Below are 72,089 nucleotides of genomic sequence, written 5' to 3'. Positions count from 1 at the left end.
CATTTTAGGAACTTGTTCCACCATGTGGCATTACGCACGATGTTGTGTTTCTTTAGTTGGGTTGATTTTCATTTATTTATAAAACGAAATATCATTAACTGATTTTGTTAAAATATATAAATATATGATATGTATAACAAAAACTCCAACTCAAGGAAAACGTTGATTTTCATGTGACAATGATTTTGCATCAATCTCTTGACTACATATATGCATTCTTCACTACTGAAGAGATGAATTGCAGCCAAAGGGAATGTGAAAGATTAAGATATAAATTTTTGCACCTAATAGCAAAAAGATGTTCCTCAAAAGTACTCTACAAATTGAGAATCTCAGCCCTGTTTAAGGCAGCACAGATTGTTCTACAAACTTCGATTCACTGAGCCAGAGAACTTGATATTAGTTATGCTCTCTCATACCCAACTTCTCATCTGTGACGGGACACTTTTCTTTAGGATATATGATATATGGGAAGCAGAAGCGAAGATCTCTTGTTTTAATCCCAATTTCTTCATAAGAAAGTCCAAGTCCCTCTTGATTGCAGCCTCTGAGAAAGTTAAACAACAAGGTACATTCTGAACAATGGTAATTATTTTTTTGATAATCATTCTAACCATGGTTATTATATCCTGGTTAACTCCTGAAAATTGCAAACTTCTTCTTTAAACAATATATTTTTGCTTTAACTTCCAGGAAGCAAAATAAGTTGGAAATGACAAACAATAAGGCATGATATTTTTGCTTTATCAGGACAGAAATGATTTTTTACAACACTGACTATATTTTTCAGAATACAAACTGAAAAAACAAAAGCAAAAACTGTATTGCACTACAACTGAAAATTTTAAGGAGCCACAGTTTTGTTGTGTGATTCATACAATTCAGGTATCTGATCCTTGTAGGGCAGCACAAAATACTCAATGAACTTCGACTCTGTTAAGCTCAGAACATAATAGAGATCCAACTTTCTCCTCTCAACCTTCTTTTCATCCAAAATTTTCAAGACTTGCACCCGAGGTACCACCCTTTTTTCCAAACTATAGACCAAAATTGAAGGATGAGAAGCCAAGTAAGCAGGTTCAAAACCGAGCTCCTTCATGTAAATATTCAATGCTTTCTTAATCTTAACCTCTGAGAGTGCTACACAATAAGGTAATTTCCTGAACATCACGAGTATATCATCATCAGACCATCCAAAACTCTTGAAAATTTCAATCTTCTTTTCCAACCTAGACTTCTTTTGTGAGGCTAACGTATGAAATCCATAAGGAAAAATAGGGGAGTTAAGCGGAAGCCCAAAATCCTTCTCCACCCTAAGCAATAAATCCTTAACCCACTCAGTCTTTTGTGTAATGTACCTAGGATTCCTAAGCACAAGTGTTTTTATTTTCACATCAGAAACACCACAGTTTCTCAACAACAATACATTAGACTCCATAATATGATAAGCACCAAAAGAAAGCAACCACGGAGTTCTCTTTATAGCCTTAACTACATTTTCATTAGTGCCCAAAGTTCTCCTAAGACAGTCAATAGTAGGTCTCAAATGAGTAACTAAACCTCTTTCAACAATTGTTGAATCTTTAGTGATGACATTCACCAGGTCCGACCCGGATAGCCCGAGGTCCATAAGGCACTCGAATTTGGGTTTTAGGGTTTTGGGAAAATCATAGAATAGCAATTTGGGTGCTCTAGAAACTAATTTTTTCATCTGGGTATCGTCCAATCCGGATTGTTTCAAGAAATTGAGGACTAAATCGGGATTTTTTAAGGTTTTCCATGAAGTTACCTTGGAAGATGTAGAGGTTGCTTCTTCTTTGGAGAATCCTAGAGAATTAACCAGGTATTTCACCAAGAAATGTGTCGGGGCAGGAGCTGGGGTTGCACTTGTTGAGTAGAAATATTGAGATACAGCTCCTGCTTTGCCTCTGAATCTGACGAGCATATCGTTTAGCTATTGCTGCAAAGGATTTTGCAAGAGTAGAAAATAGTTGAGGGGTTTAACTGTTTAGATATTTAGTTCGAAAGAAATGGGTCTTAATCTGCAACCGCCCAGCCCGTTCTGATTTTTTTTCAAAAAAATTGTCTCAACTTGCACCACACTCCCATTGCTAAAAATTGCACGTGCTAGCCACTATTCAGACCATCTTTTGAAAAATAACCAATGTCTGAATGTTCATTAAAACGTAGTTACCTTGAACTTGAATGCGAAAACACTATAACAGAACAATTGAAATCCAGAATACTATCTTGGATTTGAGGGTGAAATTCAAAAATAATTAAATTTACAAATGATAATTGAAAAATAGCCATAATTTTAAAAGTAATCAAAATTTAGTCATTTTTCATGTAAAGATAAATCTAAACAAAAACACTGTTCAAAATTCAGAAAATATTCCAGCATAATATGCTCATAATATGTTGGAGTTCGAATTTTGTACATGTGAACTTCCAGCATAACATGTTGGAATTTCATAATGTGCTCGAGTTCCAATATAATATGCTGGAAGTTCATACACAGAAGTTCCAATCTCCAGTATATTATGTTGGAACTTTCCGTGTGCTGGAGTTCCAGCATAATATGTTGGAAGTTCATACACAGGTGCTCCAATCTCCAGTATATTATGTTGGAACTTTTTGTGTGCTGGAGTTCCAGCACATTATGCTAAAAGTTCATACACATGTGTTCCAATCTCCAGTATATTATGTTGGAACTTTCTGTGTTGCAATAAAATAGTGGCTATTTTTTAATGACTTTGTAAACGCTAGCTATTTTTCAATTATCAGTCCGAAAACTGGCTAGCCCGTGCTATTTTAACTGAAATTTGAAGCTTTATGTTTTCTTGGCCCACCCGCATAGACTTTAAACCCACCAATCACACCGCCCAACCCTAATTAAGAATCAGAGAAGCACTATTATCAGTCAATTGTAGACAGGTTAATGAACAATCATAACTAGAAGGAACTAGCTAGTTGATAGCAGGCGTCCAAAATCAAGTCTAGAGACTTAACTAGAACTGCACAAGACATTAGTCAAGTATTTAGAAAACGGGTACATTTATTTTGATGATTTATAATCAATAAAAGTTGAAAAAAATAAGAAGATTGATAGAGTTGTTCAATGTTTAGTTTAATTTGATTCATATATTTTAATAAATCAGTTAATGTTATTTCTACTTTTTTATCTTATAAATAAATGAAGATCAACACAACTAAAGTCTAAAGAAACACAACATCGTGTGTAATGCCCCATAATGGAACAAATTCCTAAAAATGGAAAAAAGATTTTAAAAAAAAATGAAACACAAGTCTTGAGCTACAGGGGTTTGGTTATAGTTATTGTTGAATCTACTTTGACCAAGCAATTGGTTACAATACATTCATTAACTCGACTCATCTTTAACTTATCAAAAATTGAACCAACCAGTACATCTATTCAGACCTCCTTAGAGCAGAAGCTAAAATGTTATGTTTCACTGGTAGAAATGGCAACAAGATTGAGGATAATAATAACCAATCTCAGAAGAGCAGCACCTCTTTTCTCCAAATGTATACGTACAGAATTCGCAACTTTTATCAATTCACTGCTGCAGCTTGTACATTAGCAATATTTTCAGGATCAAATACAAAGATAATACACAAATACAATTGTTTTTGCCTGCTTTACTGCACTAGTTTCTGCCAGGTTAACATTATGGTTCTGTGGGAAAAATAATTTTGTACCCTGCCATTTTTACTGGCATTCTTTCGGTTGAATTATGAGAGTTTAACTACATCTTACTGTAAAAGATTTTGGTTGTACAAAAGAAAAATTAAGGCAATTGCCTGTACAAAAGAAAAATTAAAGCAATTGCCGTGAACTCGCCTTTAACTTCTCACCTTCACGGGTGGAGATAGTCGCATGAATCTCCCTTCCTGCAACGCCCACTCTCATAAAATTTACAAACTCTGTCCTTTGGTAGGAGGCCTAGAGTAACCCCCAGCACCAAATGGCTGTCTGCTGAATGACCTATCCCTACCAAATCCAAATTCCCCTACTGGAACAACCCAATCTCTTGGACAACTAGACCTCTCCCGTGTATATATACTGTGTTCCAAATGCTGGATTCCCAGTAAAAGTGGCACGATTCATGCGTGAATTTCCCCGTGCAGTTCCCATGCAGCTATCCTGACTACCATTCGCAAATCCTTGAATCGGTACACCCGAAATCCTGTTTCCAGATGCTGCCCAACAATCAGAGGTCATAGCTTCCAGTACAGTACTCTGACTCATCACTGAAGCTGCAGTTTCTTGGCTCGTGGTAGAGGGTTAGGTACGTTGGACCCAGCTTCTCCCTGGGAAAAGGAAAAATCAGCCGACTTTGTTTCTCCCTCGCTGCTAGAAGATGAACTCCCGCTAGACCTCTTTAAAGGATCAAATACAACAGCCTGTGATGCCCCCGCTAGTTCATCTGTCAGAGAGGATTGACAAGGTAATTGAATATCTTCAGTGAAGCTCAAGGCATCACTTTTTGCGGGATCAGGCGTGCGAGTCAGCTCCTCAATAGAGCCGAACCAGTCACTAGTGCACACAGGTATCATCTCCTCACTGCACCTCATGGCTGAGGTTGGTGAAGCCATACCACTTTGATTTTGAGATTCCATTGCATCGACTTCAGCTAATAGATCTGACACTGATTCCTCATCTAAAGTGCTGAACTCAATTGGCTCGCCAAAGGTTGCTCGCCAATCGGAACAGTTTGAGATTGGATGAGATGAGGAATTACGATCGAGTTGGTTGGCATCCGAAATAGGTGCGTCGACACGATCACACACTGCTTCAGCTGGTTTCAGCGAAGAATCAGATACAAGATCAGAGTCCACAGATGGTCTCACAGCTGGTGAACATCCACCCCATCCATTAGCTATTTCAGGAAGCTGGGCCCGACTGATCACTAAACTAGAAGCACTGCTCCAGCTAGGGCCTGAATGCTGAACAGTAAAACTAGAAGGAAAAGATTCTTTGTCCGCTGCTGCATGCCCAACTGGAGCTTCGTCTTTCAATTTTGGAGTAGGACTAGGTAAATCCTGGACATTTGAAGCACAAACTGGAACAACCGAACTAAAAGAAAGCAGATTTTCAGCTGCCTGAGCTTCAACATTGGCATAGCTTATTTGTGGGGTAGGACTGGGCAGATCTGGATAATTCTTGATACCTTTCTGTTCCAATGAATCACTTGACTCAGTAACTGAAGCAAAACTATTTCCAGAATCTATGTTAACCGAACTTCTATTACTGGTTAAGGATCCCCAGTTCTGTCCAGACGACTGTCCTAAATTCCTCTGACTGTTGAATAGCATACTATGGTTGCGGCCATCAGATATTTGGGATATTGTGCTTCCACTTGAGTCCTGGACCATATGACCGGTACTGGACTGAAAATTTTCATGGCATCTTTTCCCATGTGGAGGATCTCCGTGCACATTCCCATGACTGGATGGTCGGGGTTTGTAAGAATAAGAGTTATTCAAATCCAAAGATTTTGGAACAGATGAGGATAATCCATCCATCCTTGTAGTGTCGGTGTTACCATTAGAATGGTTATTTGTCACACGGAGGTGCCAAGGTACCTCCCTCTCTCCACATTCTCTCCCTGTTCCAGTTGCACTTTTACACGCACCAGCACTACTGCTTACAGAAGCAGCACCAAGCTCCCGAGACCGGTGTGATATCTCATCATGCGGCCGAGGGGCTTTATGGAACAGCCCCTTTAGTGCATTAGTTAAAAGTACTGAGTCATTATACTCATCATCTGTCCATATCCTCATATCAGGTGGGAAAAACCCCGACTTATTCCACTTCCTCAACTGCATCACTGAAAATGGTCCTTGTTTTCTACCACTAGGGTCACGGTAATGCCAAAGTTTGTCTGTTTCACAAATGTTAGTGGATGTTGAGTTCACTGTAGAGAGGCTCGCAATTGAAGTTTCAGATGCAGACCTATCCACAGCCAGACATGCAGTATCTTGATTTCCTAGCTTCTTCAAGATATTATTTCCATGGGCCTCTCTTTTCTCACTCATTTTACATGGCATAGATCCCTCTTTAGCTGGATAAACAAAACAAATATTTTATTTAGCTCATGAAAAATCAACTTTTGAAAGACTTGCTAGTACAATTACTATCTCACCTTTCCTCCGTGAAGGCATAAGCTTGTCTTGGCTTCTATTAAATCTAGTGTATCTTGGCTCCTCATATTCAACTGCATTACATAACCATCAGCTGTAAGCAATCTTTTGGAATGTGCACAATAAAAAAGAATTAGCAATAAGTTGGAAAAGAGTGACTGAAAACACAATGCTGTACACCTTGTTTCTTGAAGTCGGATGCACCAGCATCTTCTTCAGATTCGTAATTAGGATCCATATTTGGATCAGCACGCACTTCTGGAATTGCGAGTAGCCTCCTCCGGCGCTCCTCAGGCGTCTTCAGAAGCTCTAATTTCTCTACACATTCTCTGAGCGTAAAAGTGTCAAGGAAGTCCTCATACCCATGGTCAATGTCTTCTCCAATTAACAAGTACAAAAAATGACATCCATAGATATTGAAATCAAAGTTTCTCTTTTTTGAAGAAGAATGTCGAGATCAAACTTTCATATTGAAATCTTATAAATCTCCCAATTCATTTAGATGTTGAACTTAAAATTGTGATGTAACAACAGCACTATATGCTTCCAGCAGTAATCTCATGATTAAAAGATTTAGATTTTTTTTTTTGATTTGCACCGGGTGTCCAAGTCTCTTTGAGTCCCGACTAATCCCGGGGGTGCACAGGCCCTCGGCAAGGAGTTTCCCGCAAGTGCACCACGGTTAATTCAGGTTTTATCCAGTCCGATGACCCTCAGAAATTGTTTGCACCCAGTGGGTTTCGAACTTGAGACCTTGAAAGGGAGCAAACCCCAAGGCTCAAGTCAATTGACACCAGGCCAACCCCTGAGGGTTTAAAAGATTTAGATTATATTTCTATAGCTTAAGTAATTTGTATGTAACACATTTCATTTGTGTTATTTATAAGAGGTGACTTGCAAAAACAAAAAGCAATTCTGAGTGAACCCATTCTTTTAAAATGTGTTAGTTTTTGAAATGGTCAATCCACTAATGTATGTGAAGATCCAGACAAGCACAATGTAGTCAGAACCTTATCAAAATAATTATTGTTAAAACATATTTGTAAAGCACTCCAGCTTATACCAAGTAAATTCATCCATCTTCTTATAATGATAAAAAGAAATAAAGGACGTCCATCTGTACTCAGGTTAAGTTTAACTTTTAAAAAGTGTTCAACCTAATTAAAATGTAATTCAAATTAGTTATGTTCCTGTTTAGGACCAAGCTTCTCGTTGTAATAAAATTAGTCCTTTTCCCTCTTCAGAACCAACCTCTGTCCTCTGACTGCTTTTTTCCCCTCATGCTATAAACCCATTTTTTTTCATTTGCTAAGGTAATCAGACAGAAACATATGGAACTGTCAGAAAAGAGACAGGAGCAAGAGAAAAAGGTAAGAAAAAAGCACAAAAGTTTTTGAGTATGGTGCATCAGCTATTTCAGTTGGAGGCGTCATCAATCTGATTTAAAGATAACAAAAGTATTAAGGTAAACAGTCTCAACAGAGAAAAGGATATTCTTTTTTACGCCCATTCTCACTTGCTCGATCACGAAGATGGATGAGCCGCAGTACCTCTTCTTCCAGAGACTATTTTTCAAAAAAAAAACAGCATATCACAACACAGCATTTCTTTTTTGAAATATCAAAACACAGCTTTTTTCTTTTCTTTAAGAAATATCGCAACACAACATTTATAACATTTATAGAAATGCAAGGTAAGGCTGCGTACAATAGACCCTTGTGGTGCAGCCCTTCCCCGGGCCCCGCGCATAGCGGGATCTTTGTGCACCGGGCTGCCCTTTTTTTTTAAATACAAAAATTTTAAGTTCCATGAGAGCAGCCACAACAATTTGCCTACTTTTGTTTTTGAGTTAGAACAACTTCTTACTTTGGAATGTGGAGCAACAAAATGTGTAGATTAGCTACCATTTCCTTCTTTCAGCTGCAGCTTCTTTGTGCTTTAGCCCAATTATAAAGCACAAAAGAAACAGAGAAGAAAGGAAACCCTTCTAACACATTTTAAAGACTTAATTTAAGCTCCTTCAATCCCACCTTACTTGACCGTCTCCATTCCAATTAAATTTACTTGACGAAGGGAAATTTATATGAATATCTAACAAAGCAAAGTGTTGCATCATATACTAAATTGCTTCTCCATCTTCACAATTAATCTCACTGCATATGACCCAGGGGCAAATTTAAGGAATTTTGTAATACTTTTGCTCCAAATATTAAGTAAATCAACCATGAGACAGGATATCACCCAGAAATGCTGAGCAATATATTGAACAAAGTAGGTAAGATTAAGATAATTTAAAGGAAAGAAGAGCAAATAGCAATGAATAATAAATAAGGTGCGATTACATAGAAAGCAACTGACATACATCATTGAGTTTTACAGCGCGGAGTTCCATTGCTTTCTTCTGTATCTCACCCTATGTAAAAGAATAAGCATCAATAAGTCAGATGTCGTAGTATCTTAAAGCAAAACTTAAAAGTATCATCAATTTCACACTTACTATCGTCAGCCGCTTTACAAGCCCACATTTTATAATCTGACGTAATCTTCTGCATTCATCCTGAAGAAATAACTATGAATGATCAAAATATCACACGAATCAACAACAGTCACCTGCTGAAATTGCTACATACCCTTTACAAGGACAACATACTAAGGTAACAGAGCAGCCGAACTTATTAGAATCACACATTGTTGAGGGTATGAATTGTAGTCTCGTTTTTTAAAAGAAAAATTATCATTAATTAGGGGACTGGAGAAAGGAAAGGAGGATAAAAGGAATTGAACCCAAACCTATAGTGTGGTAAACTCCCCTGATACCACTAGGCCCCATGATTTGGTGGTAGTCTTTTTAAACAATTTTTAACTCATGAGCTATCTTTTGAAGTAGATTTAGATCCAAGGTCCGCATTCCTTTAACATATCATAGCCAAACTCAGCCCTGATATTGGGCTATGGTCCCCATATTATGTTATTCATGCTACAGATGTCCAACCCTCCAACCTTGAGCGTATAGAAGGGTGTAGAGTCTCAGATAGGTTGAGGGTATGGACTGTAGTTTGTTCTTTATATGATCTTGGACAATCTAACCTCATCAACTAGTTTTTGGAGTTGAATTAGGTTCACGTTCTATTTTTCTTAGCATAAAGTAAAAACAAAAAGACGTTGATGTACCATTTCTAGACAGGCAAATGAAGCTATTTATTAATAATGCAACAATGTTGCAATCTGTTTTTCCCAAAATGCACCTGGATTTATGCTAAATTTTGATTCTGTACATGACATGGCCAATTCAGCATGCCATACAACCAAATACCAGTGGACAAAAGAAGCCTAATTTTCCTCGCTTTGAAGCTGCTTTAGAATGTATAGAAATTGCAGACCCTTCAAAGCAACAAAACAAGGGAGTACCCAAGAAAAAGGATTCAGGCCTTTCACAGTTTGTAAACAGCACAAGATAGGGAAGGACAATAAACAAAGGCGCACACGATACATTGAGAAGTAGATTTCATAAACTACTAGACCACTAACATCATAAGAGTGATTCGTCAGTACCAAAAAGGACAATTTGGTAAAGTCCAACTTTCAGGTTGCAATGGTTAACAGAGTATGAAGTGATATAAGGAGTCATTTGGTTCACATAAAAATGGCAGGTTGGGGAGTGTTCTCCGGACAAAATTTTCCCATCTCACGGAGATAAAATAGTTCCTTTTTTTTCTTTTGTTTGGGGGCAGGTTGGGGGGTTTGGGGGGGGGTAGCTAACAGTGCACACTTAGACCCAAGTTTATCTTCCCACCACCGCTGATCCCAACCCCCATTCCCTCCCTGCAGCAACCAAAAATCATCCACTTCTAAAGTTGAATTACTGCTATTATGATAAAGTAAATAAAAAAACATTAATCCGAACTGCAATCAGGGCCCAGTATCCCGAACAACCCACAGAATAAAATCATCCAATTCTACTCCCAATCCCCTCAATAACAACCCAATTCCTATTCGTGGATACTGCAATCGCCCCATAACATGGAGATATTACAATGCCACCAAATTGATAAAATATTATAAGCTGATATGCAAGCCAACTCCAAGACAGCACACACAAAATAAAATGTTACTTTAGCCTCAATTTCGGTGATGTATAATTCCCTTAGGGGATGTGAATAAAGCTTAGGCTGCTACCTTTTCTGGGACAAATTAAGTTAAATTTCATTACAGGAAGAATGATGTTCTAAGACTCCTAACATCTCTCCTACTATTATGGAGCAATCTCTTATACCTCGCTCAAATAAGCGAAAAACTAGAGATGGTTGTTGTTAGGGGCATGACTCTTTGACATCGGGCGTGGCGCGGCTGTGGCAAGGATTGGGCGTGATGGCCTTGCCATTGGCCTATGTGCGGGCAAAACGATCATGCGGGCAATGGGCAAGACATTGTCATGAGGACTGTTGTGGGCAAGTATTGGCCAAGCTCTTGGGGCAGGCAAGACATGCTTGACAAAGGCTTGACAAGGCAGTATGGGCAAGTTGGGGCGACATGGCATGGCATGCGCGCCAAAGTTAGTAGCACGGGCACGTTGGGTTGTGGCTAAGCTAAGGCAAAGCAGTGCGAGATGATGGCAAAGGCTTTAGATAGCTAAGGCAAGGCTATGTGAAGAAAAATACAAGCAGTGGCACGGGTGAAACAAGGGTTGACATGGGCAAGGCAGAAACTCGGTCAAGGCGTGTGCAGGCGGCAGTGGCATCGGGCGTGTGCGGCAAAGTCATGGGCGGCAAGTTGCGGACAAGGCATTGATGCGGAGCAATGTCAAAAAAGCCAAGGCTGGGCGCAATGCCAACCTTGGGCATGCAGCAGCTAACCAAGTCAAAGAGCACATGCAATGCACATGCCAAAGTAATTGGCGGTTACCTTTTTGTAACTACTTGTACCCATGTCTGCTTTATGCTTGTATCCACTATCATTTCATGTAGATCATGGCCTATGTAGTTGAGGATGTCAACTACAAGATATGAACAGATTTAGCATTAGCCCGCCAAGTGGCAAAAGCTGTAGACAACAAGTGTCAATGTGTTGTCAAGTGCCAAATACTGTCTATGTGCTATAAATAGGTGCCTTTGCAGTTTGGACTTAGTCAGATTGGTGTGTGGAATTTCGTGTGAAATTCAAAAGGGAAACAAGAGTGAAACATGAGGGTTTCTAAGTGTTTCAAAAAGGACTAGGGCTAGGCATTGGGAAGGTCTTAGTGTTGGCTAAAGAACAACTTGTGTTCTTTGTCAAAGTGGGGCTGTGATCGACTTGTGATAATAGTCAAGTGAGGGTTTCCTTTGTAAGTTTCCGAATTAATACAAAGGTTGGGATTTTCCCGCATTTGATTGTGTTCTCTTTACTTTGCTGCCTAAAATTGAACTAAGTACAAACTTGCTGAAAATTTGGCTAAGTGTTGGGAAGGCTGAGTCAAGTGCACAAATTGACCGCCGCGCGGGTGTGACTTTGGGCTGACAAAAATCGCCCCGTTACATTTGGTATCAAAGCAGGGCAGGTTCGTGGCGGTGGCAAGACGGCCAGTAGCAGATTTTGTGGTATTGTTTGGGAACATGGTTGGTGGCACAAATGCTGAACTTCGCCAAAGGGTGGAACCGTTGGAAGCACTCGTTGGGCAGGCCCTTGAAATAGGCGTTGATTCTTCTGTTCTTGCAAGAATGGCACGGTTGGAGGCAGATCCTGCGGCGAGACATGAGACTACGCCGGAAGAAATGGCCTTGGTACACAAGGAAAAGGAAGAACTGCGTGAGGAAGTGTTTCTACTTCGAAGAGCATTGCAAAATACTGTCCCAAGAAGTGATGATCGCACCAAGGTGAAGATTCCGACACCAAAGGCTTATGGTGGTGCAAGAAGTGCCAACAAGTTGGAAAATTTCTGGATATAGAGGAGTATTTCCAGGCTGCTCGTGTGCCGAATGAGGAAAAGGTGACCATCACTCCTATGTATTTGACTGATGATGCAAAGGTGTGGTGGCGTACACGAGCTGTGGAAGTGGAAAGTGTTGGACTGCCCAAGATTGAAACTTGGGAGATGCTGAAGAAGGAATTAAAATCTCAATTCCTTCCAAGCAACTCGTCATGGATTGCAAGAGATGGACTGCATAGCTTGAAACAAAGTGGCACGGTGAGGGAGTATGTCAAGGAATTCTCATCCTTGATGTTGAATGTAAGTAATATGGCAGAAAAAGACAAGTTGCATTACTTCATAAGCGGATTGAAGGGTTGGGCGCAATTAGAGTTAAGAAGGCAGAATGTTCAAAGCCTCTCTATTGCTATTGCAGTGGCAGATGCGTTGGCTGATTTCAATTTAGGTGATGACCCGGCTGAATCTTCGCATTCAAAGTCCAATGCAAGGAAGTTAAAGGCAAGGGAATGGAAGAAAAGCGGGAAGGGCCAAGCTGCCGAATATGAAGGGTATTCCAAGAATGGAAGGCAGGCGGAGACTTTCAATGGCAAAGAGAAAAGAGGCAAATTCAAAGGTTATTTTACTTGTGGTGGACCGCACTTGAAGAAGGACTATCCGGTACAGGCTAAGGTAAATGCTATTTTGGCTGCGGAAAAACAGGAGCAAGTGGCGGAGGCAAATGCCATTGTGGCAGATGTGAATGGAGCAACAGGGGCATTGTATGTCAACAACCCCTTATTGGGGATGATAAACTGAGTTGGCTCGACGAGGACCTCGATTTCAAAGGGTGCAGGTGGTTTGTTAGGGGCCTGACTCTTTGACAACGGGCGTGGCGCGGCTGTGGCAAGGATTGGGCATGATGGCCTTGCCATTGGTATATGTGCAGGCAAAACGATCATGCGGGAAATGGGTTGGGCAAGACATTGTTATGAGGGTTGTTGTGGGCAAGAATTGGCCAAGGTCTTGGGGCAGGCAAGACATGCTTGACAAAGGCTTGACAAGGCAGTGTGGGCAAGTTAGGGCGGCATGGCATGGCATGCGCGCCAAAGTTAGTGGCACGGGCACTTTGGGTTGTGGCAATGCCAAGTGCGGGCTAAGCTAAGGCAAAGCAGTGCGGGATGATGGCAAAGGCTTTAGATAGCTAAGGCAAGGCTATGTGAAGCAAAATACAAGCAATGGCACGGGGAAACAAGGGTTGACATGGGCAAGGCAGAAACTCGGCCAAGGCATGTGCAGGCGGCAGTGGCGTCGGGCGTGTGTGGCAAAGTCATGGGCGGCAGGTTACAGACAAGACATTAGTACGAAGCAATATCTAAAGAGCCAAGGCTGGGCGCAATGCCAGCCTTGGGCGTGCAACAACTGACCAAGTCAAAGAGCACATGCCAAAATAGTTGGCGGTTACCTTTTTTGTTACTACTTGTACCCATGTCTGCTTTATGCTTGTATCCACTAAGATTTCGTGTAGATCATGGCCTATGTAGTTGGGGATGTCAACTACAAGATAGGAATAGATTTAGCATTAGCTCGTCAAGTGGCAAAAGTTGTAGACAACAAGTGTCGATGTGTTGTCAAGTGCCAAAGGCTGCCTATGTGCTATAAATAGGTGCCTTTGGAGTTTGGACTTAGTCAGATTGGTGTGTGGAATTTCGTGTGGAATTCAAAAGGGAAACAAAGTGAAACGTGAGGGTTTCTAAGTATTTCAAAAGGGACTAACACTAGGCATTGGGCAGGTCTTAGTGTTGGCTAAAGAACGACTTGTGTTCTTTGTCAAAGTGGCGTTGTGATCGACTTGTGATCATAGTCAAGTGAGGGTTTTCTTTGTAAGTTTTCGAATTAATACAAAGGTTGGGATTTTTCCGTATTTGATTGTGTTCTCTTTACTTTGTTGCCTAAAATTGAACTAAGTACAAACTTGCTGAAAATTTGGCTAAGTGTTGGGAAGGCTGAGTCAAGTGCACAACTTGACTACCACGCGGGTGTGACTTTGGGCTGACAAAAATCGCCCCCGTGACAGTTGTCCTCCAAGTTGCTTTCTTTCCTTGCTATTATAGAAACGACACTCTTGCTAACAAGAATGATTTTCTAAGACTCCAAACATCACCCTTGCTATTATGGAACAATCTCATATTCTTCACTCCAAATAAGCCAAAAAATAGACATGGTTGTTCCTCCAACTTGCCTTCTACCCTTGCCAATCCTCTGAACACAACACAACAGTCCATGGAAGAACATTAAGAAGCTCTGGAGTGAATTTTCCGGGAACTCCTACTTTAAATTGGGCAATGGCAATCACATAAAGTTCTGGAAAGATAAATGGTTTGAAGGATCCATCTTGATGTTTGACTTTCCTAGCCTTTATCGGATAGCTCAGAATCAAGATTCCACTATTTCTCAAAATTGACAAGACAATAGTTGGCACATTATTTGCAGGAGGGATATGCAGGACTGGGAGGTTCCACAACTTCTAAATTTGCTGACAAAATTGGATGGACTCTCAGTCAAAGAAAATACTTTTGACAGTATAAGGTGGGGGAGTTCCAAGGATGGCCTTTACACCGTTAAAGCAGGCTACACTCACTTTTGCTCCACCAATGAAATCATTGATAGATGGCCTTGGAAATACATCTGGAAGACCAAGCTACCTACAAAAATCTCCTGTTTCAGTTGGATAGCCCTAAATGAAGCATGCCTAACCCAGGACAATCTCAGCAGAAAAAGCTTTCAATTGGCCAACAGATGTTATATGTGTTTGCTGCAGCCAGAATCCACCAGGCATCTCTTTCTTTATTGCCCAGTTGCAACAGATATCTGGTGTATGTTCTTTGCCATCTTTGGTTTAAGCTGAGTCATGCCTCAGAACATTAAGGATACCTATGAAAGCTGGTCTTCATGGAAAGTTGATAAATCCATCAGTAAAGTATGGCAGATGATCCCTTCTTGTATTTTGTGGTGTGTTTGGACAGAAAGGAATCGCAAATGTTTTGATGGGATATAAACTCCAACATACGCACTTAAGGCTAGATGTCTTATATGGTTATATAGTTGGCAGAACTTAGCTCCTGTCAATTGTCCTATTAATCTTTTGGACTTCGTCAGCTCTTTAGCTTTAGCCTAGTTTTTGTCTATAGAGCTGACTATGTCTTTATGTATCTCTCTTTTGTACTTCTTGCATCTACTTGATGCCTTTAATACAATTCTCTTACTTCATCAAAAAAAAAAAAAAACAATACCAACAACACCACCTACTCCTCACTCCAAATAAACCAAACAAAGACATGATTGTTCCTCCAAGTTGTCTAAATAGACATGGTTGTTCCTCCAATTTCCATCTTCCCTTGCCAATCCTTGAACACAACAACACCACTCCAAATAACATCACTCCTACTATCACGGAAACAACAACAATAATAAATGCAACAACAACATACCCAGTATTTTTCCACAAGTGGGGTTTGGGGAGGGTAGTATGTACGCAAACCTTACCTTTACCTTGTGAAAGTAGAGGGGTTGTTTCTAGAAGACTCTCGGCTTAATAAAGCAACAATAATAAATGCAAGAAGAACGATTTTCTAAGACTCCTAAAATCACTCTTCCTATTATGGAACACTCTCCAATTCCTCACTCCAAATAAGCAAAAAAATAAACATGGTTGTTCTTTCAAGTTGCCTTCTTCCCTTGCCAATCTCAGAAATTCTTCCACCTTTATTAGTAACACCCATGAGATATTGAACAGAAAACCAGTCTTTGATTATAACATACAAGTCTGCAATTCAATAAAAGGTGATCTGTGTCCTCTCTAGACTCCTTCCACAAGCAGCACCGAACTACAATGATCCATCTCCTCTTCCAAAGATTTTTCAATTAAGATTGAATATCGCATTGTTGGGAGGATAGAAAAACCCAGTAGAACAATCGAGGTGCACGTAAGCTGACTCAAACATCACTATTATTAAGAAAAAGAAGTTTGTACCTATGATGCACATGAGGTAAAGAAAGCTAGTTTCTTCATTTCTCTAACATTCCCCAATATCTAAAAGAATTGTTCTGTACACTGCACAGAGTCCTAACTAATAGGTATCACAGAACTTTTTCTTCCATTGTGCCATGTTTTTGCTAGGTCTGCATGAATTCCAAGAGATTGTAGGTCAATTTATAATGAATCCTCACAATAGATGGGACACTAATCTCTCTTTGTTTTAATTGTTAGGGCCAAAGATAATTATTATTTAGAGAAAGGAGGGACAAAATTGGGTGTTAGCGGTTAGTATTAAGAGACGACAATTGAATAGGGGATAGTACTCTTTCTCCCATCTACCAAATGAATTTCTTTCCCGCACAAGAAGTCTCTCTATCATCATCTCTAGATTTACTTACTATACAAAACTACATATAATACAGAGGTGTTGTTGCTACCTTATTTGAGGTAAATGTGATGTCATAGCCTAATTAGGAAAAAATGCAAAAAAAAAAAAAAAAAAAAAAAAGGAGAAAAAAATATTGTGCTACAACAAAGAACAGAAACTATGAATATTCCACTTACCTCCTGCAATATCTACCTGTAAGCAGAGGTCTTAACAATTGTGACCAAAAAAGGATGCAACTCAAAGTAGTGAACAAGGAACAATTGCTTGTATCTAGTTACCTCAGAGAAATTTTGATTTGAAATAGACTCAATAGCTACAGCCTCTTTCTTGTTTAAGTTTAATACTACAAGAAGTACATCAGCTGTCTTATCCCCAATCTTGTATGGAATAAGTGCCTTGCTTGTACCTGCATTGAAGATATCATGGCTCTGGAAACTAGGGTAAAATCTTATTTACATCATCATTAGTTAAGAAAAGCTTTTAAGAAAGATTTGTACCTATAACAGGGACAAGCCTGTACATTTCTTGCTTTTGATTGTTACTAGATATTCTTATACGGACAACTGAGCCAATAACTCTGACGTGGAACTTTTCCATATCTTCAATGAGACTCTCCATCAAATTACGCCGCAAATATATGAGATTGATATTGTGAGCATCAATTGCACCATATTCATCTAGATTAATCTGCACCAATTTTTCTTCAGAGTTTCTACGAGATTTACGTTTCTTAGTTTTATTTTTCAAGAATGAGCTATCAATATTGTCATCAGCTTCCACATGGCTAGTATCAGTTCCAACAATTCCAGCCGGTATAAAAGCACTCTTCTGCGAACCCTCCTTTATCAGAAAGTGAAACTCAAGAAGCTTTAGCATTTCTATGTGGCCAACACGAGGTTTTCCAAAAAGACTTTTGAGCCTCGAATCACAAATTATTTGACTTTTTTGGCGAGGATCTCGAAGATTATTTCTCTTAATGTACTCTAGTAATAATGCCTGCATATCAAAATGAGATAAAGCAGAAGTATCACCATTTTTCATGTGTGCAACAAGTTCCAAAAGCTCTTTGGATGCCCATTCCATGGGCCCTGTCAAAGATATCCCCATGCTGGTGCCTGCTTCTTCTGTCTCCGAAGAATCTTTACTCTGTAACTCTAGTTCTATGGGCTGTGTTAGCTCCAACTGTGGAATACCGCCAGCAACACTTAAACTTTCAGGCTCAGCAATTGTTCGGTTTTCAGTGCTTGGAGTATCCTTGCAAGGTGGCTCTAGCGATTGTTTGGGTTTCATCAGCTCCAAATTGTCAAAAGAGTTGCCCATAGTACCTTTTCCATCGAGGGCAACACGATAACCAAAAGGTAGTCGCTGTCTCTTAGCAATTGCATCTGATTCTTTGCATGGATTTTTAGCTTGAATTAGTTCACCTAATGTTAATGATAGCTTTTCTTTTACGTACATCCAGTATACCTTGAAAAGAAACTCCCAGCTGCTGTTGTCATCAAAATCTACTTGAACCTGAAAGGATTTCAGGCACTTAAAGCCAAATACAAATCGCAAAGAAGTATCAAAACCAAGTATACCGCAGAAATAAAAGGTATACACTAATACTATCCATGAACAAAATTTTAAACAAACAATTTCTGTCTTGTTTTAATAATTTACAAATCTAGCAAGGCATGATAGGAAAAATGTTTGGACAAATTAGTAATTGCCAATTGGAACTGATGATCAGATCAGTTCCTGGAGAATGTGCCATTTTTTATTTAACCACAAGGCATTAATCATTCTCAGAAGAATGTATCTTACTCAAAATCGAAAAGACTTGATGAACTCATCAAACGCCAAATCAACAATCTGTAATGAGATTATGGGGCACAGCATACCATCTCCTTGTTCCCTTGGTCTATATTCTCAATCAGCATGATCATTCTCATGCATGTTGAGCAAAAGCCTTTGTTTCCTCGAATACGGAGGTAATCAGCATTTCTTGTACATCCTTTGCACACTGAATATGTACAAGTATAGCACATAAACTGGGAAGCCTTTTGACATACACTACAAATATGCCAACCTGAAAACGAAGATAATTTGAGGATGTCATGCAAGCCTCAGGGGGTGGTGATGTGATAACCAATATAAACAGCATATGCACCTATTACCGTATCCTATTTGGTTATATTTAAGCAACTGACTACAGGACTTACAGCCTATAAGTAAGAATCTTTTTCTTATTTTTTTATTATTAACTTATCGTTCATGAACATTGTCGCCAAAATCAAACATAACAGATCTTATTATAGAACGGGGAACCAAATCTTGTGAAGTTAAAAAAAATGTACTAACTGGAAATGGGATGCAAAAATGTTCAGCACCACACGTGGCAGTCATTGACATTCCCATGTATATTGGTGTTTAATTTTAATAAAATTTGATGTTTGTATTTGTTTGTGGTTGCACCTCTACTATGAAAACAGATTCTCCAAATATATACATTTATTTATATATGGGGTATCAGGACAGCTTGCATGCATCTCAACTATTCTATTGGATACCTGCATTCTTGGTTATTAAAATCCATTCTTTTGTCACTTAAAGCGACAGGAACAAAGGCTTATCACTTCATGGGTGATTATGCTTCAAACAATGACAACAACGAGAAGCGGTTGATTCTATTGTTTATTGGTATGTTGAAACAGTTATTTTAACAAACATTCGATTATTATAGTTCTCAATTAATATATGTTTGAAATTTGTTAGTTTTTCAAAAAAATTGCATCTCATTACAAAGAAGCATGCAGGTGACTTTTTATTTTACCATTTTACCAGTGACTTGTTTTTCTCTTCAAGTCCCATAGACCATGCCAATTTTTTTGGCTCTTTTCTCTTTTAAGATTGCCTACATTCTCACACCAGTACAAGTACCAAATACACTTGTCCTCCATCATATTACTGATGACATACTAAAAATATTTTAAAACCAACCTTTATCCACTTTAGAGATTAGACCTATAGATTCTTTGCAGCTTATTCTAACATTACGATGATGAAAACTAAGAGTCGGCCTAATCTGGTAAGTCACATCAAGGATTCTTTTCTTTTTTTCTGGAAACCAAGGCTTCTTTTGAGTAACCCAAAAGATGACTCTGTTCAATGTAGTTCCCAGCTTAGGCATAGTTCATTTATCATTTCCTTTCGGTACCATTTCTTTTGATTGTTCAACATTCAGTGTAATCAAATGATCCCATCTTTGTTTCTCTAGGTCATGGATGATTAGTTTTTTTCAGGTACCATTTAGTTTGACTGTGTAACGTTTAGTGTTAATCAAATATCCCATCCTTGTTTTTGTAGGACTTAAGTTTTTTTTTTTTCTTCCGATTTGCAATTCTCATCAAACAAGAAGAGAAATTTTTCGAGAATACCACAGAGGAAGAGATCTTTTCGAGATTCTCTTCGATTATGTACAGATAACAACAACAACAACAACAACAGTAGTAGTAGTAGTAGTAGTAGTAATAATAATTCTCATTGTATCAGGATACTACACTATAACTTTCCATATTTAATAACTACTATTCAGCTAATCAACTTTTGTCCAGTAATCAATTGATAACTCCAATATCTTACCCAGTGAAAGATACTATGAAATAGACATCCGAGACTTTTCAGAACGCCATGGAAAAATAGTTGTTACATCTATAGCAAAATAAAAAAAATGGCTATCAATTAACTTTAAGATTTTAAGGATAAAGATTGTGTTTATAACGATATATCGTCTAAAAACTTATACACCATCATTTAAAGATTGTGTTCATTTAAAGAGAAGTAACAAATAAGTACTAATTTTAATGTTATTTACAATGGAATATATGATCTTTTGCCTAAATGATTGATGTAATGCAGTTCGGTGTAGCCAACTTATGATGAGTTAAGAAGCAGAGGTAGTATGAAGTATTCAGCATCACGCTCCTTAGAGATTCTATGAGATAGCAAAACAATTGAGTGTCTTTTATAATTTTTATTATTGTGTACAATCACCTGCCATGAAATTTAACTGCGCCTTTATCTATGTGTTTCTGGTGACACTGCGATAGGCCAATAGCATGGTCACCTTTATCCACGGTGAAACTTTATATGGTAATTATCCATATAACTGAAACAAATGCCAGATGCAGTAATGATATGAAATTATAGCCTATAATGCACCCTCTCAGAGATTAAATCTACCAACAAACATAAATCTATATGACCTTGCCTGATATTTAAGTCACTCTTGTGAATGAACTAAACCAGCAATTGCGGAATCACAACAAAATTCACAATTGTTGTGCAATAAAAGATCAGGAAAAATCTCATAACATTAAAACAAGATAAAAAAAATAGAGATGGGAACAACAATCGTAGAAGCAGAGGGACATACCGCAGGTCCATTTAGCGTCGGATCGGAAAAATGCCTCGTCTCGTTTTATACAAGATGGATGGTATGCCTTCGGACACCCCCTAACAGTTAAGGAAACAATCATCAATACAATCAATTAGCGACTTCTCAATCTCAAACCATTACGAAAGCAATTTGAAATAAATTAGAAAAAATACCTTTACATTTACCATTTATGAAGTACTACTACATCAAATTTTTTAGCTGAAACTGAAGTAAACTTCAACAAAACGATTCAAAATAGAAAGAAGGCAAAATTTAGAAACTTAATTTATGTGAATACCGAAAAGCGCGTGGTTTACTCACTTGCGATCGCATAGGACAAGAGAACCACCATCGAAACAAATGAAGCAAACATCTTCCCCCTCCTCATCCTCCTCTAGCTGTCTCTTTGTTGGCTGAGCTTTCGCCGCAGCTCCACGTGGCGGCCGTCCTCGCTTCCGCTTCTCCGCGGAGCCGATCATCGTGACAGAAGTCTTCACCTGCAAAGCCAACGTAGTAGCCGGAGAATTCCCAAGAGCAACGTCAGCATCCGTAGACACCGCTACGGGAGCTCGGACTAGCTGCGAGTCGTCCATATCCTGAATTGAAGTGCAGAGCTCCACTGAATTATCACCGTCCATGGAGAATTGAGCTCAGAGAGAGTGTTATATAAAGCTAGGTTGGTGAATTGGGCGGATTGTTTAGACGGCGGAGCAATGATCGGAGAAGTGAGGACGGTGATCATTGACCATGCGACGTTCGTTGTTAGAGTAGGTGGAAATTCCTGAGACGGAAAGGGAGAAAGATAAAGGAGGGGATAGGGGCTGTTGGTTGCCCCCCCTATTGGCCGAGTCAAGTGTGTGTAAAATGTGTGTGCGAGAGAGAGAGAAATAGGAAAAAGAGAATTTGGTGGGGTTGAATCTTTTGGCAAAACATGACTTGTGAATACACATGCGAAGAGGCGCAGGCTCCTCGAGCAAAGCCTGATTTAATGTGAAAACAGTGGGTATAAATATTGTTACTCCCTCCGTTTCTTTTTTAGTCTATATTCAAGGCATTCGAGGTATGTCTGCTTGCTTGATTTATGGTGTTTTTAAGGTATTATTATCAAAATATGTCATTATAATTTCGATAATTAAATTGCTTAGTTCAGTACAGATACTCGAATAAGTATTATCTTTATTTAAGGTACCTTTTTACTTTTGTGGATCCGTGGTTCTTTTTGGGATGAGTGGGTTCTCAATTTCTCTTGGTCTTGCAACTCTTGCTTTTAAGAAATGGAAGTAAGAGTCAAAATAGTTAGGTTGGTCACCAAGTGAGTCGCCCAAAAAAGATAACACTCGAACACGGAGCTAGAGTTTCGGACGCTGGTTCAATCGAATCCAATAATTTCGTTCTAAATTTTATATTTATTTTAAAAAAATTATTAAATATATATAAATTATTAACTTAAAATAAATAAAATTCTCAATTCATTAGTTTTAAGTAATGGCTCTGACGACTCTCTGCTCGAAGACGGCCTAACTCCTCCTCCTATAGCATGCAATTTTCATCAATTTTAAAAAGTGTGCCAGTCAATTTGCGGTTTGGAAAAAGACAAAGTTTACGTAAGAGAAGATAGATGCTTCTACTAGTTGACGATTATTGATTTGCAAGTAATTGCAAGGGAAATTTTCTACTCACATTGAAAAGGAAGACATTCCCCCACCCAGATGGACTTAGGGGTCGTTTGGTTCGTGGTCAGAAAGAGAGTTAGTTATATATTAAATTTAGTATAGCTTATACTATGTTTTAGACTTTTAGTTGTTTCGCTATAAAAGTCAGCACAACAGGTACGTTGCTTGATTATCATTTTACAATTCACAAATAAAAAAATAAAATAAAAAAGTTATCAGTCAATTTATGTACTATTTTATGCTGGATAAAAAATAAAATATTAAACCATGTATAACTAATTATTACATAACTAATCCCAGCGGCGGAGCCACCTTATAGGAAGCGGTGTCAAATGACACCCTTTCGCGAGAAAAATACACTGTGTAGGTAGGTAAAAACAATATATATGTATATTTACTATGTATTGACTCCCCTTAATCTCCTGGTATGTTTACTTTTATATATTGTGACACCCCTTAACGAAAATCCTGGCTCCGCCACTAACTAATCATTGCATAACTAATTCATACATTACTAATACCTGCATAACTCTAACTAGCAACCAAACGTCCCCTTAGAACATTAACTTCGGTAAGGGTGACTTACTACCAATTTATGTCAATTATCATAAATATGAGGGAAAATTTCACATAAGAACAACTGGGCTCCATACTTTTTAAATTTTATAGCCCATATTTCAATTTACAACCAACTAACCCAAAAATAATAGGTTAAGATTCAACATCCAACTCCAATAGGTTCTCGAAATTACTATTTAATTTTTAAAGAAGATTGCTCAAGCTTTTAAGTTAATTTTCGAATCAGTAATTGTGACTCAAATATTAGTTCAACAAACCAAATCCATTTGGGTGGTGAAAATTAGATTTTTAACAAGTTTAAATATGTGGGTTTAAATTCTGAATTTGATTTTGTGAGAAATTTGGAGTGGGTGTTATTTAGACTTGTTAGAAATAGTATAAGGAGGTTGTATATAAAATTTGAAGTCATTTAATGGAGATTTAGACTGGTTTTGAACAAGAATTGCAACTGAAAATCGTGGAAGAAATTATTAAAAGACATTTGTATAAATGTGTATAAAAGTGTATAATAGTGTATAAGATGTGTTTATACATTCATATAGACTATTATACAAGATTATACATAATTTGAGCAATATTTGAGTTAAATTTCAGAAAAGATGCAAAGAAGAAGAAGAAGTCAGTTTAAATCACTTCAAATTTAAATTTTGAACTCCTTTTGATATTTTCAATCAATTGGAACAACACTCAAATCCAAACAACTAACAAACTCAAAAAATCATATTTTCGAAAGCAAAGCTTTGAATGGTTTTCAATGGCGGACTTCTACTCTTCAATTTTCTTACATTGCAACTAGGTGACACAACGAGGGAAGCAGAAAATACATGGGCCCTTGAAGCATATGCACAATATTTGAGAAGAAGAAAGAGAGTGAAATTAATGGTTGTGAGCACACATATTTAACTTCATAACTTTTAGAAGCAATGGTTGTAAGAATATAGATTTTGAATTTGCTAGTACTTTTAAAATATATACAATATGGGCTAGGCCGAATAAAACTTAAAAACATGGGCCATTTTTTGTTATGGTGTGAAGTCACGTGTATTTTCTTGTAATTCTTTCTAAATAATATAATAAACTTATATATTTTATACTAATTTTTTTAATTGTTCCCATTTATATATTCACTTGGTCTCAAACAATATAACACTTTACATTTTGGAATGTTTCCAAAATATTAGATGTCATCTTATAAACTTTATTTTAGTTTTAAAGATTCAACTTCACTTTAGCATTCATAATTTAACCTTTCATTAAATATTTGTTCTAATAAATCGATTTTCATTGTCTTTATATTTTGTAACTGTTACCACTCTAGTACATACACGTCGAATTAAAACATTAACTCTATATTTGATCGAATAGAGTCATATAGAATTAGAAGGAAGTCGAGGAACAATGTTTTAGTAAGTGTACCCATATACTCGCTGTTGAAAATAAATACATCACTCTTCTCCTCTTGGTCACAGGAGGAAATGGGTCTTCATTTTTTTTGGTCTAAAAAAGATAGAGTCGTAAAACTAAAAACAAGTTTGTAAAGATCGATAAAATTATCTGACAAATTTTGATGTTTATTTACGCGAGCTTGTAATAATAATCTTTTTTATTTCTAATATATTATATTTTGAACAATAATCCACTTGAAAAGGAATCTTCTACTTTTAGACATAAAGGTAGAGCTGGTGGGTGAATGATCCTAGCATTGTGTTCCTTTTCTCTCTTTTTTTGTACGAAAAGAAAGATATAAATAAATCGAACGCTGGACCAAACAAGAGTGTCAGTGTAAGCCAGTAATTGAAAAAGAATTTATTCTTGTTGTATGTGTTGTTGCGAGCAACTCGTGCATTCATCAATGATAGTCCATCTCTCATACTTACACCTTATATGCAGATTTGTTATTTGTTATATTGTATCGTACTGTTACTTTAAAAATAATATTTATTTTGATTGTCAATTAAATTTTATTGCATCGTATCGTTAAATTTATCGTTACGTAACAACAAAAGGTGTCACTTTATGTAATGAGCGATTTGGTGTGATTGCATCGTTACCTTTTTTTTTCTCTCATCTTGCCTTTCTATATTATTAAATAATTTTATTTTATTCTTTATCATGATACCTTTTTATATAATAATTATACATCGTACTTCACTTTTTCATTGTAATATTGTAAGTTTATTTTTCATATTGTTAGTCCATGACGTCATAAAATGACGGCAAATAATACAACATATCTAAACATTGTATACATCAAACGATATAGCACAATATAATACAATATGATACGACACGATACGATACATTATGAAAAGATATATAACAACCATCCAAATAAGCTATTAAGGACACTTGCATTGTTGCACTTATTAATTTCGCAAATTAAATGTTGTATGTTCACAACTTTCATTTTGCTCTTTAGCGACTTGTTTCTCTACACAAGAAAAGTGACTTTAGCATTATATGTCGTGTTCGAAGAAACGTTCTTAGCATTTTAACATAACAAATCCCAAATTAAACATGGATAAGACACAAAATAAATATAAATTAGTAAGAAAATAGATGTAAATGGTTGAGTCATACCCGATCGTAGCGCAAGACTAGGTCCTGCTCTTTATTATTCTTTGCTCAAAATAGCGGCCTAAATGAGACATCTACCGATCACAATTATATGTCACTCCTAAAACATATGGTTGTGTATGAGAGAAAACAAAATGTGTACCTTTTATAATAAGCTCTCTCCCATCATGAGTTTCATTGGATTAAGCTTATAGGTACGATCCACTAGCCAAGCACATAAAATACACTGTCTAATACTCAGAAGAAATGGTGAGTTTTTAGTACGGTAGAATTACTAATAAAGGAGAATGATAAGTTGCAAGATTATTTTTTTGGGAGTAAAGGCATAAATTACTCATTAAACTTATACAGAAAAGTCATTTATACATCTAAACTTTACTGGTGATCTAACACCCCATCATTCTACTTTGAAGTGAATTTATTTCCTCCCTAAAAGCTGACTCGGCAAAGAATGTGTTATCAAATTCTTACATGCTCGTGAAAAGAAAGAAAAAAGTTAAAAAATGACTTAACTATACACGTGTTATCTTTGTGACCGGATATTGTCAACTAATTAGACTTAATTATTTATTCCTAATATCTTTATCATTTTTCATTTCTTATTCTTTACTCTCTTTTCTTTTTCTTTTTTTTTTTTTTTTTTTTTTCTGTTCTCCTTAATCGTCTTCCCATGGTAGTGGTCTTCACTGGCAAACCCGTTATTGCCCGATCAAGATTTGGCCGGTGTTGGCCGAAAAATCGTCGTCACCACTAAAATTCCTATTGTCCCTCACCAGAAAACCCACTTGGAATGACCTCCTTCGCGATCACTGAATCAAGGACGATGTTACTAAAAATCGGTTGGATTCCAACAAAATCTCTGTTTTGATTCAATTTATCGAACAATGTAATATCATCATTGGGCTTATAGCATGGATGTCTCTATGCCCGTTGAAATAAACTTAATGAAGCTTCAATATCTTCCATAACTTTCAGGGAATGCATAATATAAGTCATATTTAGTAGAAATTGGAGCTTATCCAATTGGATCTTCTTCCGAAAACTGTATTACTAGAAGCTACTATATATAGATAGTGCCCGATTTCTATATCCTGCCTGCGAATCGAAGCTCTTATCTCTCTAGCTCATGAATAAATCACACGCCGGAAAGGAATAGTCGGAATAGAATGAAGGAATGATTCAATCTTCCATCATTTCAGAGCCGACGCCTCCCTTTCTGCCTTTCTATCTATACTTCCCATCCCAGCAAATTATGGAACAAGCAACGGCTTTCGCGCGAAAAAGTTTTTTTGCTCGGTCTCAGCACATTTCCTACAAAGAAAGTATCTTTTGCATTGAAATTAATTAACCCAAAATTGTTCTGATTTGCAACATAAAATCAATAAAAATTCGATATATATGGACTAAGTTATTGGACCACCCATCTCCAAAAAAAAAACATACGACTTATAAAATCAACTGCGAGAAAAGTTTCTCCCGAACTTCCTCGGAGTTTAATTTAAACTTGCTAGAATATTTTTTGAGTACTCTGATCTTTGTTTTCTCTCTATCTAGTAATTACTTTTTTTCTCTTTTCATTCTTGTGAACTGTTCCTACTTGCACTTGTTATCCAAGGGAGGGGATTTCGCAGGAGAGAGGTCGTAGGTCCGTGATGTTTAGTGTAGAAAAGAGCGAAAGAGATGACAGAAGGATGTGAACGAAAAGGATATAGTGGATTTTTTTTATGGGTGGGAGGGGGGGTGGAGGTTCTATTGAAATTGAAAAAGAAGAAAAATGGAAAACAAATATAAAAAGGCAGCATGCCAACGCGTGTAAAACACAGTTTGGATTGAATCTAGTTGTAATATTTTAGGGGGTAAATAAATTCACTTCAAAGTAGAATGATGGAGTGTTAGATCACCCGTAGAGTTTAGGTGTGTAAATGACTTTTATGTACAAGTTTAATGGGCAATTTATGCCTTTTCTCTTCTTTTTTTTTTTGGGAAAAAGTCTGAATTTTTCCTTTTACTATGATATATAGTTTATATTTGTCATTATACTTTTCATCCAGATCCACCCTTACCGTTAACAAACTATTTATAATTGCACTTAGCCCTTCCCTCCAATGTGACACGCAATTCCTTTATTAATTTGTCCATATCAACCGCCAAACTAGCAAACACCACTAAAATAATACTCCCTAGATTCATAATAAGGAATATTAACAACTTACCTCCAAGCTCTCTTTCCCCAACCGTGTTAACAACTCACCTCTCAAACTCAGCACCAACATTGGATACCTCGAATCAGTAGTTCATATTCTTCAGCACCCACTTATAATATCCGTCTCACGAGTCTGCAAACTTATTTCAATATCCTCAAAAATACCATAATAGAATCTATTCAAGTTTGCTTCAAAACAAACTCTTACTCAACAAAAATAAAATTAAAAAAATGATAGAACCCGAGAAATTTGTTCATAAAACTCGAACCCTCCACTTCTCAATTGAAGAACTTATGGTGAAAATTTCGAAACCCAGTATGGTGTGTTCAGGGACGGCACAAGCACATATATGACCTAAAGTCAACATTTAATGTGAGGCTTAAATTTAAAAAAAGAAATGAAAAAGTTATGACCTTTTTTTCTTTTTAAAGTCTATTTTTCTAGTTTTTTTAGATTCGAAGTTGTTAATATTTTTTTATAATCGATTTCCTTTAATAATTCCTTGTCAATTGATAATATAGCCAACCTATTTAATTTTCTTCAAATGTTGTTGATCTTAAGTAAGATTTTATCATTATAATTTTGAAAAACTTATTTTTTTTGAGGCACTATTATAGAAAAACTATACTTTTGTACTAAATATTATTTTTCTATAAATCGTGAATCAAACATTGACTTTTGAATTTGAGTGAAGATCAAACTTGACATCCATTTTGGGCCGTCGACTTCGCAGTTTGAAAAGCACTCTAAGAACGTGAAATTCTATCTTGTTTCCTACTGAAATCGAGTAAAAATCATTTTGGAGTTTAAAAGTGGAAGAATAACACTTGTGTTCACAAATTTGAAACAGAAAAAAAAAACCACCATTGAAAGTTTTGTAAGAAAGCTTGAGAACATAAAATGGGTATTGATATTTACTGATATTTGAGACAAACTGTGCTCCTGATTGCTGCCTCAGAGCCGTGTGTTCCAGTGAGGCCTTATTCTATTTCACTTTTCTTCTCGAATGGGCTTCAAAGTTGCATAAGATGAATTCCGTCCGAGGACGACCGAGAATTAAGTGGGGTGCCTTGACTAAGGATAAAGCCCATGAGTTGGAGGGGCGGTTATCGGCTATAGGAGACTGGAGGAATAATGGTAACGCAAGCATTATGTGGTCAACGATAGCAAACTATATAAGGGAGGCTGCGAGAAAGGTGCTAGGGATCTCGACGGACGTCTCTGGCATGCACAAAGGAGACTGGTGGTGAAATGAAGTGGCCCAAGGTAAAGTGGAAGCGAATAAGGCAGCATTGTCAAGCCCCAAACTCGGGGAGCGCGTCCGGCGCTCAACCGAGAGAACCCAACCGAGCAAGCCTGTTAGATTACCTTCTACCCAAACTCATCCATAAAAAAAGAGGAGATGTACTCCATTAATCAACACCGAAAAGATTTCATTAATAACTTCCATTTTATTTCCATTAGCAGCTTCATTCATAATTTCCAAAATATTACGAGTTTATAGAATTAATGAAAAATATGATTTTCAATTACCAACTGTGAGAAGGCACGAGAGAAAATATGTTATTGATATTGGATGAACAATACAATACAAAAGGTCCTTATTTATAGCTATACTATACAAGGATATACTACTCTTCTACCAATATGGGACAATACTACACTATATACATGCTGTAAACTAACACTCCTCCTCAAGTCGGTGCAGACAAATTACATGTACCGAGCTTGTTACATATATAACCAATACGAGGACCAGTGAAAGACTTGATGAAAATATCTGCAAGTTGATCATTCGACCTCACAAACTTTGTAGCAATATCTCCTGAAAGTATCTTTTCTCTGACAAAGTGACAATCAATCTCAATATGTTTAGTTCTCTCATGGAACACCAGATTTGATGCAATATGAAGGGCAGATTGATTATCGCACACAAGTTCCATCCGACTGATTTTACCAAATTTCAACTCCTTGAGCAATTGTTTGGTCTAGACTAGCTCACATGTTGCCATAGCCATTGCTCGATATTCTGCTTATGCACTAGACCGAGCAATTACATTCTGTTTCTTGCTCTTCCAGGACACCAAATTTCCTCCTACTAAAATACAATATCCAGACGTAGAACGTCTATCAGAAGGTGATCATGCCCAATCAGCATCTGAGTATCCAATGATCTGCTCATGACCTCGATCCTCAAAGAGTAACCCTTTGCCTGGAGCCAATTTTATATATCGAATAATGCGGACAACTGCATCCCAATGACTATCACAGGGAGAATTCATAAATTAACTTACAACACTCACATGATATTTGGGCTCGATTACAGTGATACCTTCTCTCCCATGGCTAAAGTGGCTTCCGTCCGCCTTTTTCTATCCATGGTTGCGGTTCGTCATTGGCCCATCTATCAGCTGGACATTAAAAATGCCTTTCTTCACGGTGATTTTGAACATCTTGACCTCTACACCATAACTCGACAGATGAAGCCCAAGCTAAGTAGTTTGAACCTCCCATTAAAGGTTCTGAGGTAATAATAGCACTAGAGCTTCGAGAACTCATGTTTCTAGAACCAAAAGCATCAAATCGCAAAGACATTGTTGCAAATTATTACCAAATAAGAGAAAGAATCAACTGTAATCCACTGAAATAGTGTACGGAAACACATAAACAGAATACCGAAATAGTGTACCTGTCGGAATCTACTGTAGCTGTCGGAATAGTACTGTAGCTGCCGGAAAAAAAAACCTCAAAGTTGTCAGAATGAAATGAAAACAGTAGGGTTGGATCGGAATTACCAGGCGACCCAACTATTCTGAAGGAAGATTTTCAAAAAATGGCTGGAAGTGGTCGAACGCGCCGGTGCGTGAGCTTCTGGTGGCGCGTGAGGAGGCTGCTGCTGGAGCTTTTCACTGGGGTTTGGTCGCCGGATAGTGACGACTCTAGTGGTAGTGTTGGATTTTGCACAACACTGACAGACATGGAGCAGATAGAAAACAGCCTTAAAAAGTACTGATTTCTCTTTCCCGGAATCACTGGAATTTATGCACAGCGATACGTCTCTCACAATTGCTCTGATACCATATGAGAAGGCACGGGAGAAAATATGTTATTGATATTGGATGAACAATACAATACCAGAGGTCCTTATTTATAGCTATACTATACAAGGATATACTACTCCTCTACCAATGTGGGACAACACTACACTATATACATGCTGTAAACTAACACCAACATTTCTAGTTCAATTTCCAAAATCAAACACAACCCACAACTTGTCTACGGAGTCTCTAAGTACAATAGAAGAGTAACATGTAAATGCCGGCAACAAGGCCCTAGCTATACCTCAAAACACAGTACATGAGAAACAAAAGATACATGACCCCGAAATGAAGTGGGGCTCACCAAATCAGCTGAAAAGAGGGTATTGCTATCACTGATCAATGCCACCTGTTGTAGAACCACCTGCATCCATTAAAGATGCAGCGCCTCCGGCAAAAGTGACGTTAGTACTGTCGAATAGCACTAGTATGTATAGCTAAAAGTCCTCTTTTAAAATAGAATGCCCATATAAGAAAAGGCAACACATAGAAACATCAAATCTCAATCAACAATATCCAAATGTCGAGGTAAAACATAATAATTTTCAAAATACGAACTTCATATACAATTTTGGTTGGGAGATCATTAGCATCGATATTCCACCGTCTTTGTTAGCACGGAGTCCGATCACGCCCGATCGGCTAGGACATCTCCCCACGGACAATGTGGTTTGACAGTTAATGTGAAAGAAAGTTGTTACCAAGAGTAGTACCACCATGTGCGCAACATGGAGTCCTATATCTACCCGATCAGCTAAGCCGTCTTTCCACATATGTCGTGTGGGTTGATCTTTTCCATTCCACAATTATTACCAGTTCATCCCAATTAAGGGGAATAATATCACAATTCCATCCCAAATAAAGGGAATAACCAGAATCCACCCCTACACCGGCACGTGTAGTTTCAGGTGTGGACCTTATGACCCACCCTTCCTCGATTTTACTAATGAAGCTCCCAATTTTTTTTATTTATTTGATTTGCACACAGAGGTAACATAAATACAATTGTACTTACCTCAACATATTTCACATTGTATAAGTTCTCATTAGTATTTCCAGTCATTCACAAGATTCTTTATTCCTGGCACGATGGTCGTATTTCATATTCCACACTTTCACCCCTTTCAATTTCAAAAATCACCATCAAATATCAACATATAGAAAATTTCGAAAATCATATACTTCAAATCCATTTGAAATGGGAACTTCAAACACAAATGGTTTCTTCCCAAAGAATGAGGCATATCAACCAACAATAGAAACACACATGAAAAATCATAAACAATCAATACACCATTTACTCTTGCAATACTATTACCCAGAATGACAATATACAATTTCAACACATGAGTATATAGAACTCGAATCGCATTGGATATATTTATAAAGTAAAGCATTAGTTAAAGCAATCACTTATGGGCATGAATTGAGTACAAAAGATTTTAGGCAATTCTATTTTCGAAATCGTTTTTAAACAATTGAGTCGAGGATCATTTCATATTCTTTATCACATCCTCTCAAACCATTTGCACTACTAGCCTCAATCATAACTTAAATTCTTGGCACGTTGGCCACACTCTATATCCCCAATTCACTTATTTCATCTTCAAGCATCTTTATAGATTATCAACCACAAAATATTTTCAGTCAAGACTTTAGGTACACATATGAGCAATTAAGAGTCTTAAGAATATTGAGATTTTCTCACATAATTTGGCATCATAACCTTCATTTGGAACACGACTCAAAGGCATAACATTTTGATACACAAACCATACTTTGAACATCTATCTTTCGACATAAGGCTCATTCGGAATAATCAAGTTTATAGGGAATAACCCGGAATATAGAAGTTAGGAATCTTGAGCCAATCATACTTGATCATACGAAAACATTATGGAATTCGATTCTAAGAGAGAAAGTTTAGCCAACATACCTTGATGAAGATCTTTAGTGATATTAAAACCACCAACTACTCTTACAACTTCAATCTACATCAACATAATTCAATGGGACCAATATTAGTAACAAATTCTATAATTTAGGCATTTTATCAAACACCTAGTAGGCATGAATCTCTACATCTCTTAACCATAGAATTAGTTCATCCAACTACTACTATTTACCAACAATTTATCTCACCATCATTCTTAAACAATTCTTAACTTCCAACATCACATACATGACCATCCATCCACACCCAACCAACAAAATTCCATCAAATAATCACATTTCCATCTCTACAATGGTAATATATTTCAATTGGGAACTTATGGCTTCCAATCATCATACCCTAAGTTATAACACATATTCCATATATAAATAATCCACATATATTAGTTAGAGATGGTAGACATACCTCTTGTAGTGAGACTCATGAAAATCCCAACTTGTAGTGTTCTTGACCAATTTGGGGATTTAAATGGAAATCTATGGATCTTCAAGATTAATCCTTGTTAATAAAAGTGTTTAGGAGTAGTAATCAACTCAAAATTACTCCAAAAACATTACCGTGGTTCATGGGAGGGAGGTGTTGGGCGGATTCCCTTTGATATACATGCCCTAGCTCAAAGAAATGACTTATCTCTCTCTCTACCCGGTCTTGGGGGTATTTAATGGGTTTCTACGTGCGCGGCCGCGGATTTGGCCGCGGATTGGAGGCAGAAACTCTCAAATATGCGCGGCCGCGGATTTGGCACCGCTTCTGGTACAAGTCCAGTAAAATGGCCATAACTTTCTGTATACATATTCAAATGACGAACGGTTTGATGCGTTGGAAACTAGATTCAAAGGGCTTTAATTTTGATAGATAGGTCACTACCTAAGTCATTATATTTAGGGAGTTCTATTCATTTGAAGTTGGATCTTATGCCAATTGAAACATCATTTCCACTTAATGTGTCTAACTCGTTCCACACAAGTTCTTGCCCTTCCCAAAACTCCTTAGTATGTTCTAACACACCTTAAACATACATTATCAATTCAACTTGATGTGGATCTATCCCAAAGGTCTACTTTAATACTCAATTACGTTATTCCCAAATATCATTGGCACACTTTAAAAACTTAAATCAGTAGGAATTTTTTTTACGGGGCCTTACAAGCATACCAAAAATCAGTAGGGAGCACAAGTGAGGAGGAGAGGAGATCGTGCATGGAGTGGTATAAGGTAGCTAGGAAGGAAGCTAAGCTGGCGGTCACGGAGGCTAAAGCGGCATCCTATGGCCATATGTACGAGGATTTGGGGGAAAAAAGGTTATTCCGGCTGGCGAAGACGAGAGAGAGGAAGGTCCGAGATTTGGACCAAGTGAGATGCATCAAGGATGACAATGGTAGAATATTTATGGTAGATGCTCAAATTAAGAGGAGATGGTAGACTTAATTTCATGACCTTCTGAATAAAAAAGGGGATCGGGATATTGTGCTAGGTGAACTGGAGCATTCTGAGAGTCACCGTGACTTTGGGGACTACAGGCACATCGAGGTTGAGGAGGTAGTGAGAGTTATGCTTAATATGAGTAGGGTCATAGCGACCGGGCCAAACGAAACTCCGATTGAATTTTGGAAGTGTGTGGGTAGAGCATGTTTGGAGTGGCTGACCGGGCTATTTAATGTTATTTTTAGGACGAAGAGGATGCTGGAAGAGTGGATGTGAAGTACGATGGTTCCGTTGTATAAGAACAAAGGTGATATCCAAAGTTGTAACAATTATAGAGGTATCAAATTACTGAGTCACACCATGAAAGTTTGGGAGAGGGTGGTTGAAGCGAGGGTGAGAAAGACAGTGTCTATATCCGACAACCAGTTCGGGATCTGACAACCAGTTCAGGTTCATGTCGGGTCGTTCTACTACGGAAGCTATACACCTTATTAGGAGGTTGGTGTAACGGTACATGGAGAGGAAGAAGGATATGCACACGATGTTTATTGATCTCGAGAAAGCGTATGACAAGGTTCCTAGAGAAGTTCTTTGGAGATGCTTAGAATCAAAAGGCGTGCCAACTGCCTATATTTGGGCAATTAAAGAAATATATGATGGGGCTAAGACTCGGGTTAGGATGGTAGGAGGCGACTCTGAGCAATTTCCAGTTGTTATGGGGTTACACCAAGGTTTTGCGCTCAACCCCTTCTTATTTGCCCTGGTGATGGACGCGTTAACACACCATATTCAAGGGTAGGTTCCATAGTGTATGTTATTCGCCGATGACATAGTTCTGATTGATGAGTCGTGAACCAGCGTTAACGAGAGGTTGGAGGTCTGGAGACAGACCCTTGAGTCTAAGGGTTTCAAGCTGAGCAGGACTAAGACGGAATACCTGGAGTGTAAGTTTAGCAATGAGCCGAGGGAGGTGGGTGTGGAAGTGAGGCTTGAATCACAGGTCATACCAAGTAGTAACAATTTCAAGTACCTTGGGTCGGTTATCCAGATGGGAGGGGAGATTGACGAGGATGTCACACACCGTATTAGAGTGGGGTGGATGAAGTGGAGGTTAGCATCTGGAGTCTTGTGTGATAAGAGAGTGCTACCGATACTCAAAGGTAAGTTTTACAAAGCGGTGTTTAGACCGACCATGGTGTATGGGGTTGAGTGTTGGCCTGTTAAGAACTCACATATCCAGAAGATGAAAGTAGCAGAAATGAGGATGTTGAGGTTGATGTGCGGACACACTAGGATATATAAGATTATGAATGAAGATATTCGGGAGAAGGTGGGCGTGGCTCCCATTGATGACAAGATGCGGGAAGCGAGGTTCAGATGGTTCAGACACGTACAAAGGAGAAGCCCAGATGCTCCGGTAAGGAGGTGTGAGCGGCTGGCTTTGGAGGGCACGAGAAGAGGTATATGACGGCCTAAGAAGTATTGGGGAAAGGTGATCATGCAGGACATGACGATGCTACAGATTTTCGAGGACATGACTCTTGAAAGGAAGTTGTGGAGGTCGAGTATTAGGGTTGTAGGTTAGGAGGTAGTTGAGTCACCCTTACTTCGTACCTTTGTGAGGCTAGGCTGGTAGGGTTTTGTCGATGTGAGCCGGTTGCAATGTTGTGTCTTACTACTCCTTTATTTACCATAGTGTCGGGTCTATGTACTGTCTATCGTGTTTGCCTTGCATCTACTTTCTCATTTCCGTGAAGTTATTTTTCTTATGGTTTCTATTGGTGATACTAATATTGTCTCTTTTCATCTTCTTGAGCCGAGAGTCTTTCGGAAACAACCTCTCTACTCCCTCGGGATAGGGGTAAGGTCTGCGTACACACTACCCTCCCAGACCCCACTAGTAGGATTTTATTGGGTCGTTATTGTTGTTGTTGTACCTGGGGTTTGGATTTTGTGATTTTGATTGTGAGTTTGTTGATGAATTAGAGGATGGGGATTGGGTAACTAATATTTTAGTGGGATTTGCTGAATTGGCGGTTGACATGCACAAATTAATAGAGGGGTCGGGTGTCACAGTGGAAGGATGTTAGGGCTAGGGGCAATTTTGAATAATGTGTTAACGGTAGGGGTGGATCTAAACGAAAAATATAACGAGAGATACAAATATAAACTATATACAATAGTAGAGGAGAAAATCCGAACCTTTTTCCTTTTTTGGAGGGGGGGGAGGAGGAGAGGGAGAGGTCCAAATATACCACTGGACCATCCAAATGATCATTTATATCATTAATCAGTCAATTTGTGGTGCTAATCATTTTCGTTAGTGGAAAAGGACAAATGTAGCCTAGTTAGGCAACGATAGAGGCAATATCAACCCGAACTATTAACAGAGGTAAACATACACCAAACAGTTCAAGAGCAAATTCAAAACCTTTTTTTTCCTTTTGAATATTTAAATTTTGTGTCAGTATGTGGAGATTGATAAAAGACGATAGTTTTTCCATATGCTTCGAGCTTGATTTTACAGTGGGATTTACTCTAGTGTTATTGTATTTAGTGGTTGGGAGGGACTTATAAGGAGCAAAAGGAAATGAAAATCAGGATAGAACAATTGGTCCAAAATAACGGCAACAAGAAGAGAACATTTTATAGTATACTCGGATACAATTAAATGTGTTACAAAAAAACTAAATATGTTACAGAGGATAAAAAAAAATTGATAGCAATTTTACAGGAGTATCAAGTATGACTTGTCACAATGAGTCACCTAGTTGATAAAAAACCCATCAACTCATTCATGGCCATCAATAAAGCTGACTGACATAAATGGTTTGGCCTCTTGTTCCGTGAGCTCCCTAAACCATTTCACTCTGCCTCCAAAATTGCCCCCTGGTCCTGAACACTTATATTGCACATAAAACACCGTCCTGCCACAATAATGTAAGTAAGAGTTTAAGTTATATATACTGTAGCATATAGACTTTTTATATTGTTGGTGAGATTTAACTAGTTTAAGCAGATTATTATTATATATATTTTAGGTTATCATATCAGTCTTGATACAGAGAGTTACATGTTATTGTAGGTCAAATTAATCAGATAGTGTAAAAGTTCTTTACACTAACATTAACTCTCGTAAGAGTTGAAGTTTAATCAGGTTAAGTTGACCTATTACAACAATGACTTTTAGCAACCCTAATAAGGTAATTTTGAAAAATAGAGTAATACATGCTATACCGGGTTAAATTGCATATGGTTAATTTAATGCCAAAATATGATTTAGAATGTAAAAGATTGACACAGTCATTGTAATATCAAATTAATAAAATAAATATAGGTAAGGAAAAGGGACATACATTTTCCTGTTTTTATGACCCCAATCGTACCATCCATTGGGCATAATAACCTTATCCATGTAAGTATAAGAAAATACTACCCTAGAGAAATTGCCCCAAGCTCTGCCCAAGTAAAGGGCACCAGAACCAGTAACTTTGCAATTCACAAAAGAGAAGCTTGTTTCCTCTAGTAAGCTCTCCCTTTTCTGGGCTGTCAATGCCCCGTAACTTTTGGTTTTGGAACGTAAATGGCATTTCTCATAAAGGGAAAGACCATTTCCAAATATAAAATCTACTGAACCGTTCTTGAAATAATGCCTGCCTCTGTGATCATATTGTTGGGAATAAACCTCATACATAAATAATATTTACAGTAATAAAAGCGGAATAATAACGTAGCACTAAGATACGGTAATTAACAAGAATAAAAGAGTGACTACGACAACAAGATTTTTACGTGGGAAAACCCTTTTGAATAAGGGAAAAATCACGGCCCCGAGACGAGCAACTGATATCACTATAGCAAAGAATTTTACACTTTGTAGGTCCGAGTCAAATAATTCAAAGACCACTACAATACTCAAAAGAAATAACTCTCTTTTGATATTCCCACATCACTACAATATTGCTCACTCTATATTTTTCTCATAGACTATTTTCTTATACCTTGTCTGTGAAACCTCACTCTTTCTTTCTCTCTTTGTTGATATGTGAAAATGAGAATTGAAGCTCTCCTTTTATAGCCGAAGTCTCACTCTCTAAAGCCTACTAAATTTGACAATTTGCACACACTTTTTCTTCTTTTTCTTCAATGTTGACAATTCAACAAAGTTGGCTGCCAACCCAAAGAAATTCAACAAAGTTGGCTACCAAACCAAAGAAATTCAACAAAGTTGGCTACTAAACCAAAGAAATTTTCCTTAGGCACATGCCTATTACTTTGGCTATTGAGTGAGATGGACCCCATCAATCTCCCCCTCTAGTCTCATTCATCTAGAGGATGTAGCACTGTCTTCTAGTTTTAGTGCATGCCAACAAGTTCTTTGCATAGCTTGAACTTGTCTCTTGTACTACCTTAGTCAACATATCAGTAGGATTTTAACTCGTGTGAATCTTTTTGACCTGTAAAGATACGCTCTCGATCTGCTTACGAATCCAATGATATCTCACATCTATATGCTTTGTTCTTGCATGGTACATTGAGTTCTTGCTCAAGTCTATTACACTTTGACTGTCACAATAGACGACATACTCCTTTTGATGCAATTTTAGCTCTTGAAGAAACCACTTGAGCCATACCATATCCTTGCTAGCTTCTGTAGCGGCAATGTACTCTACTTCAGTTGTTGAAAGTGCAACACACTTCTGCAATTTAGACTACCATGATATTACTCGCCTTGAAAATGTAAACAAATATCCAGTAGTGGATTTTCTGTTATCAATGTCACCTGCCATATCAACATCTGTATAGCCGTTCAAGATTAGATGAGATCCTCCAAAGCACAAACAATCTCCTGTGGTATCTCTCAGGTACCTAAGTATCCACTTGACTGCTTCACAATATTCCTTTCCAGGATTTTCAAGAAATCTGCTAACACCAACTGCATGAACAATATCAGGTCTGGTGCATACCATTGCATACATCAAGCTTCTGACTGTTGAAGAATAAGGAACTCTACCCATGTTCCCTTTCTTCTCCACTGTTGCATGACACATCTTCTTGCTCAACTTTAGATGACTAGCAAGAGGTGTGCTGACTGGCTTAACATTCTTCATGTTGAAGCGTTCCAGTACACGTTCAATGTACTTCTCCTGAGACAGCCACAACTTTCTGCTTGTTCGCTCTCGAACTATCTTCATATCTAGAATTTGTTGTGCTAGGCCCAAGTCTTTCATATCAAATGACTTGGACAAATCTCCCTTCAACTTTGTGATCAACCCCTTGTCTTTTCCTACAATTAATATGTCATCCACATATAACAACAATATAATAAAGTTATTTCCAGAAAATCTTTTGAAGTATACACATGGATCAGAATATGTCTTTGTGTAAGTTTGACTTTTCATGAATGAGTTAATTAATGTACCACTGCCTTGGTGCCTGATTCAACCCATAAAGACTCTTATTCAGTTTGCACACCATGTGTTTCTTTTCAGCTACTTCAAATCCTTTTGGCTGCTCCATATAGATCTCCTCTTCCAAATCTTCGTGAAGAAATGTAGTTTTCACGTCCAACTGCTCCACATCAAGATCTAGGCTAGTTGCTAAGCTCAAGATTGTTCGAATAAAAGTCATTTTGACATGTGAAAAAATTTCATCAAAATCAATACCTTTCTTCTTCTCAGAGCCTTTTAGCACTAATCGAGTTTTGTATCTGACAAGCTTGCCATTTCCATCTTTCTTGAGTTTAAAGACCCATTTGCATTTGAGTGGTCTTTTTCCCTTTGGAAGTTCAACCAGCTTGTACGTGCTATTTTTCTGTAGAGATTCCATCTCCTCTTGCATGGCTTTCATCCACTAGTTCTTTTTCTGGATAGGACAATACCTCCTTAAGACTTTCTGGCTCCCCTTCATCATTGATGAGAAGATACTCTATGGAACGGTACCTACATGACTCTACCCTTGGCCTCTCTGATCTACTTAGAGGTTGAGGTTGTTCTTCTTCCTGAGTGGGGTGCTCCACTTGATCGACACCATCATTAAGTTGCTCCTCCTACTAAATAACCTCATCATGTTGCTCCCCCTGCTCGGCAACCTCGTCGGTCCTACTTTCTATACTTGTGGAATTGTTAGAAGTAGAAGGAATAGTAACAAGGTTAGTAATTATACCATTTTTGGCCTTCTTTGACATATCATCGGTAGTTTCAACTTTATTTTCTCAGAAGACTACATCTCTGCTTATGATGTCCTTCTTCTTTATAGGATCCCACAATTTGTATCATAATTCTTCATCTCCATATCCGATGAATATGCAAGGAACAAATTTATCATCCAGCTTTGTTCTCTGCTCCTTTGATACATGTGCAAAATCTCTACAACCGAACACCAGTGATCCCTTAGTGAGTCTCCACTTTTGATTTGCAAAATAGTTCTCGTATCCATCTCGGTCTAAAGTAATTCCTGAGATCAAGTTCATCCCCTAATCAGGTACATGTCGCACGTCCTTCAGAATCAATGTGTATCCGACATTTGTCTGTATACAAATGTCATAAAATCCCCGCAATCTTTGAGTAACTTGTGTTACCCATTCTCACAAGGACTAAATCACCTGCTACATATCTGCAAAAAAGATCTCTTACCTGTGTGGCATGGTAATATGATGTTGTATCAACTACCCATTCCGACTCTGGACTTAATAAGTGTATGTATTCCTCTTCCTCATTTATATAGAGGACAACATTATCATTGTTTTGCACCATGGCGACTGTGTTGTCGTCATTCTTCTGGCCGCTAGTTTCACCTTTGCCCTTCCTTGGATTTGGGCAATCTATTTTGAAGTGACTTGGTTGATCATAATTGTAGCAATTTCTAGCTCTTGATTTGGATCGGTTCTTAGACTTCCCACGAGCTCCGGATCTACCATAGTTGCTCGAACTCCTTTGATAACTCTTGTCTCTACCTTGTGTGATGAGAGCATGTCCTTGATTTTCAGGTTTCTTTCTCATCTTCTCATTGAGTAGAAGAGCCGATGTGACATCTTTCAACTCAATAGTAGTCTTACTATGCAGGATGGTTGTTACCAGATTATTGTACGAAGATGGCAACGAGTTCAACAACAAGATGGCTTTATCTTCTTCCTCGATTTTCACTCCGAGATTGGCGAGCTGTGTGATTAGTCCGTTAAACACATTTAAATGTGACAAAAAATTCATACATTCACCCATGCGTAGGGCGTATAGCTGCTTCTTCAGGTATAATTTATTTGTTAGCGTTTTGGACATGTATAGGCTTTCCAATCTTGTCCAAATGCCACGTGCGGTGTCTTCATCAATGATGTTATTTACCACATCATTTGATAAGTGCAACCTGATTGCACTAGCAACCCTTTTCATCCAAGTTAGCCCAATCCTCAACTTTCATGGTATCAGACATTTTGGCATCAACATCTAGTAGCTTGTGTAATCCTTATTAGATGAGCAGATCTCTCATCCTTCTTTGCCATGTTGAGAAACCGCTATCTCCGTTAAATTTTGCTACCTAGTACTTTACTGCAGACATTTTTGTTTTTCACCGAGTATAGTACTACTGACAGTGAATAATATTTCTATAAACGAGCAGAACCTGTGCTCTGATACCAGTTGTTGGGAATAAACCCCTACAGAAATATTATTCACAGTAATAAAAGCGGAATAAAAATGTAGCACCGAGATACGGTAATTAACAAGAATAAAAGAGTGACTACAACATCAAGATTTTTACGTGGAAAATCTTTTTGAATAAGGAAAAAAACCACGACCCCGAGACGAACAACTGATATCACTATAGCAAGAAATTTTACACTTTGTAGGCCCGAGTCAAATACTTCATAGACCACTACAACACTCAAAAGAAATAATCCTCTTTTGATATTCCCACTTCACTACAATATTGCCCACTCTCTATTTTTCTCACACACTATTTTCTTATACCTTATCTGTGAAACCTCACTCCTTCTCTCTTTCTTTGTTGGTGTGTAGAAATGAGAGTTGGAGCTCTCCTTTTATAGCCGAAGCCTCACTCTCTAAAGCCTACTAAATTTGACAATTTGCACACACTTTTCCTTATTTTTCTTCAATATTGACAATTCAACAAAGTTGGCTACCAAACTAAAGAAATTTTGCTTAGTCACATGCCTATTACTTTGGCTATTGAATGAAATGGACCCCATCACATATAACGTGTCTTGTGATCCTATGAACTTGCAATTTATGAACGTATGAGATTCTTAATGCCACTGCTTGCTTTCCTAGTGCTCCACATGGTGGCTTTGCTTTATTCTGCTCGGGGAGGAAACAGATATTACTTTGGCTATTGAATAAAATGGACCCCATCACATATAACGTGTCTTGTGATCCCATGAACTTGCAATTTATGAACGTCTGAGATTCTTAATGCCACTGCTTGCTTTCCTAGTGCTCCACATGGTGGCTTTGCTTTATTCTGCTCGTGGAGGAAACATATATTAATGCAAAGCATGCAACAAGAATGCATGTCCAGATTCTAGTATATGATGAAAAATAATACTATATGTTATCTGCTACAACAGATTAAAATATAATGATAGTGTAAAATTTCTGTCCACTAGTTTCAGCTTATGTGAATTAAATCCTACCTAAAAAGAAGATTAGTTATTAGAAAATTCTGAGTTCTAAAAGGCTTTAGGAGAATTAAAATGCCACTACCTATGCTTTGTTAACACGTTTTTGCATATGAGATCAGGAACCTATGATATATACTACTACCGGTGAAATTATGCTGTATTACAAAAATTGGTTATTTGAGAAATCATAGTTATAAGTAGTACATGGATTGAACTTGACAGACCTTAAATGTGATGTTTTTGGCAATGAAGTAGGGGGAATTAACAGCAAAAGTTGCAGAACCGTAGTGCGGGCAATGCTGGGCTAGGTAGGATGCGCAGGTGCGAGAAGGCTATCGCATCTGAAAGCCCGCAAATGCGAGACCTGTGGCGCAGACGCGAAGGAGGAAGAAGGCTGGCTTCGCAGATGCGGCGCACCACGCGCCGGTGCGACAAGTTTGGCGCAGATGCGGAACCTGTGCGTTTAAGTGACTTGCACAGGTGCGGTTGTTGGGACCGCATGTGCGATCGCGCGGGTGCGAGAAACCTTGGCAGAAGATACATATTGCACACTTCGCGAATTTTGGTGCATTCTTCACCGTTTCTATTCGGTTTTGGAGCTTTTGGGAGAGATTTGAAGAGGGAATCAAGGGAGTTTTCATTGAGGTAAGTTACATGAGCCCTAATACTCGTATATATGGTGATTTTCCGTTGTTTAATCATGTAATTAGTAAAAATGAGGGGTTAGGGATTGAGATTTTTTTAGAAGTAATTTAAGGATTTGAAGGATCAAACGATGTCGAATTTTGATAAATTTGGTATGATTAGACTCATGGGTGAATGTGCTTTCTAGTTTTGTAAATTTTGTTGGATTTCGAGACATGGGACCGAGGGACGGGTTTTAGCCAATTTTGTGTTTTGATAATTTTGTAGCTTTTCTTGTGGAATTCATTCCATTAGCGCATATTGATAGTATTATACTGATTGTGAATAGATTCTGAGTATTTGGAGGCCGAGTCCAGAGGCAAGAGCATTGAGGGGTAAAGATTTGACCGGTTTGAGGTAAGTAACGATTGTAAATCTAGTCCTGAGAGTATGAAACCCAGGATTTTTGGATCATTCTATTATTTTGAGGTGACACACATGCTAGGTGGACGTGCACTGTTGGGGATTGTGACTTGGTCCGGCCCGTAGCAACTGTAAAGTTGCATATTTTGTGGAAATTATGTGATAGTTATATGTTTTAGAAAGAGTTTCTGTAAATTGGGTTGAATGCCATGTTTGGGCCTCGTGCCAGTGCTGTTTGGACCCTTAGGGACCTTTTCTTACTATTTTCTACTGGCAAGAGTGATGGTGAGTTATGCCCGAGTGGCAAGAGTGATGGTGAGGTATGCCCGAGTGCCAAAAGTGATTGTGAGGTATTCCCGAATGGCACAAGTGACTGTGAGATTTTCCCGAGGGGCTGTTTATGATTTTATCATTTTTGCTCACCTTTTCAATGACTTGCCATTCCTTCCTATCTTATCTACAGTGTCATCCCACTGTATAATTGTTTTGCCTGAACCTTTTCCTTCCAGGCTAATGTAAGCATTGTTGCAGGATTTTCGATTTTGTCCCTGCATTTTAATTTTCTACCTCATTAAGACAGATGATTATCATTCTCAATGAAGAGTGATGATAGAAGCAGAGGCGGCTGCAATGTAATTTCATTTTACACATAACATTAATATATATGAAAAAAGAATCATTAACTAAGTTCTTAATCCATTATTGTAATAAGTGCAATAGATTCAATGTGAGGGCATAAATATTAAACTCATCAAATTTAAATCATAAATTCACCTCTCGATGAAATTACAATGTACATTACCTGTAAATACTAGGACTAATGGAGATAACAACTCGACAAGAATTGATAATTGGGATAGAATCAATAGTCTGTTGCACTGTAGTAAAATGTCCCAATCTTGGGTTTTTGTTCACCTTAATGCATTTGCAAGGCTCATACTTGTTTTTTCCTTCTTGAAATACAGAATGGTTGCGTGAACCCATGCGCTTGACCCAATTCAAGTAGCCAACTTGATTAGCCATCTTCACTTTATTAAACCTCCTGGACTTATTAGCATTTGCACCAACGACAAACAAGATTAAGACAAATAGAAACTATAATAAAATAAATCTCCAAGAAGCCATGGCCCTGTGGAATTAATTTTGATGAAGACTGAAGACAATGAGAGCTCCTCTCTCTCTCTCTATATATATATAAATATAGTACATATATGTGTGTGATAAAATCATGAAAAGTGTGAAAAACAGATTAATGTAAAAAATGATTTGTCTAGGAAGAAGAAAGAGTATTATAGTTAGATAGGATCTGACAAGTCGTGGATGTAGTCTGTGTTGAAGGTTTTGTTATTTAAGATGAAATAGTCTTAAAATGAGAGTGAATGGGAAATGGAGGGAAAAATGAAATTTTTGAGTAAAATTTTAAGTTTTTCCCTCTTGACAATGAGACATTGTCCCATATTGGAAGGGGAAAAGATTTTTGGTGGGTATATATATAATTGCTCTTCTTGTAGCTCTTAAAGAGTTAAGAAGAAAGCAAGCCTCACGCCGTTGTCGCTCGCTCGCTCGGCTTCGGATTTGGTCAAATGATTGATTGATTAATTTTTTGGACCAATCCGTGTACTGACCACCAGCTGCGACAACAAGCCGCCTAATGCTCTTCCCACCATGGCCAAGTGCTTGCTCCACAAACAAGCTAATACATGCTCCACCATGGAGGGTGAACGGTCGTTCTTCTTAAACACTGGCTGCTATATATATGTGCAGCAGCTGTTGAAGAAAGACACACACAATACACAATACACAAAACTGAAAACGCTCAACAGATTTGGCTATACATTGCACTCCTTCCTCTCAGCATTTCCATACGATTTTCTAAGTCTCTACTCCTTCATTCTGCATTGTTTTAACTTCAAACAAAGCAACTGTAAGTATGATTTGCTACCGAACTTTGTGTTCGCTGAAATATTGGGGTTTGAAATACCACTACACCAGTGTGTTATTCGTTCTATCCTGGGAGAAAATAATCCATAACCTTGGGTACTAGGAGGGGATTAAATTCCTTAAGGAAACACTGTGAATTCAGTGGGCTCGAATTTATTACTGTTTCATTACGATAACTTATATTTTTCAGAATTATTATTTACAAACACAACAATATTGGCGGGACTAACAGTCTGCAAGTGATCATGTGAATGTTATCTTTTTGTTTCTACACTCACTCAACGAGACCTATATCTTAAGTTTAGAATTTTAATAATGATCAATATCCCTAAAAAAGTCTTGACTAATGTTATATTAGTGTATGCAGATTCTGGTGAGCAACAACATTGCTAAAAGGAATGAAGATCCACTCAACGGCTATGTATCTTGAACCATTGCCTTACATGTAACTCAAAGAAGATCCAGAAACAATGTGAAATAACATAATAGATGATATACTTGCAGTAAAATGGTAGATTCAACATGGAAGGGAAACACAACATAATGGGAGATAATTTGAATGGGAAACACAACATAATAAGAGACAATTTGAAGTGCTGCTCCTTTTTTCAATGAAACATAGAGCATGGAAGCACTCCCTGGATTAATTAATTCAGCCCATCAAATGGAGACAATTTGAAGTGTTGCTCCTTTCTTCAATAAAGCATAGAGTATGAAAGCACTCCATGAGTTTCGACATGGAGTAGAGCACTCCCTGGTTTAATTAATCTAGCCCATCTCTCATGAAGGAATCAAAGTCACCTTTCTTGAATCAAATATCAGTAAAATATTGTGGGCATCAATTAAAGACCAATCTACAACAGCTCTCAAAACTCACCTATAAGAAGATAGACAAACTCAAGGATTGACTACGCAACCACACAAATTGTTTCTAAACCTTTCTAGTTCTTAGTACAAACAGTGTATTCTTAAGTCTACAAGTGTCATAAAAGATAGGAAAAGATAGAACACAAAAAGAGAGTTGTGTCAACATTACAAAAGCTATTGTTGCTAAATATCATTGATGGTAAGCGAACCAAAACCATCACCATTATAACCTATTATCAAAGATCTAAGAAAACCCTTGTGACCCAAGGGAAACTAAACGTAAGTACCTCACCGGTATAAAAATTGTTGTGTCTTGTTACCTTTCAGTTTGCTTGGTTTATTTCCCTTTAATTGTTCACTGTGCAAAATATAGTCGACTAAACTCATATTTAGTCAACTAAGTTTTAATCGACCACAATTCACCCCCCATCTTGTACTTTCAATTGGTATCAGAGCCAAGCTCATAAACTTTTCTTAACAACTAGTGAAGAAAAGATCATGGGATCAAACACAATCGTCGGTGCATTATTTCAAGAGAGAACCTCTCATGTACGATCTCCATATTTCAACGGACAACACTTTTCTCACTGGAAAAATTGGATGGAAACATATACTATGTCATATAACATCAAAGTTTTGTGTGTGATAAAAAAAGGAAACCTTCCAATTTCGCCAAAGAAAGATGAGAATGGTCAAGTCATAGTATAAACTGATCCACTTGACTTGGATGATTACACTAATGAACAAGCTGCTATCATAATTGTGAATGCCAAAGCAAAAAATCTTCTGTTTAATGCTATCGGTGGAGAAGAATATGAAAAGATTTCAAGCTGTGACACTGCTAAGGAAATCTGGGATAAATTGGAGGCCACCTATGAAGGAACCAACAAAGTGAAAGAAACAAGGATCAATCTTCTAGTTCGTGACTATGAGCTATTTCAAATGAAAGATGGAGAATCAGTGGAGGAATTGTTCTCCGGGTTCAGCAAAATCCTTGGAGATCTAAAATCCCTTGGTAGACCAATCAAAAGCGGAAAACATGTCAGAAAAATTCTTAGAAGTCTACCCACAATTTGGCAGCCCAAGGTTATTACTCTAGAATGTCAGGACCTTGACAAAATGTCATATGATGAACTTATAGGTGATCTAATTGCCTTTGAGAAAACTCACTTGGACAGAAAAATTCAACAAGAAAAGAAGAAAACTGTTTCTTTTAAAGCAACTGTGGCTGAACCAGAAAATGAAGAGGAAGGAGGAGAACAGGATGAAAACATAGCCATGCTCTCCCAAGTTGTAACAAGCATGATGAGGAAAAACAAAAATAGCAAGAGATGTAGATCAAACTTCAGAAAAGGAAGGACGAAAAATGAAAATGATGAAATATGCTATGAATGTGGAAAACATGGACACATTCAAGCTTATTGTCCCGAATTGAAGAAGAAGCTCAGCAGGAACCTTCAAAAGAAGAAGTCCTTTGGAGCCTGGAGTGATGAAGAAGAATCTGACCATGAAAAAATTGCAAATATGTGTTTCGTGGCCATAAAAGAAGATAGCAATAAGGACTCAGGTGAGCTTGGGCTCATGGAAGACGAAGGAGCAGATGAGGAAGGAGGCTCAGGTGGACTTGGTCTTATGGTAGACGAGGGAACCAGTGAGGTACGTCTTCCTACATGTCCCAACTATTATGAACTTCAAGAATTTATTGATATTGCTCTTGCAGTTATTGAAAGAGTTTTAAATGAACTCAGAAAAATCCAAAGAGAAAAGAATGATTGGGCCCTGAAGTTAGAAGTTTGTGAAATTGAATGTGACATGTTTCAAGATGAAGTTAATGAACTTCAACTAAATGGTTTACAAAAATTCACAAGTCATAGTTCTGTCAAATCAAATCAGATTGTTCTTCATACATCTTTGATTAGAACTAGAAACTCTCATGCATGTTCTTATTGTGGTAAAAATGGTCACAACACTAACCAGTGCAGGAACAGAATCATAGCAGAAAGGGGCTTTGAAAATCCCAAAAATTCGCCGTGTTTTTATTGTGGAAAGCTTGGTCACACTTCTAACCGTTGCAGGTTCAAGGACAACAAAAGATGGGTCTGGCGACCTAAGTCCTCTAGTCAAGCTAACATTCAGAAATCTAACCATTCAGGACTAAAGCAGGCTTAGCTACCTAAAAACAAGTAATTTTGTTTTGCAGGAACACCGCAAGAAGAATTGAAAAAGAAAATGGTATCTTGACAGCGCGTGCTCCAGACATATGATTGGTGACAAACAATTATTCAAAAATGTCACCAAACTAGATGAAGGAATAGTTACATTTGGAGATAAATCAAAAGAAAATGTAATTGGAGTTGGAAAGGTTTCTCTCAGCTCAACATGTGATGTAGATGAAGTGTATCTGGTTGATGAACTTGGTTACAATCTTCTCAGTATTAGTCAACTATGTGACAATGACTACGAGGTTCGTTTCAAAAATACATGGTTGGTTTAGTGAAGATGAATCAGGTAAAGTTATTTTCTCTGGAAATAGAAAATAAATGTTTATACTATCAGTAACTTAGATAGTGGTGGTAATCAAATTTGTCTAGCTTCTATTCTTGATGACCCTTGGGTATTGCAGGGAAAACTTGGTCATGCGAGCATGCATACTATTCATAAACTTTCTAAAAACGATTTTGTCATTGGCCTTCCAAAATTAGACTTTTCAAAAGATCAATTTGTGATGCATGTCAACTAGGAAAACAAATCAGATCCTCTTTTAAAGTCAAAAACATTGTTTCCACTACAAAATCACTTCAACTACTGCATATGGATCTTTTTGGACCTACTAGAACTTGCTAGCATAGGTGGACGAAAATATGCTTTTATTCCAACTCTCAACAGTAAAAGTTGCTTTCACCCAGCCTAACTTCCCGAAAGGCCAAGGTAAAACACTGTCGTGTGGAAAAATATTTATTCCAGCTTGCTTCGTACATCAACGTAATAACTAATGATTTGTCCCGTTTGAAAAAATTTACCTGGATTTGGTTCATATTTCATAGCTCATACCCTTAAAAAATGAGTGCATATCATGTTTGATTCATATAGAATTTATGACTTAATTCGTGAATAAATGCTATATGTTTTTGTCAGAACTTATCATTTAATCATTAGTAAAATTAGCATGTTTTGATACATGACAGGTTCCACATAATAAATATATATTTTCTTTTGCCTGATTTGACGAGCTCCTATGTAATGGCGCTTTACTTAGTATGGCACAAATCTTCCACTTTGGCCCCTACATTATTTGTGCGAAGAACGAAGGAAAAAAGAGTGAGTAATTTCTAGTGGAATTTATAAAGAGCGATTTTGTGTTTTCGTAAGGAATACATATTTCTTTTTAAGACAATTTAAAAACAAAATAGAGCTTTCCGTTGCCGGGACTTGAACCCGGGTCTCTCGGGTGAGAGCCGAGTATCCTAACCACCTAGACTACAACGGATTTGTTAAAGGCGTGTGGTAATATTCTTAAAATCATAGTAATGTCACATGAACAACAGATGCTCTCAAAACCCTCAATCCCTGCTTCGACAATACAATAGCTGTTTCTTTCTGCTCCTATCCATTGGGGAACTCGAAATATACTTCAAAGAATTAGCCCCCATAGAGTTCACCTTTTTCATACTACAACAACAAGAAGAACGCAGCAAAGTGTTTAATCACCAGGTAGGATTTTCTAAGCTTACTTGTATGTTACCCATTTGCATTTATTTGTTTGTTTCAATTCGTTAAAATAGCTCCAAGCAGTCAAAAGATTTGATCTTTAGCGAATTTCGGGTAATGGGGTTTCATATATGTTGTAAAACTATTGTACTTCTTGAATGTGCTATAGTCATTGGAGCCGAAAAAAGCTTCATGTATCCAAAATGAAAAATTGAGTATCTGAAGTAAGAACAGCAGGTAGGAACCGCTCAGTTGTCACTAGTCAGCAGGCATGGTTCTTTCTCAATTGAGATTAAGAAAAACATAATACTTGAAGTAAAGTGGGTTGAGAACCATGAGGGTCTCAAGTTTAAATCCTAGTGAAGACAAAAATACTAGGGGATTTTCTTCTCATCTGTGTAAGACTTGGTGGACAGAGTTACCTTGTACCTGTTGTTGGTTTGGTGGGAGGAAGTAGGTATCCCATTTAATTAGCCAAGGCGCGCGCAAGTTGGACTAGACACCACGGTTATCAAAAAGAAAACATGAATAATCAGAATGTTCAGTCGTCAAACTCCCATTGTGTCATTGGACAACAAAACCTCACAACCGTTAAAGTATCATACTGCTACTTGTTTTAGTATGAACTTGTAAAAAAGGAAAGCCAATAATGAATTGATTTGCTAAATGAACATACAAGAAGATTGTATCATGGGTTCAAATACCATTTCTTCTAGCGCTGAAATGAAATGGGAGAGAAAATTTATGTGAGAGAACGAACCTATTTGGTGGCGTCGCTCCCTCTGGGGGACAAGATAGAACTTCTTAATGACTAGGAGTTGAGAGCTTGTTGCGCCTTGTTTTTCTTTGACCGGTTCCTGAGCATGTTGGTGGATTAGGCGGCAGTTGAAAGAGCTACTCGAGAGCTTTACGAACAAGCGGAAAAATGATTATCTATTCTATTTTGTTAGTTTAGTGAAAGGCTTTTCCCTTACTAGTAAAGTGGTATGGTATCCTCTCTACCTTTATAGGATAGGGGTAAGGTCTGCTTATCCACTATCCTCCCCAGACCCCACTTATGAGATTAAACTGGGTTTTTTGTTGTTGTTGTTGTTGTAGTTAAGTGGTATGGTATGAAGCTAGTGTAGTGGTAAACCAAATTATAGTTCTACTTCCTCCCCAGTTCTCATATGATTGATGCTTTCTGGAATGGTCTTACTTGGGACAGTGCTCTCAGATATTTTAGTTAGTAGAATCTGCTGAATGAAATGTTGTATAAGCAACGTTTTAGGATTGCAGGTTACCTGTATGTGAACTACGCATTTGACTGCTTTCCACAGTTTCTATCTTCTTCCCTTTTCGTTCCTCCCTACATGTGCTTCTGGCGATACGGAGTTTCATGCTAATGCTTCAATAAACAATTCTGTTTGAAGTGTTGGGCTTTCTTCCTCAGCATGCAACATTGGAAGTTATTCTTTTTCTTTGTAGGATTTGATTCTTTGCATAGAATCTGCTTCGAACTTTTTAATTACATACATCACTTACTAATGGACTTCTAGGAAGATTTGTTCTAGTTGGCTCTTCTATTTATTCTTACTCAAATTATATGCAGTTTCACAGTTTGTCAGCAAATACCAAGGTGGGCTACAATGACAACATCAGGATTAGCTGCTAGTCCAATAAAATACTGTCTTCATTTACCTGTACAATGTCCAAGATTGCTTGCGAAGAGAGTTTCAGCTTCTAACTTAGGGAGATCAAGGTATATGCTCTATCAAGAATGGGTTTGATAAGTTTACTAATTATAGGAGTTGACTCATATGTAGAATGTATCGTGATTAGTTGCTTTCGTTTCTTTGTTCATATTGGAGAAGTCCCTGGACTGGTTCTACACAGAAATATGCCCTAAGAAGAATACCCTTAGTCAAGTGTGCAATGGAAGCTTCTTTTGGTGATTCTGCAGATAATTCTGCTGGTAATTTTGATGGCTCTTCTCATAATTTAGCTTCTTTGCAGTTTGCAGAAGTTATGCTTGAATTACATGGCTTTTGAGATGCATATAAACTGCTTTTCTGAGGTTGACTTGTGATGACTTTCTTCCCTTTTTTTTGGGGCATCATTCCCTTTCTTTTTTTTTTCCGGCTCAAGAACTTTATTGCCATACCTTTAGGTATCTTTCTGTTGAAAGACGTAATGAAAGCAAAATAAGTTGTCCATCGGATTATCATCAGTGATATATAATCAGGAGAAGAAGATGGAATCTTGATAAACAAGTCTTTCATATCTTATATGTATTTGCGTCTTTTTCTTTCTTTTGTTTATGATGGATCCATTGAATTTTGATAAATTTTTTTAGCAGATTAAGATGCTGCGCTTATAGCCAGGGTTATCTCCTTAGATGCATTACATCAATAGACATAGTCAATTTTGGAAAAACTCAAGTTTGAAGATTTCTGTGCTAGATGGCTTTGTAGTCAGGGTCGGAGCTATAGTAGTGGGTGCGGGTTTGGGCGAACCCGGTGACTTTTTCCGGAACCCTGTATTTGTATTGAAATAATTACTAAATCTATATAAATATATACTGCCGAACCCAGTAATAAAAGGGGTCTTGGTTCAACGGTAAGGGTTGTGGGTTCGCTTGGAAAGATGGGGGTTCGATTCCCCCTGAAAGCAGTGTTTTATTTTAAAATTTAGAACCCACACACTTAAATCCCTAGCTCCGCCTCTGGTTGTAGTTGGACTCAAAATTGACTTCATTCCTCTAAGTATAGAATGACACATTCAGAAAGTGTAATGTATCTGCTTTAAATAGATGAGCTTTTCTCCTGGAGTTGGTTCTAACAGGAGTTCTTTGGACTGATGCAAACATCATATCAAAAAGAAATAGTTGCCTCTCAATCTTTTCTTTTGTGCATTTCAAGACATTTTATTATTATAGCTTCTTGCGAGTTCTGTAGTCTTTGTTAGGGGTGGGCATAATACCGACCGAACCGAAAATTTCGGTTTATTCGGTTGGTTTGCGGTTTATAGTTATAAAAAATTCGGTGTTCGGTTTTAATGGTTCGGTTTAACCGAAAAACCGAATTTCGGTAGAGGTGGCCGGTAGGCTGGCCACTGCAAGGCATCATTGTGCAGGGAAAGAAAGTGAATCAAGACATTAATAATGCATTATTCCCACATGCATTGATCGGCTGTTATGTTGACACATTTTAGGAAATGTGAATCCTTGATAATATGGTGCTGTAAAACAGGAAGATGATCGGCTATTATGTTGACACATTTTAGGAAATGTGAATCCTTGATAATATGGTGCTGTAAAACAGGAGACCGCTTCCATTGATTTTAGCTTAACTAGTCTTTTCTTCTTTTTTTTTTTTTTTTTACCAAAGAAAATATTCAATTTCTTAAAATAATCGTATTAGTAGTAGTTAAAGATTTAAAGTGGCTCATCTTTGAAAGAGAAATAAACTTTAGAAGACTGGTAAAAAGATTAATTACACTAACATCTCAGATAACTGTACATAGTATTAGTATATAATTTACTGTTTCATTTGTTTTCTTTTTTTTGGAAGCTTTGAAGTGATAAAAGGAAATAAAGTATGCCTTGTAATATTTATGAACACTTAGCTAAGCTAGCTTTGTCCCCACAGATATTCTCTTTAGCTACCTTTTGAAGCTTTCCATATTGCATGATGCTCTATGAAATCATTGGCATTAAAGCTTGCACTTTATTCTTCATTTACATCATTAAATTTTGATTTGTTTGCTTTTTGTGGGTTCTAAATAAGCTTTGGATAAGCACATTTAGATTCACGCAAAGCAGGAGATCCTTTGTTTTTCACTCAAAATCTAGTTTTCTTGTTGCATCAAAGTACTCAGTTCGTTTTATTTTATATAATTATGTTTGATTAATCATGAAATTTAAGAAATACATAAATATTTACATATTTGTGTGACTATAAAACTTTTGAAACTTGTCGTCTTAAATATATCGAAACAATTATGATGATAAACGCTTGTCGTTAAAAATAAAATAATTTTTTTGCCATGGCTTGAAACCGAAAACCAAACCGATTAAACCGAACCGAACATGAATAAACCGAACCGAAGTTATTATGGTTCGGTTTTGGTTATTAAAATCACAAACCGAAAACCGAATTAACCGAACCGAAATACTACAAAACCGAACCGAACCGACCGATGTCCACCCCTAGTCTTTGTGACTTTTCATACGCACGCTACAGCAGAGAGCCTGCTATTACTTTCTATGGTTCTTTTCTTTTCATACTGCATTTGCATCTGCTTCAGCTTCTTAATTGTCTTCAGTTCAATAATCCTGGTTTCTATTACTTTTCCTTTTGTACTTGCTCTTGTTTATACATTTTTTTTCTCTGTGTATTGCTTATCAATCGCAGCTATCTTTCCGAGAATCAATGTTGGGGACCCATACAAACGACTTGGTATTAGCAGGGAAGCTTCGGAGGATGAAATCCAAGCTGCTAGGAACTTCTTAATACAAAGATATGCTGGTCATAAACCAAGTGTGGATGCAATTGAAGCAGCCCATGATAAAATAATAATGCAGCAATTCTATGATAGGAAAAACCCAAAAATTGACTTTAAGAAGAAAATCAGGGATATAAAACAATCTCGTGTTATGCAGGCTGTCACTAGCAGGTTCAGAACACCAGCTACAAATTTCGTCGTGAAAACTTCTATCGCTTTCATAGTCCTTGGAGCTCTCACAGTTTTCTTTCCTACTGAAGAAGGTCCAACGCTTCAAGTTGCCATTTCCCTGATCACTGCCATATATTTCATTCATGATCGGTTAAAGAGCAAACTTCGAGCTTTTCTATATGGGTATGCTTTTTAATAGTCCTCTGACTTGACAAAGAAAACTGAATTTTAATACCTATGTTGCATAGTCTCTTAATTTGACCTTGATGTATTCATGTCCAATGTGTCGGACAATGGTAATGGTTATTTTTAAGTTCTTCAAAATACACTAGATAGCTGCAAAAAATTGAACATATACGGGTCTTCCGTCCTCTTCATACTTGAATCTAGTACTAGTATCAGAGATGATGTATTGCTTGATAAAGTACTTGCTCAAAATTAGTTGTAGTCACTTCATGGAATTAAGTCTTAAGTTCTTGAATTCATAGACTTCTTACATATATTGCTTTACTATTTGATAGGCGAAATGTTCTGTTTATTGCTAAATTGTTTCTGGATTTTATTATGGTGCAGAGCTGGTGCTTTTATTTTCTCTTGGCTTTTGGGGACGTTCTTGATGGTGTCTGTGATTCCTCCTATACTTAAAGGGCCAACGAGTTTGGAGGTGACAACTTCATTAATTACGTACGTACTTCTGTGGGTTTCTTCTACTTACCTCATATAAGACCATGGCATCATCTCAATTTTGGTAGGGAAGTACATTAGTTTCTCAATACTAAAAGAGAGGAAGATTATTGAAACTCAGGCCAAGTGTCATGATTGTCTGTGACAGCTTTTATTGCTAAGTTCTTGTGAAGTTTTTGACATGAGGAAGTGTAGATTTATGTAATGAAACCTTTTTCTCTGCTTAGAAATTGGTGATTCTTAAGACAGATTCTGCTTATTCCGAGGCCGAAGAGTAGCTAGCCTTATTCTTAGCACTGCTGTTTTGGCTAAATGCACTGTTCGCTTCACATTACTTGTCACGTATCTCCCATACATCAATGCTTGATGAGGAAAAAGTTTGCCGCTGCAGGTGTTTGAACGAGACCAATAGAATGCATGTCATTCCTTTTTAAACTAAAATTTTATATTTTGACCATGATTAACTAATGGTTGAATTTGTGAACTATTGTTCCTCTTAAGGAAAAAACTGGTTTAGTGCAAACATCGAGTGTGAATTAGTATAGAATGCCTATGACGTTCTTTGCATTTGCACGTATGGGCTTGTCCTAAGACTGTACACCTAGTTTTCACCATTGATATACGCACCGCGATGTATACTCTGAATGTTGTGGTTGTAGAAGTTTTGCAATCTCCTTTTGCGTGAATGGGTATGCATAAGCACAATCTCAGCTGTAACAGTTGAGGAAGAAACAATAGTCTGGTGGTCGTTTGTCATGGGATGTGTTTGAGTGGCTCATGAGTGACGACATTATTTCTGAAAATTTCATGGGCCATTATTGAATTCAAGCCGTTAACCTGAAACTGGGATTGATGTGATGTATGTGCTCACCTTTTCTTGATTAGAGTGGTGGAATGGAGTGGTACATCTTTTGCGCATTAGGGTTGTGGTGGGATCCCGCGCATAGCGGGAGCTTAGTGTACTGAGCTGCCCTCTCATGAAATGTTCACCTAGTAAGTTTTCTCCATATATTTTTTCTTGAGATATCACAAAGAAAAGAGGAACAAATTCTTACGTCTGGTTAATTGCCAAATTGCTTCGGTATCTTTTTGGCATGTCAAAAGGAAAACGTTCGCATCCCTCAATTGTCCAAATGAAATCAATTAGGTAGGACCTGCCAATCTCATCACATCAACCTTTCCTTGTAAGGTTGTTAATCTCCCTCTTCCAATGAAACAAAGATTGAGGACTTACAATCGACCATCCATTTTTTTCTGAAAAGGAGAAGCCCAAATTTGACTGCATTAGAAATTCTATTCTTGCGTTTTAGAATAATCAGAGCCCCAAATCAACCAATGCTTGATAGTTTGTACCTTGTCCCTTCTACTGCGAATATTCAAATAGAACTAGGTGTTACTTAGGTGCAGAGTTCCAAACAATGTTTACACCTCCAATAATTTTAACTTTAGTAGTTACAAATTAGAGTATGAATACATGACTAAAGTTATAAATGTGTGATATAATAAATACAGGATTGAACAAGTTCTTTTTTACTGTTTGGCATCCGTCTTTCCATTTCCATGTGTCAGTTCTTCAATCTAACGGTCCACATTTGTTTGATTAAACATTAATCTTAACCACAAATCTCCATCTCTTTAACCACCTCCAAGAGGAAGCTCTGGTTGGACACACTTCACCTCCTATCAGCGCAGCGTCATGCAATTCCTAGTTTTGCCCAAGTCCAGTCAGCAAGTTATCAAGCCACTTGGCACTTGTTGCTTGGTCAATGTATTATGGCCTCAAATTACATATCTCCCTGGAACTATATAAATGTACTGAGCATGGGGCTCTCTATTGTATTATTAAACACAGAAAGCAAACAACCAAAAAGATAAAAAACTTGTAGCTGAGGAGAGAAAGATAAGGAAAGAAAAAAGAAATGGCATCAGCATCTCTCCTCAAGACATCACCAGCCATTGGCAAAACTGAGTTCATAAAAGGTCAGGCCCTTCGCCAGCCATCAGTCTCCGTCCGGTGCCACCCTGCACCTCCCTCTGGACTCACTGTCCGCGCCAGCTCTTACGCTGATGAGCTCATCAAAACCGCGGTACGTGTTGGTGTATCTACCATTTACTTTATTTATGCTATCAGTGTATTTTAACGTGTTGTAGTGGATAAATAGATTAATTTAATACAAGTAAATTATTGCTCTAGTACTTACTGAGTTGCTTCACTTGACACTTGAGTCTTGCAAGATTGCAGCTTTAATTACCATCTCACTGTCCTTTAATTTCCACTTCTTACTATCATCTCATCAACTTCGTTTTTACTCCTGTCAAACAACTAAAGCATGGTCTGGTTACATGTACTAGCAAATACTCTCACCATCTCAATTTATGTGGCCCATTTGACTTGGCACGACTTCTTGAAAGAAATGAGGATTTTTGAAACTTGTAGTATGAAACCAGCCTTAAATATTTGCGTGACTTTAAATCATCTCGTTAAAGGGTACAAGAGGAACTTTTGAGTTAAATTGTTTTTAAATATAGAAAGATGACCTTTTTTTGGGACAAACTAAAAATAAAAGAGTGCGTAAATTAGGACGGAGGGAATAACTTAGTTCCTACCCACTAGTTGCATTCCCTGTAGAAGATTGATATCATGTGAATGATCAAGCTGACAAAAGAAACCCATTAAAATGTTTGTTTTTCCTCCTTAAAAGGTTATACTGTGCTATATCTGGTTTATGCACAAGCTTCTAGGGAAATAGCATGTGAATATATCATAAGTGCTACTCAAGAATTATGAGAAGTTTCAAATAGTATTAGTGGTTAAACCCCAGTATGAAATATCCTCAAGGTGAATGAAGCATATAGCTGATATAAACTAATGGTTGATTAATGTAGAAAACCGTGGCATCTCCTGGCCGTGGAATTTTGGCCATGGATGAGTCAAATGCTACATGTGGGAAGCGTTTAGCTTCAATCGGACTGGAGAATACTGAAGCTAATCGCCAGGCATACAGGACCCTTCTTGTTTCAGCTCCAGGACTTGGTAAGTACATCTCAGGTGCCATCTTATTTGAGGAGACACTTTACCAGTCCACCGTTGATGGAAAGAAAATCGTTGATGTGCTTCATGAGCAGAACATTGTTCCTGGCATTAAGGTTGACAAGGTAAAGATCATACTATGTGAACTAGTCTTAAATTCTTGATTAAGTTAGGTGGTGAAGAAGTTTAAGAATATTTTGATTGCCATGTTTTAACAAGTTTTAGTTATGGTTCAACGAAAACTACAGGGTCTAGTTCCCTTGGCTGGCTCAAACGATGAATCCTGGTGCCAAGGTCTTGACGGCCTTGCCTCGCGCTCTGCTGCTTACTACCAACAAGGCGCTCGTTTTGCTAAATGGTAGCCTACCATTCTACTCTTGTATATAAATTGAATGGGATTTAACTTTATATCCATTGACAAAATCATTGAATTTTCACACAATTAGTGCAATTTAACCTGTTTTAGAAGCCCACTTACCTTGTTTTCTAGGTTATTGATCCCATTTATTATGAATAACTAACTTCAGTTACCTTTTAAGTGACCTGATAGTATAAAAAAGATTTTACATTCTCGGTGGAAATTAAACTCAATGTGCTTGATTGAATCCCTTCTTATCTTCTTTATTATGAATCTTACAGGCGTACTGTGGTGAGCATTCCCAATGGTCCTTCTGCACTTGCAGTAAAGGAAGCAGCCTGGGGTCTCGCTCGCTATGCTGCAATTTCTCAGGTAAGTTGGCATACAGGAAATGGAGACTACAATAATGGTGTTTTTGGTATGAAGTCATGTTTGGTTGGCTTAAATATTTTTGGAAAAAATATTTTCTTTCATTTCAACAACACGAGTATTTTCTTTTCAAGATGTAGAAAAAGTATTTTCTTTAATTTCAACAAACTAAGTATTTTCTTTTCTTGAAATAGAAAAAGTATTTTTTTCCAACAAAACGAGTACTTTCTTTTTATGATGTAGAAAAAGTATTTTCTTTCATTTCAATAAACTAAGTATTTTCTTTTCCTGATGTAGAAAAAATATTTTCTTTCATTTTCTTTTCATGATGTAGAAAAAATATTTTCTTTCATTTAAAAAAAAAAGAGTATTTTCTTTTCAAGATGTAGAAAAAGTATTTTCTTTAATTTCAACAAACTAAGTATTTTCTTTTCTTGAAATAGAAAAAGTATTTTTTTCCAACAAAACGAGTACTTTCTTTTTATGATGTAGAAAAAGTATTTTCTTTCATTTCAATAAACTAAGTATTTTCTTTTCCTGATGTAGAAAAAATATTTTCTTTCATTTTCTTTTCATGATGGAGAAAAAAATATTTTCTTTCATTTCAACAACACGAGTATTTTCTTTTCAAGATGTAGAAAAAGTATTTTCTTTAATTTCAACAAACTAAGTATTTTCTTTTCTTGAAATAGAAAAAGTATTTTTTTCCAACAAAACGAGTACTTTCTTTTTATGATGTAGAAAAAGTATTTTCTTTCATTTCAATAAACTAAGTATTTTCTTTTCCTGATGTAGAAAAAATATTTTCTTTCATTTTCTTTTCATGATGTAGAAAAAATATTTTCTTTCATTTAAAAAAAAAAGAGTACTTATTGAGTATTTTGTCTTCATGAAAGAAAAAATATTTTCTTTTATTTAATAAAATAAGTAATTTCTTTTCATATTGTAAAAATGATACCTTCTTTTTCAACAAAAAAATATTTTCTTTTTAGTTATCGAGCTCAAATTTCAACACTGTTTTTGTGTGAAAAAGTAAAGTTGCACATTAGTTCCTTTGGGCTTGTATGAATTTTGAAAAGAATAATTAAAAAAATAGTGTCACACAAAAAAGGGGAGGAGTATAGGAAACATGAGGATTTTGAGGAAAGTGCGTGGGTGGAGGAGAGTAGCATAAAAAATTATTTTCCTAAAAATATTTTATACTCTCTAACCAAACAATAAAAAATATTTTTCGAAAAATATTTTTTACTCACCAACCAAATAAGGTAAAATAAGTAATACAATCACTAATTTTCCATGAAAACATTTTCCTTTTGTACCAAACACACCCTAAATGTGATGTAAGTGTATTCTTTTGTGGTTTCAACAGAAAAATTTCTTGTCAATTATTGCAGGATAATGGGTTGGTACCAATTGTTGAGCCAGAGATATTGCTTGATGGTGAACACAATATCGATAGGACCTTCGAGGTTGCCCAGAAGGTGTGGGCTGAAGTTTTCTTCTACCTTGCCGAAAACAATGTCATGTTTGAAGGTATCCTCTTGAAGCCTAGCATGGTCACCCCTGGAGCCGAATGCAAGGAAAGAGCTACCCCTGATCAAGTTGCTGATTATACCCTCAAGCTCCTCCAGCGAAGAATTCCCCCCGCTGTCCCTGGAATCATGGTAAGTACCTAAACGTCCTATTATATACAGACAGTGCCAGAATAGGCTGACTATTAATTATTCATGGTTTTGCTATGTACAGTTTTTGTCAGGTGGACAATCTGAAGTGGAGGCTACTCTTAACTTGAATGCCATGAACCAATCTCCCAATCCATGGCACGTGTCGTTCTCATACGCCAGAGCCCTTCAGAACACATGCCTCAAGACATGGGGAGGAAGACCAGAAAATGTGCAGGCAGCTCAGGAAGCTTTGCTTATTAGAGCCAACGCCAACTCTCTTGCCCAGCTTGGCAAATACACTGGCGAAGGTGAATCTGAGGAGGCCAAGAAGGGAATGTTCGTGAAGGGATACGTTTACTAAGTCATTTTCGACGAAAACCTTCACATGTTTCATGATGAAGCTTGTGATGTGACCAAGATGAAGTGGAAAAAAGCTTATAGCTCCTCAAGAATACTGTCTTGTTCATATAACATGTACCTTTAGCAATTAATGACATTCAGGCTACTGAGTTCAGTTTTATGATATTCTTCAAATTCTTCTCCAGATTAAGATGCACTGTGCCAAATGCCATACAATCAATTTCTCCGGTGCATACTTATAAACACATTACTATTTGCCTATCTATATAATCCGAGTTCTCTACTGAAAATTTTGATCATACCAAGATAATCGAAGTGAATTATCTGATTATTCTCACGGTCACAACAACCCCTCCCCATCATTGGAAGGAAATAGTGATACTACTTCTAGCAAAATGTAGATGAACAGAGTTTTGAAAGATATTTTTCAAAGTGAGCTCCGAACCAAAGTCTACACGCTTCACTGTAGCTAGGTGACACTTTAATTGAGTAAATCCAGAGAATTCTTGAGTTCTATGATCAAATTTCACACAAAGCACCTTCTCTGTTTTCATAACTTCTTCCAAATTCTTCTTAAGCTTTAGGATCATTAACAACTTTCTACATAGTTCTAGAGCTCAGTGTCACGACCCAAAACCTACTATAGGCCGTGATGGTGTCCAATGTCGCCGTTAGGCAAGCCAACGGTGAACTATCACGTTAATTGTTCATTTTATTGCTTTCGAAATCATAATTTTTTTATTAAGTAAAGAAAATTTACGCATTTAAAATCATGGGTACATACATAATTAGTTAGTCATAAAAATAAAAGAGTGAAAATAATATGCAAATCTGTAAACATCAACTAGAATATCCCAAAACCGACGTCACAAGTGCATGGTCATTTACTAAGGAGTACAATAATAATATAACATTTGTCTGGAATGCAAATTAGACAGGATAAAGTAAATAATACGATTGAGACTCTGTGGATTGCGATACGTAGCCTTGAATGCAGCTCACCATAAAGTCTCCTCAGCAGTTGCGCCTACGCGCCAAGATGACCACCAAACGAACCTGTCAGATCCTGCACATTTAGTGCAGAAGTGTAGCATGAGTACGTAAATCAACGCATACTCAGTAAGTATCTAGCCTAACCCCGGAGAATTAGTAGCGAGGAGTCGACATGGACACTTACTAGTGGTCTAATAAAACAGTATGATAAATCATAAGCAGATTTGAAGCACAACATTAATAATGAGGTAAAACGGTAACTAACATAATCCTTCAACATTTCTTTTGACGATATAACTCTCTCAAATTTCCTATGCTATCTCAACAGAACGAATAAAGAATACCATATAAATGCCAGGCCTCAATAAAAGGGAAATCTCATGAATATCCGGACTCCTAGCGGTATCACGCACGATTATGCCGAGATCGTACAACCCGATTCAGAGTGGTGTGTACACTGCCGAGGTCGACCAGCGCGAACCAGAGATGCATCTCAATATACTACCGAGGCATTCGGCCCGATCCACAGGAAAGGAAGAAACTTATGGAACTACGAGTCACGTGCGTACAACACATGTACAGGAGCATAAAGTAAACATGACTTTTACCGTTTATCAAATATCTCGCCAGTCAACTCAAGGCGATAAAGCTCGGTCTAATATATTCCCAAATCAATTTCAATTATAAATTCACTTAATTAAGCTAGCAAAATGAGTTCAAATAATTCAAATATTACATGATAAAGTCCTAAGTCTATCCGGACATAAATATGTTTTTAGCTACGTACGGACTCTCGTCACCTCGTGCGTACGTAGAACCCACAACTAGTAGCACATAATAATTTTTAACACCTACGGGGTAGTTCCCCCTCACAAAGTTAGACATGAGACTTACCTCGCTCCGAAGTTCCAATTCCCGGCTCCAAAGCCTCTCTAACTCCTCGATTCAAAGCCAAACGATCCGAAACTAGTCAAACAACGTGCAAATCAATCAAAATATACTCCAACACTCATAATTAATTAGTTTATAACAATTCTCAACTCCGCTCGAAAAGTAAACAAAGTCAACCCACGGGCCCACGCGCCCAGATTTCGAAAATATTTGAAGATAATCACTACCCATAACACCACGAACTCAAATATATAATTTATTCCTGATTCCATGTCCAATTTCGTGGTAAAAATCCAAAAAAATTAAATTCTAGGTTTTCTTCAAAATTCCACAATTTCTACAAATTTTCATATTTAAATCCATATATAACTCATGTATTTAACTTACAACATGCCTCATGATGGATGATGAAAATCTCCTCTTCAAGAGCTCCAAAAATCACCCAACCAAGTGAAAATGAGAGAAAAATAAGCCAAACCCTGTATAAAAAATCGAGTTTGCCCAGGTCCTTCCTCTTCGTGATCGCGGAAGCTCCTTCATGATCGCGAAGGCTGATTTATTCGCGACCGCACAGTTGCGTTTGCGATGCCTCCGGGTCCCCACTGCTTTGCGTTTGCGGTCATTGAACCGCGTTCGCGTAGGCTTAACGCCTCCAGGCTCAGCTCCCCATCCTTCTTCGCGTTCGCGACACCAGTCGTGTTCGCGAAGGGCACCTCATCCTCAGCTCCGCGTTCGCGACCCCTCTGTCGCGTCCTCACCCTACCTGTCGATGAAAAAATGGGATTTGTCTCTCCTCTCTCAAAGCAGGCGAGCTTCAAGCTTGGAAGATCAAGAAAAGCGAGAACGGGAACTCCTAGAGCCTTCTTCCTTACCCTGGCAAGTCTTTGTGAAATAACTCCGATGAGAAGAAAAAAGAAGGCGTTAAGAGACTCTTGGGCATGGGGACGATGTTCGAAATCCAATCAGACTGGCGTACTGATAGTAGCTGCTACCCATATCGCTGATGGTCGCTCATTGGTTCATAAAAGTAAACACGGAGAATTAGAATTTAGATATGCACATTTTCCAGTACCCTGTTAAAGGGAAAGAAACCAGCCAAGAGTGGGAAGGAAATACTAAAACTAAAGCTTATAACTATTCCTCAAGAAGCTTATAAGTAATAACATTCTGCATTGAGAACATGCATCTTTTCATATACAAGTTGCGAAAAGTATCTCCTATTACCTATCTGGGCAACTAGGATTCATCTGTTTATAAAATGTCTAATAGATGATGACGGGATAGTCTACAATGTTGTTTATCACATGGTTAGCAAAATCTAGATAGTCTGCTTCTGTTAATAAATATACAGTACCCTGTTAAAGGAGTAACAATAATCAAGTTTACCAAGTTCATTTAAATTTTACTTTAAAAGAGATTAAAAAATGGATGACCAAATTAATACTGAAAACCAGAGTTTTTCTAATGAGTGTAGTTGGCAACCCGTGACCGATGCACGTTATAATATATTTGTTCTATAATTTTCAATCTGATTTAGATTAAAAATTATTTTTACTAAATCGAGTTCATGATTTTTTCTTACTGTGCACTATGCCATGCACAATAACCAGTCTTTGTTTTCCAGAGGTATATATATGTACAGCTTTTATAGATAATTTTGGGACTTAAAATTTTAAACAAATCATAATATTTGTATAGCTATAAAATTTAAAAATTGATAATAAAATAAAAAATATATTTTTAATACATAAAAATATTATTGTTTTAGAATAATCAGTGAATCAATTGTCTGACTGGTTATTCTAGTTGGTTTTAGTTGCATCCCACATTGAAGGGAGAAGGTCGTCCCTCTCCTGTGAGAAAAGGATCAAGTCTACCCTCCGTTGTAGTGTTTGTCTAAAAATATCCCTATTGTAAGACAATTGAGTCAAATACACCCCTTCTTCGTTAAAGTTGTCCAAGGGGATGCTCAATCTCAGGTGACACTGACATTTTGGCCATGTTACAAATACTGAAAATTTAAGAAGAAACTAAAGCTAAAACTAAGCTAAGCTAAGGAAAAAGAAATAGTAACAGATTTCATTCATGCCTTCAAAATGAGCTACTCGGTACATATAGCTCAAGACGTGAGCAAAGACCTAAGGGCTAAAAGGAAATAAGGATAACTTACAAGGGGTGATTTAATAATAAAGCAATCTAGCTAAATGGACTCAAGTGCAAGAAACAAAACTTGTTAGCTTATCAACCGACCCCTTTCGCTAACGTCACGGTGCAACTTTGCAAGCCCATTGTACAAGCTCCACCCGTAGCTCCAACCTCTTCCATTTTAAATCGTATCAGTTCTCCCCCGTTAAGAACTTCCTTTTCCTCGAGGAAGGAGGGATGGAAAATCATACTCTCAAAACATTCGTATCTTCCAGATCAATAACTGCGCAAGCCTTATGCACGCTTAAAACCATGAAATCAGTTGGTTTGGTCTTTTTCTTCCGTGGCTTAGGAAACATCCAATGATCTTTGTATTTGAGTAAGACCGACAATCTGTCAACTTCTGCTACATGCAATCCAACAACAACGTCATGCTCAAAGAGAACTCTTGCCTTTAAAGTACCAATCAATGCACATACAGAAATTGTATGGTCAGTAATCAACCATATATGCAAAAGACCAAGTATATGAAAATGTCCACTTATCGGATAATAAGAACCTTCTTTCACAGTGTTGACTGCACCTTTATTTTGGTTACAAAACAATACTTCAAGTAGTTTAATCTGCTGCTCAAGCTTCTTTTTGCCAATTCCAAGTGCTCCCATTTGAAGTTCTGTTACAAAGAGCTGGTAGATTACAGCAGGAATAATGTTGGAACTCGTTCGTCCTTCAAGTTTATCAATGAAACCACTCCAAGAAATAATTATTTCAAGAGACAAGCCAATTACTGCTTTAAGATCCTGCCAGGTGTTTCTTTCACTTAAACTGTACATAGCAAGCAAGACATTTAAGCCATTCTCTAGGAAACATGAGATATAATGACACTATTGCAAGTGCCCGGTCAAGATAAATAGCAGTGCAACATATAGCTGCCCTTTGAAATAATAATTCAAGGATGGAGCCCAAAATAACTAGCACTTCCTTCGGAGAGCTGCGGGTGAAAACAGATGGAAAATTAGCAAAAGCCTCCGCCAGATCAGGCTCTTGATCACATGTATATGAGGAAGTAAGAGCCCTGATTTATGTTGACTTGGAAGTTTTTTCAAAGATGATGTCAAAAAGATGTTCATGCTCTTCTCTACTGCCGAATTACTCAATAAGAACCAAAAATATTCTAATGTAGCAGCCATGGCATTGGAATGATACAAAGTTAGTTGACAAACAATTTAGCATTCTTGTCAAAATAGATATGAAGAGCTGACCCTCTGACTGAATTGCTTGTGAAAGAGATCTACATGTTGACATAGATGGAACAACATTTTCAATGTACTCTGACTGAAAAAGTTTTAACATTTCCAGAATACTCCGAGCATCGCAATATAAGAATTACTCAAATCTGAACCAGCAAAGGACTCTTTTACGAGATGGCTAAATTCAGTCCCCGACTTGTATACACTTCTTCTTGCAACATTCACAAACTGAGAATAAGAAGCAGGATTATACTTTAATGAATTGTCCTCATTTTCATTAATCTCTCCAACCCAATTTAAGATCTCTTGAGTGCCTATACATATGCGTAGTGGCACCTTCACATAACTTGTTCAGAGCAATATCCATGTAAACATCAGTTGGTTGCTCTCCAGCAAACGAGTCGACAGCTACTACCTCCATACTATCGCTTCCTAGAACAAAAATGGTGAACAGAGCTTTTTCCCCTTTCATAGCCTTAACAACTTCAGCGACATGTAAACCAACAACGATAAAGGCATGTCCAAAGAGACTCCTCGCCTTTGAAATTCCAGCCGACGAACATACATAGACTGTTTGGCCATGCACATGAACCAAACAAAAGTCCGCAAACCACTCCCCCATCAAGCTACCCTTGTCCTCAAGGGTAATATGTGAAAACGAAGAAATAACCACATCGAATGGAATATTAGAGAAATCCCCAGCTATAAGATTCCTTCCTAACACCTTCTCGCTTGCAAAGAATTCTGCGCCTGCTATTGTTGGCACATTCCTTCCTTTCAAAAACATATCACCACCAAATAAGAAACAAAGTTTCCCATGATATTGGCATGCATGCTTCAATAACAAAGGAAGCATCTTCAACTCCTTAATACCAGCATCATCTGCAAACATTAAGATCTTCTCCAGATGTTCAGTTTCTATGTTGTGGACAGAGAATTGTATGAGATACCTAGGACTGCGAATATCAACAGGTGAGTCATCACTAGAAACAATTAGATTTAGAGCAATAGAAAAATTGTCTTTCAGAAACTCAGCTCTGACCAAATAATTTCCAACTAAATTTTTATGAAGCTCCTTAATTTCCTCAAGTATTGAGCAGGAAAACACACCAGCCTCCTCTGAAGTTTTACCATAAGTGCTCGTACGAGAGGAACTATAAAGAACAACTGCTTCAAGTTTCTTGGAGTTCATTCTCAATTCAGAAAGTATTTTATTAGTATCGTTCATTAGCAACAACTATCCCTGGCTCAACATGATAAAACTTATAGCAGCCTGTTTGTCTAAGCTGCTCATGTGACATAGGATCTAGGAACAAAATCCCACTTAGACCCTTAAATAACTCAGGGCTAAAGTGTTTCACTGCTTTCTGTATAGCTAATTCACAAGCTTTCTTCACAGTGCACTTGCCCATTAATAATCTTGACAAGAGATACTCAAGATGGTTTTCAACTTCAGCTTTCCCTTCATCATATTCTCTCCATGGTTCTTCAACCCCTTTTGTAATTTTCTGAAGGCTAGTAAAAGTAAACAGGTCACTTGGCTTCAATATGGAAGGTCTATCTTTACCAACACCTATCAGTTTTGCATGCGAAAGAACTTTTACTTCCATATTCATTACTTGATACTCATCGGAAGGAAGCGTAGTAACCTCGGAAATACAATTGGTTGAACTAGAAACACTAGAAGCCTCTCCAAATATATTTGGCGTTTTTAGTACTGGTTCTAGCTCACTGGTCGTGCACTCTTTTCTCTCCCCAATAGGCTCATATTGTTCAGTCTCACTTTCAGCATTTGCATCTTCCTTTAGATCAATTGCCTTGTTTTCATGTTCAAAAGTTGTATTCACATTTTCAATCACAGCTATATCCTCATAAGTTAACTGCTTTTCCCTATTTTCTTGCTTTAGTCCTTCCTCATCCATTGAAAGTGGAAATAACACAGCAAGTTCAGGATCTTCTGTATCTTTCCCAAATTCAACATCAAATACTCTAGTTGTAGCAGTCTCTGCAGCTGCAGGACTGCTATCGTTGTTGTTTACCACAGCAACTAGTGCCTCAAGCTTCTCACTGGTCAAGGGACAGTTTCTTTGCTCAATCTCCTTTTTCTTGACCTTCTCCGTGACAAGACAAGTGTGGTCATCCAAGTTCCTCTTAGTTTCCCATGGATATTTAATTTCCCCCCGTTGAGAAGAAAATTGAAGCGCATGTCTATATTGCCTCGAGTTTAGGCTAGTCATTTGCAATGCAAGCTTCTGCACCATTTCTTTAATTTCGTTCATTTTTTAATCCATTTCAGGAGAAACTGATCCCTCAAAAGACTTCCCTATTTCATTAACTGGCGTTTCATCAAACATCTTGTGCGCATACAAATCAAGGGGTGGGGAGCATTCGCACAACTCATTCTCTTCCTTTTTTATTTTTTTATAACCGTGACGTCCAGGCCAGCTTGCGCGCACCTCGACTAATTATACGGGATAACTGACACCTCACAACACCAGCAACCAGTACCAGGTAACTCTATCCACCAAGACTTGAATAGACGACAAGAAATCACCTAGTATTTGACTCCGAGATTTGAACTTGAAATTTGAAACTGAGAACTCATGGTTCTCAACCACTTGATTGACCACTAGGCGACAACCTTGGTGCACACAACTTGTTCTCTTCCTTATGAGCACCATTTTCCTCTAATTCAACCTCCAAATCCAAACTACTAATATCCTTGATATTTGCAACTGTAACATCTAAAATAGAAGTTTCAGGAGCAAAAACCTGGTGAGAATGGAGAGAATCAGTTGCAAATCTCTGTAGAGTCTCTGTTACTTCTGGTTGCAGCTTGGGTTCTTCCAATCTCTCCTTCTCTGGAGCTTCAGGAATCACATCATTAGTGAAATTATTGACGATGAAAGTACTGCTTAGTCTTTCATTTGCTGAAATTTTCTCATCAATGGAGCAATCGATTGGAAAAGTCCCAGCAGGTTGCTGCTGAATCGGCAAAGACGGGTGGAAACTTTCAGGACTGTGGTTGATTCCAACCATTCTTGTGATGGATAGTGAAGCCTTGTTGTTGTCGGAGGGAAAACCCATTGGTGAACCTCCGTTTGCCATCTCTCCGGCAGACCAGAAATTCGAGGAAGCCCTAGTGAACTCCGACGACTGGTAAAGATAAGGGGATTGGAGATTCATGGCTTGCCAAGGATGCTGTGGACTGAAATTAGAGGAATATAGTGGGTATCTTTGATTGAATTGTAGCTGATACCCAATATAGTAAGCTCCATATCCGGTATTACAATAACCATAAGGACTCTGTTAGCTTGATAGGTTGCATTCCCACTGTAATTTTGACATTGGTTTGCAGCTCCAAGCTCTGCCGTAGCTAGCGGCGGACCTATGATTTTACACACAGGTGCATGATTTCTCTTTGATATGATAATGCTACCTTAAAATGAATAATTTAATCCGAATTCTTTTTGTTTTTTCCTTCAAAAAAGTAGTGCGAAACTTAAAACGTTTAAAAAATTCAATTGCTTTAACTAAAAATGTTAACAATTAATATATCTAATTTTATATTTTCATTTAAACTTTTAAAAAAATCTATTTACACAATTTAAATTTTTATTAGACTCTAATAAATTTACAAATAACAAAGTTGTTAATTTACAAAATAATAGGACAACCAAAAAATAAAGAGTTATAACTAAATATAAACTTATAGAAACTATAAGAGAAGATAACGTATAAAGTAAACTAACAATCTACGTAGCATAAATAAACAATTTAGCATAAACTAATTTTATAAACAAATTAGAAATAATTTCAAGATTTGTATTTACATATTTTATCAAAAATAATATAAGATTTTACTTTATAAATATTTTTGATCTTATGATGTTAAATATAGACTGCAGATTAATTCATATTGGATTTGAGTAGGAGATCAAATATAAAATCAAAATAGAAATAAATTAGAAAATAAAGATAAAAAAATAAAACAAACTAAGGAAATAAACTAGCTAGCTCTACATTTAAAAAAGAATTAACTAAATATGCTAGCTCCCATATTTATTAGGCCCACGTGCACTTGTGATGCAAAGTGTGATTGTTACCGTGCGAAATTCCTACATTCGGTACCGTGATAATGCCTAACATTTCACTTACTAGGCACGCCAACGCTAGAATAACCTTAACCAATTTTTTAATAATTTAATTTAATTAACAATAAAGAAACTAATAACTAGAATAAAATCTGAAATAAAGTGAGTAAACCATAATAATAGCGATGTCTAAATACCATCCCAAAACTAGTGTCACAAGTGCACGAGCTACTAAAATAATACAAATAAGAGTCTGAATGAAAATAAAGCTGTCTGACAGAAATACACAGCTAAAATAAAATAGATGGGGACTTCAGAGCTGCGAACGTCGTGCAACTATACCTCAAGTCTCCTGTGGATAGCTGAATTAGAGCAAATATATTGTACGCCGCTGGGACCAACTCCGGTATCTGTACAAAAAGTGTAGAGTGTAGTATGAGTACAACCGACCCCATGTACCCAGTAAGTGCCGAGCCTAACCTCGACGAAGTAGTGACGAGGCTAAGGCAGGTCACTTACATTAATATGTACGCAATAATAATAATAACAACAATATAAGAGAACATGAATATAAATCAAACCGGTAATCATATCAACAATCAAGCCAACTCGACAGTCATAACCAGTTATTACTTAAATCACTTTCCGTTGCGGCGCGCAACCCGATCCCACAATATATTCATATTTAGTTTTGTTGCTGCGTACAACCCGATCCCTCAATATATTCATTTTCATTTAATTCCGTTGCGGCGTGCAACCCGATCCTCAATATATCTTTTTAATCAATTCTGTTGCGGCGTGTAACCTGCTCCTCCAATATATTCACTTTCAATCAATTCTGTTGCGGCGTGTAACATGCTCCTCCAATATATTCACTTTCATTTCTGTTGCGACATGCAACCCGCTCCTCAATAATATAATTTACCAATTATTATAAAATAAATTATTCCAATAAATGCAAAAATTAATACAAAATTGTAAGACAACAAG

The 72,089-nt window shown here is 37.4% G+C and overlaps 4 protein-coding genes, 1 non-coding gene and 1 pseudogene across 6 annotated transcripts; 2 read left to right on the top strand and 4 right to left on the bottom strand.

The window, feature by feature from the left end:
* Positions 1–713: 713 nt before the first annotated feature.
* LOC107784334 (transcription termination factor MTERF8, chloroplastic-like) lies at positions 714–2,029 on the bottom strand. Its single transcript, XM_016605464.2, has one exon. It carries the CDS (start codon positions 1,943–1,945, stop codon positions 845–847), a length of 1,101 nt encoding a protein of 366 aa, XP_016460950.2. The 5' UTR covers positions 1,946–2,029; the 3' UTR covers positions 714–844.
* A 1,686-nt stretch (positions 2,030–3,715) lies between these two features.
* LOC107784333 (zinc finger CCCH domain-containing protein 44) lies at positions 3,716–21,875 on the bottom strand. The gene is given in 14 exon segments (XM_016605460.2): positions 3,716–3,951; positions 3,953–4,084; positions 4,086–4,311; positions 4,314–6,089; positions 6,171–6,242; positions 6,349–6,503; positions 7,663–7,733; positions 8,531–8,581; positions 8,666–8,725; positions 16,752–16,879; positions 16,971–17,988; positions 18,357–18,544; positions 20,891–20,970; positions 21,215–21,875. Coding segments are annotated over 14 exon segments (4,344 nt in total). The 5' UTR covers positions 21,532–21,875; the 3' UTR covers positions 3,716–3,881.
* A 15,322-nt stretch (positions 21,876–37,197) lies between these two features.
* LOC107784329 (putative pectinesterase 53) lies at positions 37,198–45,755 on the bottom strand (annotated as a pseudogene).
* Positions 45,756–50,310: 4,555 nt separating this feature from the next.
* On the bottom strand, positions 50,311–50,383 carry TRNAE-CUC (transfer RNA glutamic acid (anticodon CUC)). Its single transcript has one exon. It is a non-coding gene; the product is annotated as a tRNA-Glu (tRNA).
* An 86-nt stretch (positions 50,384–50,469) lies between these two features.
* LOC107784330 (protein CHAPERONE-LIKE PROTEIN OF POR1, chloroplastic-like) lies at positions 50,470–56,235 on the top strand. 2 transcript variants are annotated; one of them, XM_016605457.2, is made up of 5 exons: positions 50,470–50,607; positions 52,196–52,345; positions 52,458–52,558; positions 54,999–55,443; positions 55,834–56,235. In XM_016605457.2, the coding sequence occupies exons 2-5, from the start codon at positions 52,233–52,235 to the stop codon at positions 55,982–55,984; spliced, it is 810 nt and encodes a 269-aa protein (XP_016460943.1). In that variant the 5' UTR covers positions 50,470–50,607; positions 52,196–52,232; the 3' UTR covers positions 55,985–56,235. The 2 variants fall into 2 exon arrangements, with proteins under 2 accessions (XP_016460943.1, XP_016460944.1); XM_016605458.2 differs by having other exon boundaries at positions 50,490–50,607; positions 52,204–52,345.
* Positions 56,236–56,317: 82 nt separating this feature from the next.
* LOC107784332 (fructose-bisphosphate aldolase 1, chloroplastic-like) lies at positions 56,318–61,910 on the top strand. Its single transcript, XM_075234281.1, has 6 exons — positions 56,318–58,031; positions 58,831–59,100; positions 59,224–59,333; positions 59,615–59,705; positions 61,097–61,366; positions 61,449–61,910. Exons 1-6 carry the CDS (start codon positions 57,864–57,866, stop codon positions 61,725–61,727), a joined length of 1,188 nt encoding a protein of 395 aa, XP_075090382.1. The 5' UTR covers positions 56,318–57,863; the 3' UTR covers positions 61,728–61,910.
* Positions 61,911–72,089: the final 10,179 nt, after the last annotated feature.

The sequence above is a fragment of the Nicotiana tabacum genome, chromosome 17 (assembly GCF_000715075.1).
Source record: "Nicotiana tabacum cultivar K326 chromosome 17, ASM71507v2, whole genome shotgun sequence".
In the NCBI taxonomy this organism is placed as follows: domain Eukaryota; kingdom Viridiplantae; phylum Streptophyta; class Magnoliopsida; order Solanales; family Solanaceae; genus Nicotiana; species Nicotiana tabacum.
This window is presented reverse-complemented; position numbering and strand designations above follow the sequence as displayed.

What these genes read in the sequence shown, in the direction of transcription:
- LOC107784334 (XM_016605464.2), bottom strand. Translation starts at nt 1,945, where the DNA reads ATGCTCGTCAGATTCAGAGGCAAAGCAGGAGCTGTATCTCAATATTTC.
- LOC107784330 (XM_016605457.2), top strand. Translation starts at nt 52,233, where the DNA reads ATGACAACATCAGGATTAGCTGCTAGTCCAATAAAATACTGTCTTCAT. An exon ending in TTCTGCAGATAATTCTGCTG is followed by an intron (nt 52,559 to 54,998) that starts GTAATTTTGATG and finishes TATCAATCGCAG; the next exon opens with CTATCTTTCCGAGAATCAAT. An exon ending in CTTCGAGCTTTTCTATATGG is followed by an intron (nt 55,444 to 55,833) that starts GTATGCTTTTTA and finishes ATTATGGTGCAG; the next exon opens with AGCTGGTGCTTTTATTTTCT.
- LOC107784332 (XM_075234281.1), top strand. Translation starts at nt 57,864, where the DNA reads ATGGCATCAGCATCTCTCCTCAAGACATCACCAGCCATTGGCAAAACT. An exon ending in GGCGCTCGTTTTGCTAAATG is followed by an intron (nt 59,334 to 59,614) that starts GTAGCCTACCAT and finishes TGAATCTTACAG; the next exon opens with GCGTACTGTGGTGAGCATTC. An exon ending in GCTATGCTGCAATTTCTCAG is followed by an intron (nt 59,706 to 61,096) that starts GTAAGTTGGCAT and finishes CAATTATTGCAG; the next exon opens with GATAATGGGTTGGTACCAAT.